Source organism: Eupeodes corollae, chromosome 1 (genome assembly GCF_945859685.1).
Source record: "Eupeodes corollae chromosome 1, idEupCoro1.1, whole genome shotgun sequence".
NCBI classification, from domain to species: domain Eukaryota; kingdom Metazoa; phylum Arthropoda; class Insecta; order Diptera; family Syrphidae; genus Eupeodes; species Eupeodes corollae.
In genome coordinates, this window is record NC_079147.1 from 144,643,074 (window position 1) to 144,704,021 (window position 60,948).

General features: G+C 35.2%; 3 protein-coding genes across 5 annotated transcripts; 1 reads left to right on the top strand and 2 right to left on the bottom strand.

Annotated features, from left to right (window-relative positions):
* Positions 1-10,207: 10,207 nt before the first annotated feature.
* On the bottom strand, positions 10,208-33,630 carry LOC129939066 (elongator complex protein 1). The gene is made up of 6 exons (XM_056046932.1): positions 32,466-33,630; positions 20,953-22,794; positions 20,727-20,890; positions 10,868-11,105; positions 10,408-10,757; positions 10,208-10,342 (listed from the first exon to the last, which is right to left on the bottom strand). The coding sequence occupies exons 1-6, from the start codon at positions 33,521-33,523 to the stop codon at positions 10,278-10,280; spliced, it is 3,717 nt and encodes a 1,238-aa protein (XP_055902907.1). The 5' UTR covers positions 33,524-33,630; the 3' UTR covers positions 10,208-10,277.
* An 8,562-nt stretch (positions 33,631-42,192) lies between these two features.
* LOC129941878 (serine/threonine-protein kinase pelle) lies at positions 42,193-47,999 on the bottom strand. Its single transcript, XM_056050644.1, has 4 exons — positions 47,789-47,999; positions 47,608-47,717; positions 42,885-43,535; positions 42,193-42,822 (listed from the first exon to the last, which is right to left on the bottom strand). The coding sequence occupies exons 1-4, from the start codon at positions 47,966-47,968 to the stop codon at positions 42,321-42,323; spliced, it is 1,443 nt and encodes a 480-aa protein (XP_055906619.1). The 5' UTR covers positions 47,969-47,999; the 3' UTR covers positions 42,193-42,320.
* Positions 48,000-52,177: 4,178 nt separating this feature from the next.
* LOC129942448 (zinc transporter ZIP3) lies at positions 52,178-60,633 on the top strand. 3 transcript variants are annotated; one of them, XM_056051375.1, is made up of 7 exons: positions 52,178-52,453; positions 52,562-52,694; positions 52,759-52,980; positions 53,046-53,254; positions 59,718-59,916; positions 59,997-60,372; positions 60,462-60,633. In XM_056051375.1, exons 3-7 carry the CDS (start codon positions 52,762-52,764, stop codon positions 60,473-60,475), a joined length of 1,017 nt encoding a protein of 338 aa, XP_055907350.1. In that variant the 5' UTR covers positions 52,178-52,453; positions 52,562-52,694; positions 52,759-52,761; the 3' UTR covers positions 60,476-60,633. The 3 variants fall into 3 exon arrangements, with proteins under 3 accessions (XP_055907350.1, XP_055907349.1, XP_055907351.1); XM_056051374.1 differs by having other exon boundaries at positions 52,178-52,448; XM_056051376.1 differs by having other exon boundaries at positions 52,178-52,448; positions 52,640-52,694.
* Positions 60,634-60,948: the final 315 nt, after the last annotated feature.

Consider the following 60,948-nt stretch of genomic DNA (forward strand, 5'->3'; position numbering starts at 1 on the left):
AAATTGGCAATTGCTTCAACAAAGTGTATATAAACGGAGAAGTCATAACCAACAAGTCTCAGGTTACACTGCCCCAATACAATCCGAGTTTTTGGAATGTTGTTGACACGTGGCACAGAAGACGGCTTAACTCCATCGTAAACAATCGGCATATTGGTGTATATAGCCTTGTTGGTCATTTATCCAGTGAGTGCAAAAATTCGAAACAGCGCAGCCGAACATAAATTCGCAGTAAGGCCTTAACATCGATCTTTAAAAAGAGACAAAGGATTTCCAAAGTTGAATATTTTAAAGAGCATAGCTCGAAATCTATATCTTTCCTAGGCTTGGGAATATATTAAACTACCTATTTGAATTGTATACAGTTTTTTTTATTTAATTTGGTTAAACAAAATTTTTGTTGTTTGTAATAAAAAACATTATCGTTTAATTTTCTGTTAAATAAATGCAAAAAATAGTTTAATTGCTATATAAACATTAATCACTGGTTAACTTTTTCTAATGTGCGAGATTTTGCACTGCGGGATTTTGTAATGCGAGATTTCAATAGTGTAAGATTTTTTGACATTAGCGACATTTTCGGAAAAAATCAGTGATTTTGTGTTTCGAGAATTTGAAAATGCTAGATTTGAAAATAAGTTACTTTGGGAATGCGAGATTTCGTTATGCGAAATTTTTTCAAACTTGCGAGATTTCGTTAAAAGTGATTTTGGTCTGCGGTCAAAGGTAGTGCTCCCGTTCTCTGTATAGGCGGACAACTGGCCGATTGGCGACAGTAAATACGATATGACACTAGAAGAGCTTTAAGTTTGTTCAAAAGTTGTACCAGAAATTTGAAAAACCTTATCCTGTAGTGTAATATTGATAGCTCAAATTAAAATTTACTTATAATCAACCAGTGCAAGTTTCAAAAGACTTGTTCACAAACGGGGTTGACCGATTTATGCAAATACACAATTTTAATCCAGGGAGCGAAAGTTGAGAAAATTGACTAATCACGTTTTTGGACAAAATACGGCACAGTGCAACCTTAAAGTTCTAGTGAACACGAGCATTGTATCGAAAATATATTAAACCAAATAAACAAAAGATATTAAAAGGCGAACAATACAAAATTAATAAAATTGAAAATAAAAAAAGAACATCGCAACGACATTTGTACCAGAAAAAACCCAAAATAAAAAATAATTTAAATTGAATATTTATTGACTGAAACTAATGGCAAAATAGCTAGTTTACGAAAAATTAAAGCTAAAACATATTCAATATTATTTAAATATGAAAAAACCTTACTTTTTTGTACGTATGTTTTAATTGTGCCGATTGTCATAGGTTAGGTTAGGTTAATACATTTTAAGAATAAGATAGGTTACTGCAATCCATTTTTATATACGACGTATTTTGTTTTTCTTTTCTTGGCCAGAACGTAAAGATTTTGTGGATTTGAGACTCCTGAGTACGCTACATATAATTGTCCATGGGAAAAAGAGTTTTTTTTTCTAATTTACACCTGAAACTTTCAGAGTTTGCCCTGAGCTTTATTTATTGTTATTGCATTCAGCAGAAACTGCATTCTTTTGAACTGAAACATTTTTTCCTTTTGCTATTATAGTCATGATTATAGCTTTTCTAATATTTCGTCATAGGTGAGTAATCTGCACTATTACATAACAGGACTGGAACACCAACCTTCAATCTCAACTTATGAGAAGGCACCCCTGATAATTCCAAACAATTAAGAAACTTTATGGGGTATTCTTGAGGGCTTGATTCACGTGGCGCGCGAAGCCCTTGTACGTGTATGATAAGTTTAACATGTTGTTTTCCCATAATACCAATTTTATCCAAATATTAGTAAAATGTTTGGTAATTTAGTGAAAGCGATCGGATTCCCCGGAAAGTAATTTGTCCCATGGGAATGTTGTTTTCTCGAGGTCAAAAGTAACTCATGTCCTTTCTTAAGTCTCAAACTATCATCTTACCAAATTTTATTTAAATGTGTTCAGTAGTTTAGGCGTAAAAGCGATCGATTTTCCTTAAGAGTTTTGCATTGATGTATTTCCGAAAGGCTTATATTTTTCAATTGTTTCTTACAGTTTCTGTTTCTTCATCTATTCAAAACTAAATTCAGATCTAAATTTGTCTCATCAAAAGTCTGTTAAATTGATTTCATCTAATTTAAAAAAAAGTACTTGTTAACAAGTCTTCAAAATATAACATTCACAAAAATAGAGTATGAATGTGCTTTTTTTTGTTGAAGAACTTTCCGGAGTAAATGAAGGTTGCTCTTAATATTTGCAGCCTAACAACGAAAACACGCTTTTGCCACTACACTTAAAACATGATTTTTGAAGGCTCTTCAATACTGGCTTCGTTGTCCACGAAATATAAAGGTTGGAAAATATCTCCCTTTCACTTTTTTGCTCTTTATTCAATGCTTTATAAAAAGTGTAACAGTGATCGGATTTAGTTCAAATATGCGCAGTTTTGTTCGATAATATATTTCCATCTAGACGGCAACTTCATAATACCCCCTCGTAGAAGCTCGCCTCATTATTTGAGTTCAACTTTACACCACCAAGGGCGATCGCCATTTACAGGAATATGTGGTAATCACTTAGCGCTATGTCCAAGCTCCCTTAGCTTCTGACGAGTCATCAACGAAGTGTGTGCTCTGGCGTTGTCCTGGTGGAACACTACACCCTTCCTGTTGGCCAATTCTGGTTGTTCGCACTAGATGCTAGAATTAAGCGTCTGGCTTAATAATGGGAGCAACTCAATCAATCAAACACACAGCAAAACCTTTCTGGCCGTCAATGCCGACTTTGCCACTGTTTGGGACGAATCACCAGCTTTCGACCACTGCCGTTTTCGCTTGATGTTGTCGTATGTGATCCATTTTTCGGCGCCAGTCACAATCCGCTTCAAAAATGTGTCGAGTTCGTTCCGTTTCAGCAGCATATTGCAGGCGTTTATTCCTTTAAATCATGCGGCAACCAAACATCAAGTTTTTTTTATCTATCCTTAAAATCCTTGGGTTTTAATAGTTTTGGTTTCATAGGCATAGATCCATAAATCTTTTGATGTAACCATTGGAGTCCTTCACAAATCAACACAAGTCTTTTTTTCAGCGAGTGTTAAAGCAAGAAAATATGCATTCACACGGGAACAGACCTTTTCTACATATGAGTTTTTATAAAATTTCTAGTTAAATATTGGATCAGTTGGAAATAGATCGCAATTTTGGTCACTGTCGTTTTTTGGGGCGTACCTCTTCAAATAAATTTGAAAAATTATTCTCAAAAATGACAAAAGCATCAATCGTTATAAAACTACTTGCTTAGAACTTCGGACCATCTCAACCTATTAAAAACCTCGTTCCTGGAGTTCGTTTATTTTTCTTTTTTTAGTTTTTAAAAATATTTTAATAATGCAACAAATTTAAATATTAATTAAATTATTTATTTTACAAATGCAATCGCAACATGTAAATTTGTTTCGCTCTCTTTTAGCAGTATGTCATGGATTCATTTGCATTACATATCCAAAATAACTTAAAATAAAACTCATAAATCCAAATTGAAAAATTCATTCGACTTGTGCTCTGAAATTTACTTTCGCGACCTTGCAACCAAACCGAATCAAAAAAAGAAATACTGAAATGTCTACCAACTGCTGTTCAAACTCAAAACACATATTGTTGCGATACGATTTTATTATAATTTTAAACAGTCTTTAGTTTGTTGCTTTTTTCATGGTCTAATTATATTTACACTTTAAGCTAAGGTAAAAGTTAACAAAAACTCAATCGATTTATTTTTTTAAATGCAGACAGATACACTGCAAAGTCATGCCCTTTTATGGAGATGACGTAATAAATATGATTCTTTAAGATAAATGTCGATGAATGAATGAATGGTAGACAAGTGTGCACCCAAGACATAGGCGTTCACAGGTTTTTCTCAAAACCCACTTCTGTCTATCAACTCCTACCTCCCCGCATTGAAGATTAAGTGCATTTGAATGTTTAGTACTGGGAAGATATGAATAGTTAGTTGCGAAGCCCCAACAAGTCTAGGATACGGATGTATTCACTGTTGACAACCCAGCCAACAAATTTAAGGACAACGAACTTCGGATATACGCCAAACAATTAGCTGAGGCCCTAGACTGCTATAAAGCAAATAAAGGGTGATTTTTTTGAGGTTAGGATTTTCATGCATTAGTATTTGTCAGATCACGCGGGATTTCAGACATGGTGTCAAAGAGAAAGATGCTCAGTATGCTTTGACATTTCATCATGAATAGACTTACTAACGAGCAACGCTTGCAAATCATTGAATTTTATTACCAAAATCAGTGTTCGGTTCGAAATGTGTTTCGCGCTTTACGTCCGATTTATGGTCTACATAATCGACCAAGTGAGCAAACAATTAATGGGATTGTGACCAAGTTTCGCACTCAGTTTACTTTATTGGACATTAAACCAACCACACGAATGCGTACAGTGCGTACAGAAGAGAATATTGCGTCTGTTTCTGAGAGTGTTGCTGAAGACCGTGAAATGTCGATTCGTCGCCGTTCGCAGCAATTGGGTTTGTGTTATTCGACCACATGGAAGATTTTACGCAAAGATCTTGGTGTAAAACCGTATAAAATACAGCTCGTGCAAGAACTGAAGCCGAACGATCTGCCACAACGTCGAATTTTCAGTGAATGGGCCCTAGAAAAGTTGGCAGAAAATCCGCTTTTTTATCGACAAATTTTGTTCAGCGATGAGGCTCATTTCTGATTGAATGGCAAGCAAAATTGCCGCAATTGAAGTGAAGAGCAACCAGAAGCCGTTCAAGAACACTGCCCATGCATCCCGAAAAATGCACTGTTTGGTGTGGTTTGTACGCTGGTGGAATCATTGGACCGTATTTTTTCAAAGATGCTGTTGGACGCAACGTTACGGTGAATGGCGATCGCTATCGTTCAATGCTAACAAACTTTTTGTTGCCAAAAATGGAAGAAGTGAACTTGGTTGACATGTGGTTTCAATAAGATGGCGCTACATGCCACACAGCTCGCTATTTTATGGCCATTTTGAGGGGAAACTTCGGAGAACAATTCATCTCAAGGAATGGACCGGTAAGTTGGTCACCAAGATCATGCGATTTGACGCCTTTAGACTATTTTTTGTGGGGCTACGTCAAGTCTAAAGTCTACACAAATAAGCCAGCAACTATTCCAGCTTTGGAAGACAACATTTCCGAAGAAATTCGGGCTATTCCGGCCAAAATGCTCGAAAAAGTTACCCAAAATTGGACTTTCCGAATGGACCACCTAAGACGCAGCCGCGGTCAACATTAAAATTAAATTATCTGCAAAAAGTAAATGTCATGAACCAATCTAACGTTTCAAATAAAGAATCGATGAGACTTTGCAAATTTTATGCGTTTTTTTTTTAAAAAAAGTTCTCAAGCTCTTAAAAAATCACCGTTTATTACCGCTATCCAGGTGCACAAAAATTGAAACGGTGAGATAGCGACTGTTACCGTTTTAGCGACGAGTGCTGGCAAGCGCAGGCATTCAAAACGGAACTACACGGAAGAACCAGAACTGCTCGCAAACTCTACGAGCAGATGAAGAAAGGCTTGTCAGAAGAAAAAACAGAAAGAATAAGAAGCTCGCGAACGAGCAGATGAATGGATGTCACAACAGGAAGGAGGTTTGTAAATCTTACCAATAGGTAAAAAAAACATCTAACGCTTACGAGCCACGAAACTATGCCTGGAAAGACTTTCAGAGGAACATCGAAGTAGAACCTCAGCCTATGGTGAGGACTTGGAAAAATAACTCCTTAAAAGCATATAATAAAATTCTGCTGCAAGGGAGATAACGGCATTCAATATACACCTGAAGCCGTTCATCAACGACCTAATAGACCCATGTTAGGGTAGCTTCAATTCACGAAAGCCAACCGTTGACCAAATATTCACATTATGGCAGATCTTGGAAAAAAACCGTGATTGACTTTGTTGTCAAGTTCATTAGCGTAAGAGGAAGGACTATATAGTCCAGGTTCTAGTAAACTCTGTAATGAGTTCCTGTATGAAGCCCAGTCAGTTTTCCGATAGTTTCTTCCACATTTATATTGAACTGGATATATCTATGATCAAAGAACGAGTGAGAGCTCATATTATATGGAATCTCGATTTATTCGAGAAAATATGCGTCAAGACAAAGTACAATGGTCATCTTCTGATGAGCCCAACCATTGCACCGGGGCGAAACGCATCGTTTCATGATTTTAAAAATAAAAATTTTATTTTTCATGATTTTAAATCATATTTATTAAAAATAATTGGTAGTTCAGGAACAAACAATTCGACTGTTAACAGTCAAACATTTCATCTTCTTTAGTTATGAAGGTTGGTTCATTTCCAACATTACTTACTAAGAGGTTAGTACCAAGAATATAATCAAAAAGAGACTCACCTCTATCGTTGATATTCGTGCTACCCCATACAGTATGATGAGCGTTAACATCGCTAACAGTAATTAGACGGATCCTTTGCCTTTCCGCTTCAGCTACGACTTTCTCCAGGGTTTTTCCAGGGAGAGGGCCAATTTGGTCATGGCCAAGATACGCCGACACTAGCCAGAAACTTCCTTTGGTTGTTTCCAGCCTAGCTACGGTGGTATCTTTGAAATGATGGAGTAAAAATACATTAATGCTACGTTTCACTAGTATGCAAGATCTAGGTTCACCTTTATCTGTCAGTTTGTAGTACCCAGGAGTCCTGAGTCCTCTAACACCAGATCCCACAGTCCATGGCTCTTGGATCAGGACAATGTCTTCCCCGTTTCTTGCCAGACGGAGAAGAAGTGAGGGCGAGGCCTTTATGGAGTGTTGGAGATTAATCTGTACTAACTGGGTGCATGCCCTCTGTTAGGAGAGAGGACGACGTCCCAGGCCCACCAACCGCTAATTCACCTTCGGTTGTTTTTTGAGGTCCGCTTTCAGCGTTAACCTCATCTTTTTTATAGATTCGAATTTAAATGGATTCGAAGCCATAGTTTATAGAGACCTCGTTTAGGGCTAGAGGAGCCAAGGATTCTTCATTGAGTACCACAATGGCACTCCTATAAAGACCCTTTACTTCCTCTAGCTTGGCTCTCTTCCAGTTATACGTAGGAAGGGATGGATTACAAACTTTGATCATCTCGAGAATGTCCTCGTTACCAGCAGGTTCAATTGGAATCCAAATGCGGGCTCTACAGCGACAAACTCGAGCTTCGCACCTGGCCAAACTTCACCTAACCTGACAGCAAGCTTGTAAAGGTCACAAGACCTATGGTCGCCACAAACCATGAGTTTGACATGGCCTTGATGCCAACCCCCATCGCTTATTGAAGGAAGCGGTCCTGCAAGCTCCCTCAAAATGCTTCAAAAGCCACCCGAGAGCTTAACCTTGACCAACTGCCAACAATCAGCCGATATTGTGCCATCATCATCGCTCCTGTCAATGACCGCAACCAAGACTTTGCCCTTCTCGACGTCACTGAAACTGGATTGTTTCTTGATGGAATAGAGGGGAGTGCTGGTGTTGTGCACCCGAGGCCGTTTTGGTGTCGGTACGGCCCCCTCAAGAGACCTTTCACGTTTGAACGTAGAGTCCTTACTGGTCCTTGTTGTAGCAAGTATGCTTTTAGCCCATTCGACGTTAGCGGTTTGTTGCGGTGTCATTTCAGCCCCCGATGATGTACCAGAGGTCTTAAGGATTTTTACCGCTTGCCACCTTTGCCTATAAAGGCTTTTTGAGAGCTTCCCCTTTCCATTTCTGGATGTACTCTCATTAGTAGTGATAGGGCCATTTTTCACAACCCTGCCACTACTGAAAATAGTTTTCGCTGCCTTCATATTCTCGTTGCTACCAACAGCAGAGGAGGGTCCATGGTTAGTCACTACTCCCTTCTCTGTGTTGGCTCTGAAGAGATACCGGTCTCATCATTTATTTCACTTTTGTTTTGTTTTTGTACATCTTGGTCCCACGAGATGCGAAGAAAATAGGTCTGTCTGCACAGAGATCCGCATGCACAGATAAGGCTAGTTAATCCGGAGGTTGCCAGGTATCCGGATACTCCGTTAGAGACTGGACTATTTTTGAATTGGGCCCCAGCCAGGCTGATTATCGGCACGGGTGGTTTAACACCTTAGAAAAGGTGAGTAGTCAGTTGATGTTAAATCATCATTCTGATATGTAAGGAAAAGATAGGGATTCGGTAACAGCAATTCAGCTAGAGTGAGAAGAAGCATAGGAGATAGGAGCGCTGCTAGCTTTTTCACCATTACAACGTGGGAGGGATGGGAGTTGGTGATATAAACGTAGGCTTGTATCTCGCATAACGCACTTATCTTCCCGACTCCCATTTATGTCGCTGAGGCTTAGACCTTGTAGTGGAAAGATGAGAACGTCTTAGGATGCTTCGAGAGTAAAATTCTTCGGTCAATTTTTTGTCAAGTCTGCATAGATGGAGAGTGAAGGAGAAGATACAACGAAGAATTGTACGGGCTTTACACTGACATTGATCTGGTCAAAAGCATAAAAGTCCAACAATTAAGATGGCGGGGTAGCCCTCTTTCAGGCGTTCCTTTCTATGATCCTACTTTAATCTCCGTACCGCCTAGTTCACTATTGATCTATCTTTTCTTCAGCGTACACATGATTTAGTTTATAATATATAGTGAGGGTTTTTTTAGCATAACAGTCCGTTGAGAACCAGGGAAAAGTTACTTACAACTCTCAACCTTTCCTGTATGCGAGTAATGTTGGCAGGGATGAAGGAGACCTACAATTTTAAGCCGAATCCGACTAATTTAAGAAAGCACTTTTCCTGACAAGAATTACTCTTGGAAGATTTGCCAATTCTTTGCAAGATGCAGAACCCGTGAAAAAAAACTCTAGCTTGCACAGGCAGGGATTGAACCAAGACCAAGGCATGACAGTCCGACTCACGCCTTATACTCCTTATCTTGGAGTATTTTTTTATCGTTCAGGAACTCTACCAACTTTGCGTTCGAAACTCAAGACAGCTAGCTAGCGACCGAGCTATCTGGAGACGCATGTTTGTTGAGGCTCACCAAAATAAAATTAAAAATAAAACAAAGATTGCTTTATTTTAAAAAATATATATATATAAGTGCGTATACGCCTTAGTGGACCACATTTTTATAACAGTTTTATGAGAAACTGGTTCATGTTATCAGGTCTAAATAACAGTGTTCTGTGTCATGTTAGTTTCATTTTAATTAAAACCTTCATTTGTAGTTGTAAAAGAATACAGACAAACATATTTAAATAATTTAATAAGTTTATGAATTCCTAGACTGAAACAAAAATATTAATATTGATTATTATTATTTTTCAAAAGAGATATTATAAATTACATATGTTCGCTGAATGAGTATCATTTAGCGATCGTCGAACTTGATTTTTTTAAAACAAAAATAAAGACAAATCAAATCACCCTAATGTCTATACGAGAGATACACAAAATTCGTATGTATATTTTTGCTAATAATTAATTTTGTCTAATAATAACAATTTTATTCACTGATGTACACAATTTTATATACAAATTGACTATAATTATAAACTTTGAGAGGCGTAAACACGATTGGTCAGTCAGTCAAAATTTATCATTTTTTGATAAAAAAAAAAAAACAAAAATAAAATTATAATTATATCTACTGACGCCCCTCATCTGTTTGGCTAATTACTTCAATTTGCCTAGAAAATAATATCCAGCTTGACAAGTAAAAAAAAGAAAATAACATAAAACAAAAGAGAAAAACAATTATTTTTGTGCTAATCAGTATATTTAAATACAACTAACTTTTTTTATTTAATATGTAGGTAAGTAAAGAGCAGTCACTTACACTTTCTTGCATGTTTCACTGATTTTTTCAGCGTGCTGCATCAGCTTGCGTGTGAGATATTTTCTTAATATCTTCATTTATAAAGTGCAATCTGCACGAAGAAGAAGATTCACTTTCCAATATTAAGAGTGGAAAAGAAAAGTTAAGCTTACCTGTATGCTGCATCATGCAAATCTTTGAGAGACATCATCTTCATATTTGATTGTATGTAATTTCTTAGTTCTTGCTGTGGAGCTATTTATTACATGTGTTTACATGTGTTTTAAGAAAAACACCATATTCTTCATTCTTTTAATTTGATTTCATTGTTTATTAAATTCTTGAAAACTTCATAAAACTCCCACAAATTCTATCTCAGTATTTCGTGTTGCCAATCAATTATGATGGGTTCGGGTTTAAAACGCTTCAAAGGGTCTGGAAAACAATAATTTTACTCATAACAAAGAAGTCAAGTCAAGAAATTTATTAACCGAACTTACTTATCATAGCATAACGTTGTTCATTTTGTAATGTTGCATAGTCTATATTAGGTCCAGTGACATATTGGGCTGTTGTCATTACTTCTGGGCTCCAAATTTCATCGAATGAATCCTTTAGCAGTAGGAGAAGTGCTCTGTATTGACTTTGAATTTCTCGGGCATGATCGTCTTCGAAAACTTCTAATAAGGCTTTACAAGTGTCTCGAATGTGAGCTTGTAGACCGTAAACCTTAATTATGTGGTTATGGAGGGCATCGATTAAAGCAATGTCTTCGAATGGATTGCCTTCCTTCAAACTAAGCAACTTCCTTTCATGCTTCCTGCGGTTTTTACTCGAACGAAATGTTTTTCTATTTTTTTAAATTGAAATCGGTTACGGAAATTCATATGCAGATAAATATGTAAAGAAGAAAAAGGTTAATAGAGTTGAAGTACGTATGTTTTTTTTTTTTTTTGTTACCCTGTGCCACGGGAACTTGCTGTGTATCTAGAGGAGTGCATACTTGTTGTATCGGATAGTAGATCGCTCTCGTCAATTTGGCCACTATCGTCTAAATCATCGCATACATTTTCAATTGATTTTTTTTCTCTGATTGCTAGCAAACGGGATTTATGCTTTAAAAAGAGGTCTTTGTCTGTATTTAAATTTGATGCAAGTGTTTCCTTATACGACAGAAGGTCTGGTTTTATGATTTTATCTAGAAAGACATAAACAAAAATATATAGTATTTATATTTCTTAGAGTAAAGTGAAGGTGATTGTATAATAGTGACCGTTTATAGTTGAGTGTTGGTTTGGGGTAGAAATAAAGTAAAATAATATTAGGCGAAAGATATTATCTTATGTGTGTATCTAAAGCTGCATACATTGTTTTAAGAAAATTGGTAGCATTGGTACATAATTTGAGCATTTAATTAGCAACTGATAGTTTAAACGATTTACTGCAGATTATGTTATTAACAAAATTGGAGTATAATTAATGAAACATTTTATGGATTTGTTTTTTATTACAATGAACGCAGTATAATTGAATATAATTGTTAAACCTTAATTGAAAAAAAAATGCTTCAACAAATATTTATTTAAATAAAAGTTGTTTTTAACAATACAAGTACCTAGTTTCTAATTGTATTGTCTAATTTTATTTAATAAAAATGTACTTTTATTTTAATTTAAAAAAATATATCCATTATGGTTCAGACTAAGTCAAAATGGGTTTGATCTAGGGCCGTTGACAGAATATAAACTGAAGTTCTTATATTAAAAAAAACTCCTCTTATACGCTTTATACAACGTAGTTCTGGCATATAAAATACTACATACGTTTTCTCTGTTAAAAATGTCCATTGCTTTATGGTGTTACAATATTGAGTTTAATGTAGTTAGTTCTTAAACAATGTCGATTGGGCTTCTTCGACAAATTCGTTAAACGTTAGTCTGACAAGGTTCTCAAAAACAGTGTTAAATCTTTCTCTTAACAGATGAGGTTGCTCTTTAATTCATTTCCCATTCGGAATTTGTTCTAATTATGCTTTTTAATAGGTTGAAATCTATCAAACCCAAAGAGAACTCATGGTTTGATTCGAGCTGTAAAGAGGTTATTAGGTTCAGAGATGTAAGTTTCCGTTGTTATAAAGTCAACCCGACTGAGGAAAACCGGAATAAGTTTAAACAAGCTAGAAAGACCTGTAATGGTCATATTCGACGAACCAAATTTTTGCATGATCAGAAATTAAGGCAAAAAATACTACAATCTCCCAAAGGTAGTAAAAATTTCTGGTAATTTGTAAAAAACGTACGAAACACCACGTCATACTCGGTTCCAACGCTCGTCCACAATGACACTCCCTATGTAAGCTCGATTGATAAAGCCAATTTGCTTGCAGCACATTTTGCTGTTAATTCGACGCTACCGGATAGTGTCATGAGTCCTCCTGTTCTTGAGAGCGTAAATGATTCTATGGGACGAATCTTTTTTCGCACTCGTGCCGTCGAAAGAATACTGAAAGACCTTGACATACACAAATCCGCTGGCCCGGATAGTATTCCCCCTATTGTTCCGAAGCGGTGTTTTTCAACGCTGGCAAAACCACTGCGTAAGCTTTTACATCTGTCCTATTCTACAGGTCTCTTCCCGAGTGGATGTAAAACTGCATTTGTCCAGCCTATCCCTAAAAAAGGCGAATCCTCCTCTCCCTCAAACTATCGTCCAATTGCACTTACGTCCCTTCTTTCTAAGGTCATGGAAACGCTGATTAATTTTCAGCTTAAGAAATATCTTGAAGAACGGAAGCTTCTTAATGACCGACAGTATGGCTTTCGTAGCAATAGGTCCACTGGTGATCTCATGGTTCATCTCACCGAACAGTGGAACAAATCTTTACATCGTTTTGGAGAAAGTAAGCTTATTGCACTTGATATTTTAAAAGCATTTGATAGAGTTTGGCACCAAGCTCTGTTATCGAAAATGCGTGCTTTTGGTATTGATGATTCTCTTCTTCGTTGGATTGGAAATTACCTTTCTAACCGTTCAATACAAGTTGTATTGGATGGTTTCAAGTCTGAAATTCATAAAATAAATGCTGGTGTACCCCAGGGCTCCGTTTTGTCTCCGACCCTCTTCCATATATTCATAAACGATCTTTTGTCTGTCACTTCTAATCCATTAAACTGTTTCGCCGACGACAGTACCCTCAGTTTTTCATATTCGTTTCTAGATTCACATCCTTGTCCTTCGGATGTGGAATTTAAACGGCAGCGTATGATAAGCTCATTAAATTCTGATCTTGACAGCATTGTTCAATGGGGAATCAAAAACCGTGTAGAATTTAATCCTTCGAAAACTCAATGCTGTCTCCTGTCGTTAAAGCGTAACTCACCCCCGATGCCGCTATCCATGAGCCGCACTTGCATCCAGGAAACTAATCAACTTTCAGTACTTGGTATGAATATCACAGATCACCTCCTATGGAATGATCACATATTCGATATCGCCAAAAATGCTGCCAGGTGCTAAGGATTTCTCCGAAGATGAAAGAAATTTTTCACCCCTTCTGATCTGGCTATAATCTACAAAGCTTTTATCCGTCCAAAGCTTGAATATAATTCGCATATCTGGGCAGGTGCCCCCAAAACAAGTTTAAATCTCTTGGATAGAATTCAAAAAAGGGCTTTAAAAATGATAGGCGACAGAACTATAATCGAAACATTTACATCGCTAGAACACCGTCGCAATGTTTCATGTCTTTCGTTATTTTATAGATATTTTTACAAACAATGTTCTGTCGAATTAGCCAGTTGCATTCCACCCCTTAAACAATTTAGCCGTAATACTCGCACTTCTAGGAATGCTCATTAGTTTACCCTTGAGCTCAATTTCGGGCGTACTGTCAAGTACAGAGATTCATTCTTAAATCGCACATCGAGGATGTGGAATGCTTTGGCCAACTCTGTTTTTCCCTCCCATTTTGATGTTCAGAACTTTAAGACCAATGTGAACCGGTATCTCCTTTTAAATCCTTCCCTATTTTCCTAACGTTCGCACTGTGTTTAAATATAAACATATAAAGGGTACTAATAACCCTTTTAGGCACTATCGAGGACGAGATTTCCCTTCCAAGTTCAAAAAATTCGTATCGTGAATGGTGTTCGAAATTCGCTCGGAATTTATTGCGGTTGAAAACAATGTTTTTAGTTGTATTATAAGACGAACTCAAATAAAAATCAATATAAAATTACTGTTCAGTATTATGAAATGAAAAAGAAATGAAATAAAGTGATTGGATTTACCACCTACAGGGGAAAAGAAGATTAGGCAAATTTTGGAAGAAAACGGAGACCGACATTCACAAATCCAGATAGTACCCCCACTTTTGTTCTGTAGAGGTTTTCTTAAAAAAAAACAGAGTTTGTCCATCCTGTCCCTAAAAAAGCGAATTCTCCTTCCTTTATAACTATCGTCCATCTTGAAGATCGAAAGCTTCTCAATGACCTGCAGTACGGTTTTCATCAAGCTCTCTTATCGAAAATACGTGCATTTGCTATTGATGAATCTCTTTTTTGTTTGGTTAGAAATTAGCTTTCAGACCATTCAATTTAAGTAGTTTTGGACGGGTTCTAATCTCATATTCACATGATGTTCTCCGATGATTTCCGATTCTCATACTTGTTCTTTGGATGTGGACTACCAACGGCAGCGTATGATAACCTCATTAAATTCTTATCTTGACAACATTATCCAATGGGGAATCAAAAACTGTGTAGAATTTAATTCTTCGAAAACTCAATGCTGTCTACTGTCGCAAAAGCGTAACCTTGCAACAATGCCACTATCCATGGCTTTCTTCAAAGAGACTAAACAGATTTCAATTCTAGGTATGCGCATTACCAACCACTTGTTTTGGAGTGATCAAATATTCTACAACGCCAAAAATGCTGCTAGGTATTTAGGTTTTCCTCGACGATGCAAGAAGTTTTTTTACTCCTTCTGATCTATAATTTACAAAGCCTATATTCGTCCGAAACTGGAGTACAATTCCCATATCTGGACAGCTGCTCCTTTAACCCACTTAAGTCTCTTCTATGGAATTCAAAATGGGACTTTTAAAATGATAGGTGACCGTTGTCTAACTGAAACTTATGTATGTCACTGCACAGTCGTAAGGTTTCATGCCTGTCATTATTCTATTGCAACGTCAATAAGCAATGCCAGTATCCGTGGCATGATGGTAAGTGCGTTGGACAGTCATGCCAGAGGTCTTGGGTTTAATACCTGCTATGCCATCTAACATTTATTTCACAGGTACGACCTCTTGCGAAGAATTGACAAATTTTCCAAGAGTAATTCTTGTCATGAAAAGTGGTTTCTCAAATTAGCCGTTCGGATTCGGCTTAAAACTCTCTCCATTCCTGACAAAATTACTCGCACACAGGAATGGTTGAGAGTTGTAAGTCAAAAGGCGCTAGTTTTCAATGGACTTTTGCGCCACATAATTTTTTTTTTGGTTTATAAACATTGAGCTATGCATAAAGTATACTTTTATCATTTATACTTTTATATTTTTATCAAGTTTTAGTATTGTTTATTTTTAGAGTTTTATTTTTTATAAAAAAACTGTCAATTCGATTTTTGTCAAAATTTTATCGAATGTTGAAAACAATATTGCATATAAGATACAATTAGTTTGAAGTCAATATTTCAAATTTTTGAAAAGATATTTGAGTCCAAAATCAATTTTTACCATCTTTTGTTAAATTTTGTTTAGGTTTTTATTTTTTGTACAAAAACTGTCAATTAGATTTTTTTTCAAAATTTTACCGAATGTTAACAACAATATTTTTTGAAAGATAAAAGTAGTTTAAAGCCAATATCAACAATTTTTGAAAAGATATTTGAGTCGAAAATCAATTTTTACCAACTTTTATACTTTTTTTTTTAGTTTTTTTATTTTTAAATTTGTCCTAATGTTGAAAACAATATTTCTTATAAGATAAAATAAGTTTGAAGCCTTATTTTCAAGTTTTTGAATCGATATTCAATTTTTACCAACTTTGAGTAATGTTTTTTTTTTTAATTTTTATTTTTTATAAAAAAAAAACTGTTAATTCGAATTTTCTCAAAATTTAATCAGATATCAAAAACATTATTCTTCGTTGCACAAAATTGTTTTGGAGATGAAATCATATTTTTGTCGTAAAATGTTGGAGGTGACAAATTTTGTTTTCAGTTTTTTTGATTTATAAAAAAACCGTTAAATGGATTTTTTTCAAAGAATATACCTCTTTGATATCACGTTACAATATATTATATTTAATTCAAGTCTCTAGCGTTTTTGGTTCGTAAGATATTTAGGGTTAACCAAAATTTTCACCTTTTTTCAAACTGCTATGGATCTGCATTTTCTGCCTTATTATCTGTATAACAAAATTTATTTGAAATCGATAACTCTTCTGAGCTATGGACGACGAAAAAAACGTCGCGAACGTACGTACACACGCACGAACAGACATCTTTCTAAGAATCTTTTATTTCGACTCTAGGGACCTTGAAACGTCGAGAAATGTCAAAATTTTCAATTTGACAAATCGGACCCATTACAATAACTTCCCATGGGAAGTTAAAAAGTAAACTTAAGTTGTCAATCTGGCAAGTAATAAAGCCATATTATAAAATGGATTGTTTAAAATGTGTATAATATCATAATAATGAAAGCATTGACTATGACAAAAGAGCAACCACTTGGAACACGCGCAGATTCTACAGGAATACATGGGAAACAATGCTACCAAAAATTACATACCATGTCGATACTTCAATTAACTCCTTAACACCATTTTTCTTGATAGGAAATGAGTGGGTTAACAATACCCGTGTTTTGTTGGAAAATCTATCAATAGTATAGTAGGATTTTACACGAATAACAAAAACAATATCCGCAGTATGGATATTACCGATAAAAGTTAAAGTAGAATCTGACTGGGTTTTTGACATTTATACGAGTCTCGAATGGATCTTATGTCATTTCGTTCTCAAATGTTGGTACGATTGTTATTGCATTCTTATCTCGATTGCAGTGTTCGTTGAGTAGTTGTGCATTTGGAATCATGTGTTTTCCACTGGCGAAAAAAAATCAATCTGTTACTTTTGATATTATTTAGTTTTGTTAATGAAAATGGACTAACTGAGCTTATTTTGCAAGAATAGAAAGGATATTTAAGTTTTGCTATGTTTCCACCAAAGGTTTATCTCAGTTTAGATTAAATAAATCTTTTTGGTTTCCACCGCACAAGAAGATTTTAAAATGATGAAGTTTGACAGCACTTTCTAAAACGCAAATGGTGTTTCGGTGTTTTATGAAGTGTAAGTCAAATAGTTTTATTCGTGTTAAACAATGAAGAACTGAATAGTTCAGCACCATATAAGAACATGCTACCTACTCCATTTGCAATTTTTTTAATTTAATTAAAACAAAACTATATTTTTTGTAGACGAATATTCCAATAAACAGACCTAATGCATTATCTGTAAAACTAACTCCTATACACAGGTACCAATTTTTAAATACAAAAATCTGGCTACTGCTGATGGGGTTTCTTGGGAGTTTCCTACTATACTAAATTATTAATAGAATGCCAAAAAACACGGGTATAAACCACGCATGAATAAACCATCACAATCCATATTTTACTCATGACGGCTTGAAAACGGTTTCTGGAGTAGGAGACAAAACTTTTCTTTAAGACACTCATTCTTACCAACTCCTTCAGATTTTCTAATCAGCAGTCTTTCAAGCCGAGGTATAAGCAGTGACATATGTGTATTTATTTATTTATAATTCGTAAACGTTAACAATTCTTAATATATACTTAAAATCTAAAAACTTAAACTTATTAATTTGCAATTTATACTTTTCATATTATCATTTGGTGAATTAATACAAGAGTAAAATTTATTATAGATTTCAATTAATTGATTTACACCATAGTTTGATCTGCTAAAATTAGTATTCAATGGTTTCTGGAGTCTTATACTTGAATGACTAAAACTAAAGTTTAAACTACCAAGAACTGATGGTGATGAAATTTGTCCGTTTATTATTCCAACAATAAAACAAAACTGCAAGTACATCATATGAATTTTCAAAGAAGGAAGATTTATGAGAGAAAGTCTCTGTGAATAAGGCGGTAATGTATGAATATCATGAAACCACGGAAGGGATCGTAGACAAAAACAAATAAATCTTTTCTGAATGGCTTCGAGTCTCGTGGCGTGTACGGCGTAGTAAAGTGACCTTACTGTAAGCATATTCCAGGACTGGTCTCACAAATGAAACAAAAAGTAATTTTAAAACATATGGATCACTGAAATCTCTTAAAAAACCCAGAACTCTATTTGCTTTTTTAACTATGAATTTAATATGTTCTAAGACAACACCTAATTAGAATATACTCTACTTAAAGGACAAGAATCGAACATGTAACTAAAAAAGATTGGAACGTTTTTGCGTGTAAAACTCATGGCACCATTCCTTGAATAATATTTAGTCATCTTGCAAGAGAAGACAGTCAGATGTAGAGTTAATTTTTTTTTTTAATTTTAATGTCATCAGCATATATTAGGACAGGCAAATTTTGTATGGTCGAAACCAAGTCACTTGTAAATAAAACAAATTGAATATGACCAAGGTGACTACCCTGGGGGACACCAGAATTCACAACAAATGAACTTGAACACTCATTACGAAATTTAACACTATAACGTCTATATTGCAAATATGAGTAGACCCAGTTTATGAAACAGTCGTTAAAACCTTGCTGTGATAGTAATAGTAGAGTAATGTTTTATGACACAATTTGTCAAAGGCCTTGATGAAATCAATTAAGATACAATCTACTTGTTCACGTTTTTCAAAAACATGTTATCAAAAGGACGTAAAGTTAAACAGATTAGTAAGAGTTGTACGCTTTTCAACAAAACTATGCTGGTTATGTGATGATTACAGTGAAAAGAAAGGACTCTACATACGATTGACTCAAACAGTTCACAGATAGTTTAGTAATAGGTCGGTAGTTTATTACTTCGTTTTTGGGACCTTTTTTGTGTACTGGTATTATGAAGGAGCTCTTCTAGATAAAAGGAAACAGCGAGTTACTTAAATACGTGTTGAAAAGGACACATAACGGCTGTGCTAAGTACACTGTCGGGACCAATACTAAAAGATTCGTCAAGTTGTAGGATACTATTAAAGACAGTATCTTCACTTATAACGAAATTGATAGAACTTAAGTGGGGGAAATTTATAACAGTGGTAGATGTGTTAGGATAACTAATAGTATTATAATCTACAAAAGCATCTTTGAAGTAGTTTGCAAACATGTTCGGAATTATTCTCGGCTCATTACTATTTCATGTCGAATCAGTCATTAAGTTAGGGTACGAACATGTTTTCTTCTTACGATCAACGAATTTCCAAAAACTATCAGGATTATTTTTAAGGTTTATATGTAGTTTTATGTAGTCATCATATAGGATGTTAGAATAGTCAGTCAAAAGTTGTTTTATTATAACGAACGTCCTATAATCATCATCAGTTCCTGTTTGATTATACTTTATCCAAGCTTTATTCCTTTTGTTTTTTAAGTTTGTAACGTGACAGCTGCTTCAGAGCATATCGTTTCGAAGAAAAATACCAGATCGAGTGTTTTTCCAAAACGGTTCTTCGCACCGTTTAGTTGACTTAAGCCACATGAAGACATACCATCTGTTAATAAAAACTCGTTTGAAGATGATGCGTTTATTGGAACGTAGAAGTTATCATCGTCAATTTGAATCCAATTGAGATTGGGTAAATTGGTAAAATCAGGCTCCAAAGGATATAAATACTTACTATACAGTTGTTTAGTTTTTCATAAACCTCGTTCTTGGAGCTTGGAGGTACACACATAAGCTGATACAATAAATAAATGCCCTGTTGCCATTTTAAATTTTAAATATAGTATTTCGATGTCAGTTGATCGAAAGTCGTCAATCAGGTAACTAGTGAGAGTATTGGTGATAGCGACAAGAATTTCGCCACCAACGGCGTTTGAATCGTCTGAGTTATTACGATTGCATATAAAGACTTGATAAGAGGAGTCAAAAAGCTCAAAAAATGTTGCAAAACAGGTCTCAATTATGACGCTATCAGAGATTTATATACTCATTGATAGACAAGCATCATTAAAATCGATTTTTGCCATAACAATGAAATTCAAGAGAACTGATGAGCTGTCATTTAGTAAAGACTCAACTGTAGACATCCCATCCTGTGAACTAAAACGCATTATTGGTAACTAGATACACCAAGAAACCAATGAAAGTTGTAAATGCATTGAAACCTTCCAGGAAACTATGTCTCAAATTCACAAAGTAAGAAAACAAAAGTCTGGCTCGATTATTCATTTGAAAAAAAAAAATCTTTACGATGCTTCTTAACATAATAAAAATGCGGCTTACCACCAATGACGTATGCACAGGATGCAGTTATAAAAAAGAACAAGAAGACACATTTCACTTCTTATACGACTGCCCAGCACTATGCACCACTAGAAATAAATTTGTAAGCAGAATTTTCTTCAATAATATTGAAGAAGCCAAAGATATTATAAGAAGCAACCTGTTATTCTTTGTCTAAATAGCTAAAACATGACAATTATAAACATAATCTTCAAAACTTCAGGTGACGATAAAGTCATCAATCGCCAGTTTCATATAAAATAACAAATCTTTATATATTAAAAATTATATAACTTTGAATAAGCATTTCTGAAATCAAGCATACCCAATAAATCAGCATCTTCGGTTTTAGATTCAAAAATTGCTCTCAAGTACAGATTTCCCTTCATTAGACAAGAAATCCCCTCCGAAAAACTGTGTCCATACTTCTTCAATAGTTCGAAAGCATCTTCATGTCTTCCATGTTCCATCAACAAGGGTACCAATGACCTATTTTAAATATTTTATCAAACAGTTATATTTACTTATTTTTCATATTCGTATATATTTACATTGCAATATCCTGCGGATAGATTCCTTCTAATTTGGTTAATGCCAAACAACGCTGCCAATCTAACACATGTCGTGCACACGTCACTGCCTGCGTTAATAAACCAGCCCTCTCGTACATTATACTTGCATTCTCAAACTTGCCATTCTCCCGCAAATAATCCCCATAGGCGTGAGCGATTTTCTTATAACAAACGGTATTCTCCTTATAAGCAGACAAAGCATCTCTATATAGATTGTGAGTTTTAACCAAACCCAGAGCTTCTTCGAATCTCTCCTCCCCACATAAACTAATATGACGAAGAGCTTTACCAAATCGTTTCAAATGGAAGTCGATTTTAAATTTCCTATAATTCTCCTCGAGTACTTTCAACTCATTAAGGAATGGCAAGAATTCCCGAGGATCTTTCTGTGATTTCTTGGCAACTATCAAAACCAAACCAAAATCATACATTCCCAATGCTACATCATACAACTGATTCACGTCCACCAAATAGAGAAGGTATTTCAGAGCATCGTCAGCACTTACATCACCTTCCTTCTTCTTTTCCTCCCATATTATTTCCAAAGCTTTTTCTATGTTTCCAATTTTAACATGTGCCGTGATGATTGGCAGCAGAAACTTGTGTAGACCTTCAGCATACATTTCCTTACAGAGAGCAGCACAGATGTGTGCAACTTTATTTTCGATGCGAAAACCTTCGGGATGTTTACGAGCCACATTAGAATAGTTGCTCGAATACATCGTCAGGGTGAAGTCTTCGTTTTGTAAATCTGTCAGGAACAAATTCAACCATTGCGGTTTGATTTGATTGAGGAACTCTTTGAGATGCAGCAGGAATTGTGGCAAATCATGATCACAGATTATGTTAAGATTTATTCTCTGTTTACGCACTAAATCCATTGCCTGGTGGTATTGCTTCCTGTCCAGCAGAGCGCCTACCATTTCCAGACACAACACTCTGGGATGAATTGCCTCGAGATTACCACGTGGCAGTTGAAGTATTGTCATCGAACCATGTGGCAGAATTATTACGATTTTTGCTCCGCGTTCGATTTTGCGCTCGTTTACGATCTTCCAGTCGCTAAGCCTCATGAACTTCATGACAGTTAATTGAGTGAAGACCAAATAGTTGTTAGTTATGTGAAAAGATGTCACGTCACTGGATAAGACTTTTGAATTATACCTAAGACACTGATGAATGTCTAACGATATCACACCGCTGTTGTCGTTGCGCTTAAAGTATTCCATATTATCACAAAGTTGGCCCGGATCACAGAAGGTCTTCGCATCGGTTTTATTCTTTGAACAGGGTATTTTAGATATTTTACCATCGATCGAATGCACCAGAATATGACTCGAATCCAAAGATAAAAGCCCACATACTATTCCATGGATATCTTTGACATCTTCTGTCCCAATCATATTGGGAATGGAAATTGAGGTTATTTTCGATTCAACCCCAAAACTTTGTACAAAATAAACGTTACTCGCGGTTGGCCAAATAAAATTATGATTACTCAAAGGCACGATGCCACGATGAAGACTAAATTTCCCACTTGGTTTTATTTCGTTGGATTGAGACAAACTGTACAGCTGCAAATCATTTTGTGCATTAATTATAAGAAACCAGTGAGATCCGTCTTGGAGTTGGTTCAAAAAAACACACTGATTTATGTAATCGTCACAGACGAACTCAAAACTGCTCATTGGAGGTGGAACAATTCCTTTGCGAAAGTCGGTGAGAAGAATGCGTTTGCCATCAATAACTCCAACTAATGCACGATCTATGAGTTTCACATTTTCTGAATTGCCTTCAAAGCGGTCGATTTTATAGTTCCAGCTAAAAACAAAAAGAAAAGTTAGAGTGTTAAAATAGGTGAATAAGTTCTTTATAGCTTCGCCGCATATAAGAAAAATAATATTAGCTTTTTTATATTTTACTAATTTATTTTGTTTTTCGAATGAAATAATTTGTTGAAATATTAAAATACTACAGCTCTTCAACTTTATTTATATATTTTAGTATTCGGTAAATATTTGAGTATTTTTGTACATGTAACTTTTAAAGCAATGAAAGCTAATAGGGCTCATACACTATACATGCCTGCATGCGCATACAGTGCTTGCGCATGCAAACTGCCAGTGTATGGTGTGAACTGTGTGTTTGTGCAAGCGGCATGAGCAATATCAAAAAATTTTGATATTTTCTTGCTTGTGCATGCAAGCATGAGTGGTGTGTGTGCTACATTTGCTCAGTCAAGGGCTAAAGGAATCAAAATTGCCGCAGCAGCGGAGTCGGAGCTTGACATTTTTTAAAGTTTTCTGTTCAGCGGTGAACACAAAACTGAATTTTGTACAGTTTGCATGCGTAGTGTATGGGGAAAGAGTGTTTGCGCATTTTTGTGCTTGCGCATGCAGGCATGTGTAGTGTATGGGGCCTATAAGCTTTAAGATTGTGATTACAAAAACACTAAAGAATGAAAATGCATTTTTCGCATACAAAAAAGCCTACAAAAGCAAACTTAAAGTGTTATGAATGTGGAAAAAAGGACATATTTCGAAAAACTGTGCAAACAGTCGTCAAGAAAAGAAATGGAATGAAAAAATATTCGAACAGAAAAAGATGGTGACTGAAACATTGACAGCAGTGCTTCGAGACACATGACCCCTAACATAGATTAGATATGCGAAATAAGAAAAGCTTCCTTGGGGATGACTGCTAAAAATCAAAACATGCAAGTGACTGGAATGGAAAACATTTTATTGAGACTCAATGAAAATAAAATTAAATCAATGATTTCTTGCATGTTTCTCAGCTTTGTGCAAACTTACTGTCTGTTGCACACATTGTTAAATATGGCAAGGAGCTGGTTTTTAGTAACAACAGTTGTAATGTTTTTAACAGACAGTGTAAACTGTTGGTTAAGGCTGAATCTTGTGGTGGCTTTACAAAATCAAAGGTCAACATCGTGTCTACTCAAGTAGTACATAAATTAATTAAGTGGCGCTGCAGTCCATTAAGAACTATGGCCTAGTGACTTACAACTCTCAACTATTTCTTTGTGCGAGTAATGTTGTCAGGGATGGAAGGGCCCTACAGTTTCAAACCTAATCCGAATGGCTTATTTTTTATTTGATATTTCATATTTATTTATTTGTATGTCAACTGTACATCAAGTTAAACTTATAAATAAAACAGGATATAAAACATTGATTTAAGATATAATTAACAAAAGATATATTTACAACAAACTTAACAAAAAAATAGTTAAAATTAATTACCTAAACACTAAATGCAACAACAAAAAAAAAAAAACAAGTTAATTAAAAGATCTGAATCAAGGCGCAAGGATAATAAAATAAAAATTGAAGAAAGAGACATGATCGAACCTACGTAGGTTAAAAACAAACCGAGCTATTGCATTAAATCAGAGATGGCAGAAATGCGATTTTTTGTGATTTACTACATTTGCTACGTCTGCTACATAAATGAGGTAGTTAATGCAATTAAATGTAGTTAACGTAGTTAAATGTAGCAGACGTATCGGTAGACGTCAAAACGTAGTTTGAAATGTCCATTCAACCACCAAATTGACAAATTGCATCTAAAAGATAACTGTGTAAGTGTGAAAAACTAACTCTCGTTTAATTTGCTTTTTTTTCATAAAACTTCGAATTACTGGATTTAGTTCCTTTACGCAAGATATTTGGTTCTTATGTATAGTTCAGTGTTTTTCACTCATTAGTCGTTACTTATTCACTCGTTTTTTTAAATTCTTTTTGAAATTTAACGTTTTTTGTGAAGGTAGCACACGTAACAAATGTAGGGTAGTTAATGAAACAAATCAAACGTGTAGTTTATCTAATTAACTACACGTAGTTTACCGAGTAGATTACCTGACGTAATCTACTCTGCCATCTCTAATTAAATGCCAACTTTAGTTTGTGAGCTCATTGAGAGTCAAGATCAGCAAACAGCTCACACCCGTATGTTCTTATAGGTAGGACAAGTGCTTTTACCAGCTTCAATTTGTAGGTAGTACGGATCTAGTAACAGATAGACCTCTAAGTTAAGTATAAATCTTTTGTATCGACATGGTTACTCCAAATTAACCTGTTTGTTAAGACCAAACCTAAATTTCCAACTTGGGCAACATATTCAATAATACAATTATTCAACATAACGGGAGGGAAATTATCTAGGTTTGGTTTGTTTATTGAAATTAGAAGAGCTTTCGTTTTTTCAGAATTGAGTTTAAGTCCGTTCCGTGTCGACCAATCATATATAGCCTGTAAATCAATGTTAATTTTAGATTTGCATCTTTAAGCATCATCTCAGGAAAACTAATATATAATTGCACATCATCTGCATAGATATGAAACTGACATTAAGACATAACAGGGGGCAGATCATTCATGAATGAAAACAGTAAAGATCCAAGGATTTATCTTTGAGGAACACCATTATTTACAGAAAGGAACGAGAACATTCTACCATTATAGGACACGACTTGCATACGATTGGTCAAATAAGAGTAAATAAGTTTTTTAGTTGTGTCAGAGAAGCTCAATAGGGTGGTAAATTTATCACAGAGAACGTTATGATTTGCACAGTCAAATGCCCTTGTAAAGTAAAGTAAGGTTATCACAGTTGTAAATTTATGGTCTAAAGCATGTCTTATGTCATCAGATACGTCGAGTAAAGCTAAAAAACAACTATGTCCAGACCTACATCCAGATTACAAAGGATTCAATTGTTGCTTGTCTTATATATATAATATTTTATCTGGTTAATTATCAATCTTTCAAAAACTTTAGACAGAAAAGATAGGATAGCTAGGATCATTTTATTAAAGTCCAGTAAGTTTAGATTTTATGGAGAAAATTGCTTTACCTGCCTAATAATCATCTACGATACTTACCGAAAAGACGTTAGTAGTATCATTCTCTGCACGTCTAGAAGACATTTCAATGAATTTGGTTTGCGAAGTAGAGAATTTAACATTCAAATCTTCCAAATCAATATTATCATCACCACATTGAACATCTTTTCTCAAACCAATATTCTTAACTACCTTTAAAAAAACACTTTGACGACCGATCTGAGTTAAACTTATTATTATAAAATGTGTATTTCCCGTAATAACAGTTTAAAGTCGATGAGCATTTCTGGACAACCAAAACATCTCCAAAGTCGGTATGAGACATATCTAGCCTTAATAGCATTAAGTATATCCGCAGAGAGCCAAGAAGAACTTCGAGATTACAGATGACAAGTTTTAAATGTAAAACGTTTTTTAAAAAGATCTTTAATCACTGATGTAAAGTATTCAATTTGATAGTTTACGTTAGATGTGGTGTAAATTGAATGAAAATCCATCGACATTTATTCGTTAAAAAAGTTTTCAACATTAATATTACGAAAATCACGATACTGGAAACAACGCTGCGATTTTTTATCGAAATTTAAGTCAAGTGTTGAAAATATAAGGTCATGATATTAAAACACAGGGATGGGTAATTGATTATAACATTTAACAAAACTATTACCACTAGTAAGGAAAACATCAATCAACGATGGTACACTGCAAGACGCAGTAACCTTAAATAAAAGTTTAGTTGACACAGGCAGGGATTGAAAACAAGTGACATTTGGCATGACAGTTCTACGCCCCAACCATCACGTTACGGGAATGTTCGCAAGTGCTTCCAACAAAGTGATGACATTGCATAACCGTTTGCAAAATAAAGAATTGAACTGTTGAAGGAGTAGCTTTTAGCGAAGAAATCAATTATTTGAAAAAAGTGTGAGATATATTTTAAAAGTAAGCTGAATTGTTGGATTTTATTCATTTAGATCTTTGTAGACCTCTTACCGATTGGAGAAGCAAATTATTTTAGTGCCTTTTTGTTTTTGATTTCTCACTAAAAGTTTTGGTCTGTTTTTTGAAATTGAAAACAGAAGTTTTTACTTTCGTTAAGGAGTTCAAACAAATGGTAGAAACGACAGCGGAACTGAGTATGTTGGAAAAAACTTTGAATCTGTGTGTAAAAATTCTGGTATTTTATACCCCAAAGCAGAAAGGTGCCGCCGAACGATATAATCGAAGCATATTTGAACTTGCCAATTGTATGATCTTCGACGCAGAATTGGATAAATCATACTTTGATCCAAAATTGGCATTTTCTTTACAATTTCGATTATTTTGTTGCTAAAGCAAAAAAAAACTGGAACTGAAAATGAAAATGAAAGCTGAGCTTTATTTTCTTAAAAAAAATTGTAATGAATTTACAAATCCTAATGCTTTGAATTTCCTTTACATGTCTTTAGTCCGTCCTTTTCTAGTTTACTGTTCAATTATTTGGAGTCCATCTACTTCTTCTGTTGGCATTAATCGAATTAAAAGAGTTCAGGAGACTTTTACCAGTTTCGTTATAAAATAATTACATTGGATATAATTTGGTTAGGAGCATGCACTGACTTATCTGTAAGATATGGTTGGGAGAAAGGATGCCCCATGAATGGAAGCTTAGTATTGTTTGCCCGATATCGAATTGAAAGAGATCAGAAGGCTTTTACCAGGTTCGTATTATTCAAGATACACCTTAATATGTCTTAATTACCTACAAAAAAGACGATATGTTCAGTGTTTATTTTTCTTATGATATTTTTTCTTACAGAATCAAAAGGCCTGTGATATTAAATTTATTTAAAATATACAGCTACGAGAAATGAAATAGTAGTGGGCACTGAAATTAAGTATACTCTTGAGTTGTTTAAAATATAAAAGCTTTTGTAACATGAACTGCAGTGCTAAAAGATAGTATGTATACCTTCTTTGTTGTTAAATAAAAAAATCTGATTTATTTATCCGCAAAAACTTAATACTTAGTAGCATGACCATGATTTTTAATAACGGCTTCACAACGCCTTTTCATGGAATCTACAAGGCCTTGTCATATTATAGTCTGCCACGCATGATAAACTACATCCTAAAGTTCGTTATTGTTTTTGGCTTAGCATCCCATACAGCTTTCTTAATGTCTGCCCATAGGTTTTCTATTGGATTGATGTCAGGAGATTGAGCTGTCCAATCCATAACCTCAATTCCATTGTAGCGAAACCATTCCTTAGTAAACTTACTCGTATGCTTTGGATCGTTATCTTGCTGAAATATCTATTTAGAGGCATAGTATTGTGAAGTATTTCTGTAGGAAAAGCAGCCCCAAACCATAATACTGGACCCGCCATGTTTCACCGTCTTAATGGTGTATCTGGGATCATATTCTGTATTAGTGAGGCGCATTACATACTGACGGGTGCCTTTACCTCCATATAAAATAATTTTGGATGCATCACTCCATAAAATATTCCTCCACTTGCCCAAGTGAAATGTTCTCTGGCAAATTGAAGACGTCGGGTCACATGACTTTTTCTTCAAAAGTGGCACCTTGCGGGGACTGCGAGCATTCAATTTATGCTCTCGTAGACGCCTGCGTACCCTGTGAACACCACAGGCTAGGTTAAGTTTGACGATTTTTAGCATAACGAGTGACCTGTCGAACTATAGCCTCTGAAAGAAAACGCTTTTTAACACGGTTTTCATTTCATTGTATCATTGGGTCTGAGCAGCCGACAAGTTCTTCTACCTCCTGTTAGGTCTTGGCTTGTTATATTTTCAATAAAAGTTCTCTTTTCTTAGCTACAATGTTTTCCTCGTCCCACTAAATTATGAACAGTCCAATTTTGCTTTGTTTAATACAACAACAAAATTTAAAAATTAATATTAGCTTACTTTTTGTACCATATATAATGTTTGTTTGTTTGGGCTTTAATGATCAATATTCTTGATGCAATTAATAAAAAACTAATTCATCTTCTGTTACCCGACGTTTCGCTGGCTATTTTCCAGCTTCTTCAAGGTATTTTTCAAATTTATTAGTTTTGAGTTAACTGTACTATTGCATTTTTTTTTTTGTTATGAAAAGTTGAATAAATAAATAAGTAACACAAATAAAAAGATAAATAAACGAACAATTTTAAATAATGGAACAAAAACACAACAAAGTTAAAACTTCATGTGGTTAAAATTCACGGTAAATAAACACATCATCCACACATGTTTTTTATATCGAAGTCCAAATCTGGACAGAAATTCAACTTTTAACGAATTTGATGCTCTGTCTGACTCCATTCAAAGAATTGTTGCCCATTATCCTCACACTGAAATTGTCATTGCGGGCGATTTCAATGTACACAATTCTTCTTGGCTTCGTTATTCTGGTCAGTCAACACCGGAAGGAAGGTATGTTGAGATCTTTGCTGAGTTAAATCAATTAACCCAGCTTGTCGATGAGCCAACTCGAATCCCTGACGTTGCAGGTCAATCCGCCAACACCCTAGACTTGTTTCTTACCTCTGACCCTAATAAATACACAATTAGTGTATTACCGCCTCTAGGCACATCAGACCATTGTATCATATCTGCAAAATTCTCATATCGAAAAAACCCAGTTAAAGAAAAAACTCCTATGAGAACCGTTTGGCAATATGAGAAAGCCAACTGGGACGGTCTCAATGTATTCTTCAAGAACTTTAACTGGTCACTATGCTTCCTCGATAGTGACGTGGATTCTAGTGCAGATATGGTTACAAATTTAATTCTTTGTGGAATGAGAAATTTTATCCCGAACAGGGTAAAATCTATCAAACCCAAAGAGAACTCATGGTTTGATTCGAGCTGTAAAGAGGTTATTAGGATCAGAGATGTAAGTTTCCGTTGTTACAAAGCCAACCCGACTGAGGAAAACCGGAATAAGTTCAAACAAGCTAGGAAGACATGTAATGGTCATATTCGTCGAACCAAATTTTTGCATGATCAGAAATTAAGGCAAAAAATACTACAATGTCCCAAAGATAGTAAAAATTTCTGGTCATTTGTAAAAAACGTACGAAACACCACGTCATCCTCGGTTCCAACGCTCGTCCACAATGACACTCCCTATGTAAGCTCGATTGATAAAGCCAATTTGCTTGCAGCACAGTTTGCTGTTAATTCGACGCTACCGGAAAGTGTCATGAGTCCTCCTGTTCTTGAGAGCGTAAATGATTCAATGGGACGAATCTTCTTTCGCACTCGTGCAGTTGCAAGAGTACTGAAAGACCTTGACATACACAAATCCGCTGGCCCGGATAGTATCTCCCCAATTGTTCTGAAGAGGTGTTCTTCATCGCTGGCAAAACCACTGCGTAAACTTTTCCATCTTTCCTACTCTACAGGTCTTTTTTCCGAGCGGATGGAAAATAGCATTTGTCCAGCCTGTCCCTAAAAAAGGCGAATCCTCCTCTCCCTCTAACTATCGTCCAATAGCACTCACGTCCCTTCTTTCCAAGGTCATGGAAACGCTGATTAATTATCAGCTCAAGAAATATCTCGAAGAACGGAAGCTTCTTAATGACCGACAGTATGGTTTTCGTAGCAATAGGTCCACTGGTGATCTCATGGTCCATCTCACCGAACAGTGGAACAAATCTTTACATCGTTTTGGAGAAAGTAAGATTATTGCACTTGATATTTCAAAAGCATTTGATAGAGTTTCGCACCAAGCTCTCTTATCGAAAATGCGTGCTTTTGGTATTGATGAATCTCTTCTTCGTTGGATTAGAAATTACCTTTCTAACCGTTCAATACAAGTTGTATTGGATGGTTACAAGTCTAAAATTCTTAAAATAAATGCTGGTGTTCCCCAGGGCTCCGTTTTGTCTCCGACACTCTTTCTTATATTCATAAATGATCTTATGTCTGCCACTTCTAATCCATTAACCGACGACAGTACCCTCAGCTTTTCATACTCGTTTATAGATTCACATCCTTGTCCTTCGGATGTGGAACTTCAACGGCAGCGTATGATAAGCTCATTAAATTCTGATCTTGACAGCATTGTACAATGGGGAATCAAAAACCGTGTAGAATTTAATGCTTTGAAAACTCAATGCTGTCTCCTGTCGTTAAAGCGTAACATACCCCCGATGCCACTATCTATGAGTGGCACTTGCATCCAAGAAACTAATCAACTGTCAGTACTTGGTATGTGTATCACAGATCACCTTTTATGGAACGATCATATATTTGATATTGCCAAAAATGCTGCCAGGTGCTTAGGATTTCTCCGACGGTGCAAGAAATTTTTCACCCCTTCTGATCTGGCTGTAATTTACAAAGCCTTCATCCGTCCAAAGCTAGAATATAATTCGCATATCTGGGCAGGTGCCCCCAAAACAAGTTTAAATCTCTTGGATAGAATACAAAAAAGGGCTTTAAAAATGATAGGCGATAGAACTATAATTGAAACATTGCGGCGGTGTTCTAGCGATGTAAATGTTGTTTTATCGATATTTTTACAAACAATGTTCTGTCGAATTAGCCAGTTGCATTCCACCCTTAAACAATTCAGCCGTAATACTCGCACTTCCAGGAATGCTCATCAGTTTACCCTTGAGCTCAATTTCGGGCATACTGTCAAGTATAGAGATTCTTTCTTAAATCGCACATCGAGAATGTGGAATGCTTTAGCCAACTCTGTTTTTCCCTCCCATTTTGATGTTCAGAACTTTAAGACCAATGTGCACCGGTAACTCCTTTGTAATCCTTCCCTATTTTCCTAATGCTCGCACTGTGTTTAAATATAAACATATAAAGGGTACTAATAACCCCTTGAATCTTAATTGTCTGTAGACGAATAAACAAAATGTACTTAAAAGGTTAAAACAATTTAAAATTCAAAATTCCATTCCAGCTCGAAGTTTTTCGATGTCAAAATCCCAATCAACATCCGAAAAAACCCTTAAGGTTTTCAGAACACCTTAACAGTTCTCCGGATGCTGATTGGGCTCTGACAACGACAAACGTCGATCCTGAACAGAATTCATGTTCAACTTATGTGGAGGTGCAATATCAGGGTTAGCAAAAGGCAACCAACCGCTGCATTCTCAAGCACTGTAGCATTGTATGTGTTGCATGTTGCATTGTAGGCATCGTCCAAGAAGAAACTTGGACTTGAAAATACAGTTTGGAGCCGAAATTGACAACTGTTTTAAAAAATAAACATATAGTCATTGCATGTGAAAATCAAAGTGCGATAAAGCTTGCAGAATCACACTTTTTTAGATAAAGATCTAAACAAATTGACATTCGCCATCATCATATTCGTTACCCAATCATTGCCAAGACTGTTGCCGTATGTTCCATGCCCATTAAGGATATGGCTGCTGATAACCTAACAAAAGCAGTTCCTAATAACAAGTAGGTACCAACTTCGCGTCAAAAAGATAGACATGAATATAAAAAATTGAAACCTTATTTAAATATTTTAATAAGTGGAGGTGTTGAAGCATTAAATATTACTTGTTATAAAACAACTCTTTAGCTATATGTATATTCTAGGATTCTGTAAATATTTAATACTTATTGAGAGGTTATAAAGTTATTGAACACCTTTCATCAGACTCACCTGTATCTGGCCAACGTGCCATTGGCTAACATAACAAACAATGTCTTTTCCTCGCCGATTCGATTGTCCCACACGTATGTGGATAAAAGACTTTCAAAACGAAGGGTTTGCTTCAAATACCAGTGATAGTTTCCAATGGTGTACAAGTACAAAACACTCTTGCCATCCAACACAGTCTCAATGGCCAAAATATCCGAGCCAGCATTCCATTTTAGACTGACTACCGGTTCGGCGTCGAATTGAAACGGAAGTACAATCTCTCGATGTCTGAGGCCGTTCTTCTCGAAAAGAGCAATAGTTGATTTATTTGGGAATTTGTGAGGCACTGCAATCCATGTGCCTGATGGCCGCCAAGCAATAGCAGGCCATAAATCATTAAGTTTCTCCGATGTGAACTTTAGAGCACCTTCTTTGTCGAAGACTTTAAACATTCTCCCTTGGGGTCCGACAAAAGTTACAGAAAACAACTGTCCATCTTCTCTCCAGGTTATATCGACCTGTTGTGGTAGTTCTTTGATGTTGTCTGGGACATTGAATTCAGTTTTTTGTTTGGCAGCCGTTTTACCCTCTGAGCCATGGAACTGGGTTTCTTTTTTTCCCCAACCCACGGTTATGAATTCATTTTCCCCGAAAAGATTGTCATCGAGCTTCACCTCAGAGATGGGTTCAAAAGTGCACGTCATGACGACGACGTTACGTGCTGTTGTCACAAAAGCAACAACCTCCTGGTCAGGAGACCAGACCATTTTTTGAATGCCTCCATCGCAGAAACTAACCTCGGTGGAAGTTTTTGTTTCAGGATCAATAAGGAGAACCTCTCCGGGTTCAGTTGCAATACAAATTTGATTTTCAAGTGATAAATATTCACAAGACACAACCCCAGTTATGTCGGCGATAAGATTCAACGATTCGGTTTGTAGGTTCCAAGAGTACAGCTCCGATTGGGTACAAATGAAAACAGTGTTCTTTTTTGAGCCACTTGAATCTAAAACTACGAACTTCGGGTTACTAAGGGCTGTGTTAAAAGTTTGAAGGGATTTAAGTTTTAAATTCTTCATTTTGTGTGCAAATATTTAAAATATTTACAACTTAAAATAAAATTGGTACGTTAAATTATTATTATGAAAGTCAACAAAATATTTTGCGGTCAAAACAACGTGCTTAAAAGAAATGTCAAAACTAGGTTGTCAATTGTGAAGTTTAAATTCAGCGTATTTCTGATTGCTGAATATAAAAGGTATGTTCGTTTAAATATTTTAATGCTGGGGTGGAATCGACTAAGGTGATAATTAACTATCATATTTTTGATAGTCAAATTGTGTATTATTTTCATTTCGTCTGTGAAAGATGTTTCAACTTAATTCAATTCGATTAAACAATTTCAGATTACAAATATCACGATTAATTGTTGGTATGGTGAAATTTTAAAATGATTCCTTTACAATATCCAAATTTTATAACATTCTTACTTTTCTTGTGTTTTTTCAAATGTCTTAAACTTTGTCCGTCACAAGAATGTATTTTTGTACCTAAAGAACATAACTGACAAAATTTTCCATTCATTTTTTTTAGAAACGACATATTTGTATTAAAATCAATATCAAATTTTTCTAGTGTCAGGGGTGGAATCGGCTAAGTGATTGTTGATAAATGACATTCAAAATAATCGAATTTGATTTATGTTAGATGATTGATACCTAAAAATCTGTCACAACAAAAATGTGATAGTCATTTTCAAACAAATATGTTTATTCCAAGTAGACCTACCAGACCCTTACACAAACGACTGCAAAATTGTATAAGTTCGCTTTTTTCCGTAAAAAATAACACATTCCTATGACCGGAAAACTTGCGACATTCGAAAAATCAAGAAGAGTAAGAATGTTATTCAAACACAGCCAATTTGATACTTTTATTTAGATATTTCATGGAAATCAATTTATAATTTCACCGAGGCAACAATTAATTTGGAAAATTTCAATCTCGAATTATTCAATCGAATTGAATTGAGTTCAATTATCTTACACAGATGGAATGAAAATGATAGTCAATTTGATTAAAAAATGATAGTCAACTATCACCTTAGCGGATTCCACCCCAGGCTTTTTAGGTATCAGTTTGACTATAACCTTACATAGATCAAATTGAATTATTTTGACTGTCATTTATCAACAATCACCTTAGTCGATTCCACCCCTGTTTAATTACAATACTTAAAATATAAATTTAAAAACAATAAACTTAAAATGTATTACTGCCCTTTTTTCATTCATTGGTAATTTTAACCTTAAATGACGATTTTTGTATTGTATTTTTATTCTACTAACCCTATTAATATGAAAACGCATACTCCACAATTTTAACTACATACATTTACTGTCAAAAAGACAGCAGAAGTCACATTAATAATATGTGTAAAATTACGGAACAAAAATATTCATTTGATAATAATTAAGTTTTTTAATAGATTAATACAATTAAATTTATGCATTCAAAAAAAAAAGCAAAATATTTGCCAAAGCTGCAGCTTTTGATTTTAATAATTTGTCAGCATTCAGATTGGATTATATTTACAATTGGTCCCATTCAACCAATCAAATTTTAAGTAGCTTTGTGAATGCAAAATTGCAGAAATTTTATTCGAGTATCGATATCAATTTTTAAGATTTTCATTATTAGACTTTAGTGCTGTCAACAAATTAAATACTAACGCAATTTAAGCTCAAACAAACTTTATAGTATTTTAGTTGGCTTAAATTTTTGTTTAATTTTAAAAATTAAAGTATTAATTTTCAATTTCATAAACAGCTTTTACACATTTAACAGGATTTTAAACTGAAAAATGGGATATTTTGGTTTCACCAAACGTTTTTAAAGTAATCAAACTTTTAAACACCTTGTAAAACTAAATGTAAATTTTTGGCTCATTAAATTTTAAAAGTGTCATTAGAAAATGAATATGACAGATTAACAGTTGATGTTTTGTTTTGCAAAATTTGTATTCTCAATATTTGGAGATAAAGAATGAATATGTAGCTAAAAAACAAATTAATTACTACTTATAATATCGTTTTCATGATTTTGATTTTTAATTAGAATATTTGATTGGTCATCTTTGAAGAAGAACAACATATAGTTATTCGCCGTTCAAGAGTATCCAGCTTTCACAAGAATCCATTTCAGAGTATCCCGCTTTCACAAGAATCAATTTTCAGACTATGGTGATATTGACGTCAAAATAAGGTTCCGACTTCCAAAGCATCTGTGGATCTGTTGTTGAGCAATCGATTACACGCATTAACTTCTGTAACCTTATGGATCGGAAGCAGAAATTCATAGGAACAGAAAAGAACAAATTTAAATGCCTGATAAAATTTAAAAAGCTTTTAGAAAAAAGTTTTTTAGTGTTTGTTTATGAAATTGGACATAAATCAATTGCTTTATCCGTATGAATGTATGTATGTACTGGTGCTGTTTTCTCGTCCGAAAAACTCCGAAAAATATAGAAAAACAATATGGCTGTTTCTTGGTTCCGGAAGTTGTGCCAACATAAAATAAAAAATGGCGTATTCAGATTGGTAAAGAATGGGAGCAGCCAGGCAAAGACCTTTAATTGGTTTTGTGCATTATTTTCTTTCTTACAAGTGCGTTTGATACCTTGTTCAGACGCGATGGATGTGCTCGGTAAAAAGTACATACGAGTATGTATATTCAAAACTCATCAGTTGTGATATTTTGACACAACGTTTGTTCAGCTTATTTCATTAACGTTTGCTTATTTAACCCTAGCAAGATAACCTACGTCGAACTGACGTATAAATCATGTGTTTCACTTATGGTCTATGAAATATGGTTATCTTTGTAGGATTAATTCCTTGTGGGCTTTTCTTCCACACTAGTCACTAGGGCCCTACCCGCGATCAATTATTATAAGCAGAATTATTGACGCCTATGTCTGTCATTAGAGTAATACTTGTCTTGAAAAGTTCTTTCTCAAATGTGCGTTTCAACATTGATGGCCCTACGAATCAATTTTACTTGGATGTACTCGTAGACTCGATCAAATTGAATTTGTTGTTGACTCCGTATCGACTGTAACTCCTTAAATCCTACTCTATAAAGTATTTTGGGGTCTTCAAAAAGAAGAAAAGGATAAGAAAGTTCAAATTTTACTCTTCATTTTGGTTTCCAATGTTGCTAAACATGTCATTGTAATCTTTTTTATAGTTAATTGTATAAGTCAATAAAAATATATTTTTGAATGCCTTTGTTTTAGTTGTTTATTTATACGGAAAATTTGAGTCAACAAATATAGTGCCATTGCACGCGAACACCTACAAATATTTAGTCCACAATCTTAGTTCTTATTTCATTCAAATTTAATTTAAAAATGGGAACTCTTTGAAATTGCCACTTTAAATTTTTACTATTTTGTTTTAAACTCTTCTAACAAATGTGCATTTGTATGAACTTATAAATATAAAAACCGGGCTTCTGTTATACAAAACGCTCCTCAGGCAACCAACAATTTCATCTCGACCTGTAAAAAATATTACTTATTCCTTTTCTAATTTGACAAGGAACCCCTTTATAAACAAAGCTTTCAGTTGAATGATGCGTAACGCATGATTACCTCCAGAACTGCTTCAAAAAACACTAAATTTACTGCTATGCGCAATGTATTTATTGGCGAAACAATTTTTCGGTGTGGTACGAATGGCGTTTATGCTGTGCTCCTGTGATTTGCACAATTTCTTCCTTGAGCATTTTTAAAAATCATGATACAGATATGAACATTAATTAGGATGGCCACTCCAATACGCTAATTTTTTTGTCCTTAAAATACTTTTGAGTAGATTTCGATGTGTGCTAAGGGTCATTGTCTTGCTGCAGAACACATTTAAGAGGCAGGTTCTTGTCCGCATAAGGAAGCATCGCCTTCATGATATTCACCTTCATATTTTTGTCCATTTTACCCTCAATCAATTTTATTAGTCCAACTCCATATCAAGAAAATTAACGCCACCATTCTCGACCGTTTTCTAGATATATTTGGGATTCAGTTCTTTCAAATTAAGCCTTCTAACGGTTTGTCTGCCATCACTTCCGAACAAATTAATCTTTGTTTCGTCCATCCACAAAAGATTCCTCCACTTTTTGCCTCCTTCTGGCCCACTCCAATCAAAATGATCGTGGGTGAATTTAAACCGCATTGTTATATTTTGTTTTCCTTAGAAAGGGCACCATTCTTGCGATCCTTTAGAGCAAGTTAATTTTAACAAGTCTTCTACGAGCAGTTCTGGAAGTTATTGGAAGCTGTAGTTTGTTTTTTATTTCCGTTGAAGACTTTTAACGATCTTTTTTGAGACGCAAATTATTTTTCAGTCTTCTCTTGGGGTTGTTTTGCTTGGTTCACATTCAACTTTAGTGATCTGCTCATTATTCTGGCTATTTCCCTCACTTCGTAGACCTATGACAGCTTTGTCCTCTAGGGAACAATGCCAACCGCAACCCATATTTTCCTTAGAATTAATTGTAATATTATTAAAATAATTTGAATTTACTTCCAAAAGTTTTATAAAAATAAAAAAAAATATTAAAAACTAATATTTTTGATGGTAGTTAAATATTAAGATCTGTGTTCCAATGTATTTTCATTTTAAAGTCCACCAAAAACACAGTCTTACCTAAGGAACGGTTCATTTCCAAACAATCAACAAGCAAACAAAAAACATAAAACCCATTTTATTTTGCATAAAAAAGTCGTAACTTTTTTTTGATAACCGTTAAAACTACTTCTAATGCATGTTGTCGTTTTAATTTTGGTTTTACTCTTAGCAACTGTCTCTGTGTCTATTTTAATGTCCATGTCTGTATTTGATTTGTTCAGATGAAGACTATAAGCGATGCTGTACCTACATAGTAGGTTGATAATTAGTTTCAGCGATTCTGCTGAACGATCAAATGCGACCATGTCGCCTTGATTATAGTTCCTGGTTATTCAATACCTCTAGACAAAAATTCAGAATGATCTTAAATGTAAATTGGGAACAAAAGAGGGTTCAACGCAAACCCCTGATGTACCACTGACTATGTTTAAAACCATTCAGACATTTCCTTTTCATTCCATACTGCCGCTTAAGTATCTCTACAAAGGTTTTGTGAAACTCCAACAAACTTTTTTGAAATTCCTTAACCAAACAACCTGAACATTAATGCCTGTCTATCCAACGAATCAAACGCTGCCATAAAATCAAAAAAAAATTCTTTTCATTTTGTAGAAATTTTTCTACGATGATTCCTTAATTAAATGGTCGTCGATCCAAGAGTTAAGTACTTACTTAAAGCAGCGCTACAGTCCTGTGTAAATTACGGCCTCTTCCAACAAACTTCTCCATCTAGCTCGGTCCCTAGCTAGATGTCTTCAGTTTCACGCTCCAAGTTGTGTGAGGTCACTTTCCACTTGTGTGCGACACCTGATCCGCGGTCTTCCCCTGCTGCGCTGTCCTGTGGGTGTGGATTGGAAGGCTTTCCGGGCCGGAGCATTGGTTTCGATGCGCTCTACTTGACCAGCCATCTTAGTCGTTGAACTTTTACACTTCTGGCTAAGTCTACGTCGCTGTACAGTCCGTACAGCTCGTCGTTCCATCTTCTCCTCCACTCACCTTCGATGCATGCGGGACCGTAGATCACACGAAGAACTTTTCTTTCGAACCGACCCAAGGTGCTTTCATCGGTTTTTGTCACAGTCCATGCTTCAGCACCGAATAGCAGGTCCTTCTTTTTCACTCTTTTTTGACTTTTCCACTCAATTGCTTTTTTAGCCCAAAGAAACAGCGTTTACCAAAAGTTATTCTTCGTTTGATCTCAGCACTGGTGTTGTTTTCTGCGTTTACAGAGGAGCCTAGGTAGACGAAGTCCTTGACTAGGTACCTCAAAGTTACGTCTGTCGATGGTGACGTTTTGACCAAGACGTCGGTGTTGTATGTCCTTTCTTGACGACAACATGTACTTTATTTTGCCCTCATTAACCGTTAAACCCATTTTTGCCGCCTCTGCCTCAATACTCACAAAACCTCCATTGACATCACGTTGAGTTCTTCCGATTATTTCAATGTCATGAGCATATGCTAGTAATTGAACATACTTTTGAAAGATAGTTCCTCTAGTATTGCGTGTGAGCTCTGCACCATTCTTTCAAGTACGATATTAAAATAATCGCATGATAGCGCATCAACTTATCTAAAACCTTTTTTGGCATCGAAAAGTTCTGTTAAGTTGTTTTCAATCTTTATGGAGCAGCGTGAATTCTCCATGGTCATCCTCCACAAACGGACGAGTTTGGCAGGGATGCCAAAAATAGACATGGCTCTATACAGCTCGTCCCTGTAGATGCTGTCATTTGCGGCCTTGAAATCGATGAAAAGATGGTGGGTGTCGATGTGGTGTTCTTGGGTTTTTTTCAGGATCTGCCGTAATGTGAATATTTGATCGACTGTGGACTTTCCTGGTCTAAAGCCACACTGATGAGGACCTATCAGCTTGTTGACGATGTGCTTTAGACGTTCACATATTACGGCAGAGAAGATTTTGTAGGCGATGTTAAGTAGACTGATTCCTTATAGTTGGTGTAGTTTAAAGTTTCTCCTTTTTTTAGGATCGGGCAAACAATACTGAGGTTCCATTTGGGCATGCTTTCTTCCGATCATATTTTACAAATTAGTTGGTGCATGCTCCTAACCAACTTATCTCAACTGCTAAAGAGCTCAGCATTCAAGCCATCCCCTCCAGTGGCTTTATTAGACTTCAGCTTAGATATGGCAATCTCTACTTCGTCTAAGTTGGAAGGACGGGATTGTTGGCTTTCGTCGTCTATGTTGAATGGATCATCCTGTCTGACAGCGGAATTCGGTTCGTCATCGCGTTATACAGTCTGCAGAAGTGGTCCTTCCATATCCTCAACATTGACTGCGGTTCCACTATGATGTTTCCACTTTCGTCTTTGCAGCCTTCGTTTCTAGGTTTATGTACCTGTGAATTTCGTTCCACCTGTTCATAAAACTTTCGAACTTCATTTCTCCTTTTAAACCTCTCTACATCTTCGACCGAACGCTTCTCATGCCCTCTCTTTTTCCTTCTGAGATGTCGCTGTTCCTCTCCCCTCTTCTCGTGATTTTATGGAGCGCCGCTTTGCGTGCCGACATTCCTCATCAAACCAGGGGTTCTTTGTTGGTGGCTGCTGGAAACCCACCACATCGGACATCCATGATAATGGGAGCGTGCCTGGCGTAGATCGCAATATGGTAAATCTGGTTGACGGTAGATTGATCTGGGAATTCTAAGTTCCTTTGTGGATGTTGAGGTGTTGAAAATGCGTCGAAATCCGTTGTCGAAAGTGTTGGCGTGCAGGCTGTTTCTCCCGATTATTCCACCAAAGATGTCTTCCCTTCTTAGCTTGGCATTCAAATCGCCCAGGACAATTTTAATATCGTAGCTAAGATACTGCTCATATGTTTTTCTAAGAGCTCAAAAAACATATCTTTGGTGTTGTCATCCTTCTCTTCTGTGGGGGCGTGCGCGCATATTAGACTAATGTTGCCGAATTTAACCTTGATGCGGATGGTCATGAGGCGCTCGTTGATGCACCTATAGCTCAAGACTTCTTGGGTTGTTGATTTTCGCGGTAACTGTCAACATAGTAAATGCGGCAGTTTTTCATCGTCTTTTTGCCCGGCCCATCCCATTGTATTTCCTGGATGGCGGTGATGTCTGGTGTATAGCAGTCTAGGGCCTCCACTAATTCTTCGGCCGCACGTGGTCTGTTAAGGGACCTAACATTCTACGTGCATATCCGAAGTCCTTTATTCGTTTGCGTAGGTTGTCAACAGTAAATCCGTCCGTATCCGGCTTGTTGGTGCTTCGCAACTATCATGTTTTTACGTGGCCAGGAAGTCACCCCGATGGCACAACCCCCAACCTGAAGGGCCAGATCCTTACTATAACTCAAAGGACGGAGAACCGGATAAAACCGCTCCTTACAGACCTGGGCTCCGAATAAATCGTAGAAGCCCTATACGTTGTTCACTAATTAGTTCAACCTTACTGGAACTGTAGACGCCACCGTTGATTTCATCTCGGGAATTCCTCTGCTGCCATCTGGATAAGAAGAGGTGCCTTAGTTAAAACACCACTCCCCCCCCCACCACTCTCGTTTGATGCAACCAACAACTGTTCACCACGGGGAGGTGAGAGGAGTTGATAGAAAGAGGTGGGTTTTGAGAAAAACCTGTGGACGCTTGTGTCCTCTTGAATGCACATGTATACCATTTGAACATCCAAGAGTTAAGTCGTAGTTGGAAAATTTCAGCAGATATTTTATATGAAGAATTCATAAAACATATCTCTGTATACTTTTCCAGGTTCCCAGTACATCCTTTATTGAATATTGTGAAAATTAAAGATTCCTCAAACTGATGCACTTTCGTTATCTAAAAGCTGGTTAAACAAGATACTAACATTGTTAACCAACACCATGGCTCAGTATTCGAAAAACTCCACAGGGATTCCATCACATCAACTATATGTCTATAAACTAAACTTCCAAGTAAAACTTAACGTTCATACATAATACATTAATTAATTTAAAAAAAATCTTGTTAAATTATCAGAGCTTAAAACTCAAAGTTGTATATAAAACTCTTGTGAAAATGAAAACAAATTATGTTACTTATATAATATGAAAATAATATATTGATTTAAATTAACATAATGTGATTAAAATAGAGCCTTAAGGTTATGCTCCGTGTCAGTAAATAATCTATTTTAATGTAAATTCATTTGATTGCACAGTTTTGATTACAGATTCTCTAAATTTCGAAGGACCATTACCATTTCCGGTCTATTTTCCGAATTTGTCGATATACACGATATTCCAATAATTATCACTTTCTTACATATTTCTACTACATCTGCATTGATTTTCAGTTTCTTTTCGATTATATCTTGGATTTGAGTACCGTTATTTAAGGCAGATGTTACATGTGAATATAAGAAACGTTGCGCACGAGTTGAATCGTATGCTCGCAAACCGGTGAACATTTCCAATAATACAACTCCATAACTAAATGTATCAACTTTGGTACTTAATGATTTGTGATCAAAAAAGTCCTTTGGTATATACGGCTTTGTTCCATAAACCCGAGACACTTCCATTGATTCGGTTTGGGAACGCACCTCACGAGCTAAACCAAAATCGCCAATTCGTGGTTGATTACAGGGATCGAGCAATATGTTCGCGGGTTTGATGTCACCGTGAATCAAAGGTTTCTCACGGAACGTATGAAGATATTGAAGACCTCTGTAATAAACAAATAAATGTAAAATTCTTATAATCATAAAATAGGCATACAAAATATTAACCTAGCTGTTCCTCGGGCAATATTCAACATCTGTGTCCACGTTAATGGTTCGCAAGTTTTCGCCTTCAAACGATCTTCTAATGATCCCCCCGACATTAGTTGATACACAAGACATGGGTGATCTCCGTTTATGCTATATCCGTAAAGGGGTAAAATATTATCATGACGACATGAATTGAGGTGCTTCAATTCGTTAAGACTTTGTTGTATTTGAATTTTGTCTCCATTATCAGCACTGTTGTAGATAATTTTTTTAATTGCTACCGTTGTCTGTTTCCAGCATCCTCTGAACACCGTTCCGAATCCACCTTTTCCGAGAACGTAATCCGGATTCCAACCGTCTGTTGCTTGAATTAATTCATTGTAGTCTATTTGTGGAATTGTGCTGGCATATTCTTTGACATTTCGTATTTTCCAGTCTTCAGATTGAGGTTTACTGTCTGACGTCGTAGATGTGTAGTCATCATCTGAACGGGAGGATTCATTGTTTGAATTGCTAACACCTGTTGATGTGTTCTTGCAGTTAAGAATTTTTACAGATTTTGACTTCTGCATTAAATTACTCAAATCTGGTTGATCGATTGTAATGAGTTTGTGGTATTTTGGATCAACGGATGATTTAATAACATCCATAGCGTTGTACAGACGCATTCTGGTAATTGAAAGGGATAAAAAAGTAGTAATTAAAATTCTTAACTCCCAATATTACACTAAATGATGTACCCTTAATAACTAAGATATATAATTCTAGTGAAAAATTTTGGTTTACTAATATCATAAGTATTTTAATGCAGAGTAGAGACGATGGTTACAAAAGTTCGAAACGATACAGATTAAATGAGTTATGGCTCACTTATCGTTCAATTTGAAATATAATTATAAAGAAAATACGATTGTGAACTCTCACACCAAAAACCAAAGGAAAACTGGCATTGGAAAGGTTATGTTTTTCACTTCTTAAGCTTTTTGACACAGTCAATAACGTTAACTTGCTTTTGCTACAAGGCTATTCGTTTCTATCTGAGTAACAGAAAACAGAAGGTCCAATTTGGTGATAGTTTATCAAATTTCGTGCCTAATGCTTCTGGTGTTCCTCAGGGTTAAATACTTGGCGGTCTACTTTTTTCCATTAATTTGTATGCGTATAACATTTAAATGTACATGGGCTAGCCTTTCGGGTTAATTATTAAGAAAATTTTAAATTGGTCCATTTTAAATGGTCTTATTGTTAAACCAAAAAATTCAAAAAAATCTCGCAGCTACTTTTAATCCCCAGAAGTTCTGTTTGTACGAAATGCAAGGCCTTATTTACTCTGTCGGAATACAAGCTCTCTTGTGAATCACTTCTTCATAAAATTACTTATTTTTCAGGGATACCTGAAAGGAATGGAAACTTGGGAATTGTGGACGACGTTACAATTCAGAATAATAGTTTGGCCAATGATTGTTGATAAACGCTCAAAGGAACTCATTTCTATTGGTGGATTGTACATTACCTCCATTGTAGGAGTATTTTCAGGACAATGCCTAATAGGTAGGAATGCTTTTCGACTTGGAGATCCTGCAAACGATTTTTGCAGAGTCTGCATGAAAGAAGAAGAGTAGGACAAAACAGTGCGCAAGTTCAGACGATATAAGGGACTTAGGGGCCAGTTACGACGGTGTTTCCCTTGATTAGAAATGCAAACTATGTACTAATCGGTCGGAAATTACACAAAGAATTTTTTTTGAAAAAAAGTTTAATTGCGCATTTATTTACAGTGAGTGTAAATATACTTTTGGTGTTTTTCTCGTAGTTAAACTTAATTATTTGGTTATTTTATAAATTACTATATTATTCCCTAAATGGTGCAATCACTTAACTGCATTAGATATGCGATGAACAACGCAAAAAGGACACATGTAAGCACTTCATTAGTATTCGCTTTTTTATTTTATTTCCTGAGTTTGACATTTGCCCCGATTAACAGTTTGTCTATCAAGAGTACCGTTAAAATAAAGTGTACACTAGACGTTTGCATACATTTTTTAAAACAATCAAGTGTTAGATGTAGGACAAAGGAAAAAATGCAAGCCTTGAAAAAAGAAACCTCATTATTTTTCACCATAATAAAGGTGAAACATACAAAATAATTGCTGATATTTTAGACATGAAGCCAAACACTGTCGGTGATATTGTTCGGAGGTATAAAAGAGAAGGAAGGATCGAACCAAAGAAGCAGATGGGTCAAATAGAAAAGTTTACAACGAAAGAAGAAGGGCTTATAGTAAGAAAAATTAAAGCAAATCCTCGTTTAAGTGCACCAAAAATTGTGCAAGAAATGTTAATGGAATGCAAAAACAAAGTATCTGCATCAATGTTACGCCGACCCATAACGACAATAGGCGTGTTGCCCGAATAAAGCCATTTATCAATATTCGCAACAGGCAAATTGGGATCAAATTTGCGAGGTAACACAAAAATAAGGATGTAACTTGGTGGGACGATGTAATATTTGCTGACGAGAGTAAGTAAAACTTCTTTGGATCGGATGGAAGAGTTATGGTTTGGCGCATACCAAATGAAGAGCTTAATAGAAGGAACACAAAGCAAACAGTAGAGCATGAGGGCAGGCACATCATGGTTTGGGGGTGCATTTCGGCAAGAGGCATGGGAAATTTAGTATTCATCGACATTATATTGAAAAATGAATACTATTTAAGGATCCTAAAAGAAAATTTAAAGCAAAGTGCTGAGAAAATGGGCATTTTAAGGATATTCAAATTTTACCATTACAACGACCCGAAGCAAAAGGCGCATGTTGTAAGGGAATGGCTTCTATATAACTCTCCAAAAGTTATATTCCACAATTTCCAGACCTTAACCCAATCGAGAATTTGTGGGATGAATTATTAAATTCAAAATATTTGAAAGAAAAACTGGGTTTTAACTTTTTTAAAGTTTAAAGTAAAAAGTAGTGTTTTTATGAAAGAAGCAAAAAAGCCGAATATTAATGGCATTCACTGTATATATGGATCTTTATTTTGTTTTGACTAAACTTAAAGTCCTACTTATTTTCTATAATTACTTTTATTCACAACAAAGTAATTATAGAAAATTGCAATGCTTGTTTTCAATGATGAAAACCAATTACTGGAAAGTTAGCCAAGGAAAATCTCCCTAACTATTAATTCAAGGCCACTTATGTCAAAATGGCAGGTAACCATCATTTTTCCATTAACTGAAAGCTGAACTCTAATTCTCTATGACTTATTTATTTTCTGTACACTTCTATTTGATTTTTTATTTGAAGGATTCTTTGTCAAATTGGAAAAGGAATAAGTAATATTTCCTTAAATTTCGAAATACAAGCCGAGAGGAAATTGTAGATTGGCTAATGAGTGTTGTGTTGAGACTTGTGTTTTTGCTACCTTTCGCTTACTTACTTTTTTTGAGTGACTAGCCGGCTGAGTCAAAATTTACGCTCAAAGAATGCAGTTGACTGATACCAAGTCTATTGTAATCGTTTTTATTTTCTTAACATTCCTATGCTTACTCAAAATATTTTAATTTAAATGAAAGTACTAGAACGAAATATAGTTTTAAATTTTTAATGTTAAAATCGCACAATATGTATTCGGTTAGAAAAAAAGAGAAGAAAATAAACCAAAACAATTATATAATAATTAGTTAGAACACCGTTATTGTCTTTGACAGCATTTAACCTGTTTGGCAAAGATCTAAATAAGTTTTCCGCACTAAAATTTAAATTTACATTGAAAATCTTAAGGTACATGTGCTGGTTCATTATCACATTGATGAAATGAAAATTTTTCTACTTTTGAAGCTGCTATACAACCCCCGTCGATCTTACATTTTTTTCTTTAAGCCATAGGTCTTACGCCAAACATGCTATCTGGGCCAAAAAGGTCAAATACGCTCTCATCGATTAATATACATATCCACCGAAGGTTTAAATCTTTGCAAAGGTTTTCTTTATTGAATTCAACTCGTTGATTTTAATTACGAGCGGCTTTTTCCTGGCTATACGTCCATTGCTGATGTTTTTTTTCTTAGGTTACCAAAATGCTATGCAAAAAGTCTTTTTTCTTCAGATATTTATATATCCTTCCTTATGGTAATTTAGCAATATATTTTCCTTACTTTCTCTTAAGAAATACACGGCTGACTGTTTAAACTGTAAAATTGGTAAATCTGGTTTAAAATATAATTGTTCCATATTAATAATTTCTACGTTTCCATAAAAACGAATGTTTTGCACAAGTTTTATGTTGATACACTGTACATACGTAAAGGATATGTAACAGTTATCAATATTTTATTAGGCTGCAAAACTTGTTGAGATCTTTGTACCATATCAACAGCATCCTCATTACACAAACAACTTCTTTAACTAAATTGACTAATAAACTAGTTAAGACTAAATTTGAAACCTGTTATTAATAAAATTAAAATTGTCTACTTGAAATCATTCCACATAAAAACTACATATGCACTTTCATTTAATGCCTAACGGTTTACGTAAAACCATGTACATACAAACTTTTATGCATTTCCGAATAATCTTAACTCCTAAGACCATTGGGAACAAACATAGGTATGCCCATATGCATTTAACTCTAATTAATCAAACAATTAAATAACCAACTGAATTCCAAGAAAACTGTCGAGATAAACTTTGTATTTTTATGAAATGCAACTCAATTTAAATTGATTAACTTACCTATAGAGCAGTACGAACAATTCAGTAACTGTGTGATTATATTCACCCCACATATTCAACAATTCATTTGTAGGTGAACAACCCTTGCATTGGACAGCTCTTTTAATAACCTAATAAGATATTATCATAAGTTAATAAGAGTCTAATTAACATACATACATTAATATGTAAATAGCTTTACCTGCAAGTCTTTACTGGAATAGTGCATATGGTCTATGGCCAATGTTGACCAAACATCTAATTCATCTAGAATAGCACAAAGATCGTTACGATCCACTTGTGGCAGGTCGTAGATATACACTTCATCATTTGTATTTCTCGAAGAAGACCGCATCGCATTCGGAGAAATTGATGAGCTCATAGCGAGGTGCTCTGTTTCCTATGACGAAACGAAACTTTGTGGTCAAATACAATAAATGTAATCAATGAAAAATATTTAACTTATAACTATGATGAAACAAAGAAAATAAAAACACTTAGATCAAAATAAACCACAAGACAACAATTAAATTATTATGTTTTTCCCTTAAAGTCGATAGCGTGTATGAACTACGATGATCAACATCAACAAGTAGCAACCACTTCAAACCCCGAAACTTAGACCCCAACTGTCATGATTGTTTGTGACGTTTGTAACCAGAGCTCGGATTACTCAAATGCTATTCGTTAGTATTGAAGAAAACCTTTTAAAACATAATTTTTCTGGATCTAGAAAATAAAATTTAAGTTGCAGATTGTAAGTAAAGTTTAAGCGTGGTGAATAAAAACAATTTATATTTAAGAACTTTGGTTGATCTTAGTCAAATGGAATGGAAATTGAAGGATAACAGATCCAATAATTTAAAGAGAGTTTTTTTAAGACCTTCGATTTTCAAGAAGATATACAACGCATATAATAAAATAAAAAAAAGTTTGAAAATTACACGTCTAAGGTGTTCCCAAGTTAAAACGAGATAAGTCAATATTTTATAAGTTAAGCCATTCAAATAAATTAATTTTAAGGGTACCAGTTATAACTGTCATTAATTTTCATCATTGAGCATTTGTATAGAATATTGAAAAGCAAGTAATTTTTTTTTTATTTTTGGTATCAAAATAATTTTAACTTGCGACATATAGGAACTGTATGACAAGTATTGCATTAGTTAAAAATTCAAACTCGAGATTTAACCCTAGAAAGGTAATCATATTTTTTAGTGCGTGAAAGATAATCATACGTCTTAGAGACGTATGGCACTTATTAAGCGCGTTTAAAGATGACAATTGATTTTTCATCATTATTTTGTATTTTAATTCATTTTATTTGGGTTATTTTAAGTAAAATGAATCAATAATTAAGTACAAAAGAAGTAAAATTTGAGCAAAATTTATAAAAAATCTGAACCACCTTTGAAAACAGAACGAACAAAATTCTTTATTTTTTAAAGAAACCTTTGAGTTGACTTTGAGTCTTAAGATTTGGTAAATTAGTTCATTGAGGGGTAAGCTAACTATAAAAAATAGTTTTTTGTAATTTTTGAGAAAAAAAGTTTTTTCCCCAAATGCTTTTGTTCAGTGCACAAAAGTTTCATAAAAGATAATCATACGTCTCCCAGACGTATAACATAGTCATTACTGGCCCTAATGCATCTTCAGCGTGAATTTTAAGATGCACCATGCAAGCTCTGACCTAGCCCTGAGCAAATATACAAAACTAATGTAATACGGCTTATAATTGAAAAGATATAACAATTTTTCCCCGTGCCATACGTCCCGCAGACGTAGATTATCTTTCTAGGGCTAAATCAAACATGACATTACGATGGTAGAGAAGTCGAAAAAGTGTTTGTCTGTCTGTCCTGACCCCTACGCTCAAATCATTTGGCCGATTCATTGTTCAATGTTGAAAATTAAGGTTTTAAGCAGATTCGCGTTTAGCGTTATTGCATCAATCTTTTGCTAGAAATAAATCTGTAACATGTTCAAAAACTAAAAACTAAAAGTTTACTGATGGATTTTAATGGAGCTATAACCGGTCCCTTAATTATAACCTCCAATGTTTTCTTTAAACAGCTGCGTTCAATCTTGTATTGGATAGCTAAATTAAAATAGGTTCCAGTTTTAGCTATCATTGAAATCGATGCAGAAAAACTTTTTAACGATATTTTAAAAATTAAAGGAGGTCTGGAAATATCAAGGGTAGCCTGGAAATAACAAGGGAGGTCTGGAAATTTCAAGGGTGGTCTGGAAATATCAAGGCAGGTCTGAAGATTTCAAGGGACGTCTGGAAATATCAACGAAGGTCTGGAGATTTCATGGGGGGTCTGGAAATATCAAGGGAGGTCTGGAAATATCAAGGGAGGTCTGAAGATTTCAAGGGAGGTCTGGAGATTTCAAGGAAGGTCTGGAGATTGCGAGGGAGGTCTGGAAATATCAAGGGAGGTCTAGAAAAATCAAGAGAGGTCTGGAGATTTAAAGGGAGGTCTAGAAAAGCAAGGGAGGTCTGGAAATATAAAGGGAGGTCTGAAGATTTCTAGGAAGGTCTGGAGATTGCAAGGGAGGTCTAGAAAAATCAAGGGAGGTCTGGGAATTAAAGGTCTAGAAAAATCAAGGGAGTTCTGAAAATATCTAGGGAGGTCTAGAAAAATCAAGGGAGATCTGGAGATTTAAAGGGAGGTCTGGAAATATCAACGAAGGTCTGGAGATTTCATGGGGGGTCTGGAAATATCAAGAGAGGTCTGGAAATATCAAGGGAGGTCTGGAGATTGCAAGGGAGGTCTGAAGATTTCAAGGGAGGTCTAGAAAAATCAAGGGAGGTTTAGAAAAATCAAGGTAGGTCTGGGGATTAAAAGGGAGGTCTAGAAAATCAAGGGAGGTCTGGAAATATCAAGGGAGGTCTGAAGATTTCAAGGGAGGTCTGGAGATTTCAAGGAAGGTCTAGAAAAATCAAGGGAGGTCTGGAAATATCAAGGGAGGTCTGAAGATTTCAAGGAAGGTCTGGAGATTGCGAGGGAGGTCTGGAAATATCAAGGGAGGTCTAGAAAAATCAAGAGAGGTCTGGAGATTTAAAGGGAGGTCTAAAAAAATCAAGGGAGGTCTGGGAATATCAAGGGAGGTCTGAAGATTTCAAGGGAGGTCTTGAGATTTAAAGGGAGGTCTAGAAAAGCAAGGGAGGTCTAGAAAATCAAGGGAGGTCTGGAAATATCAAGGGAAGTCTGAAGATTTCAAGGGAGGTCTGGAGATTTAAAGGGAGGTCTAGAAAAGCAAGGGAGGTCTAGAAAATCAAGGGAGGTCTGAAAATATCTAGGGAGGTCTAGAAAAATCAAGGGAGGTCTGGAGATTTAAAGGGAGGTCTAGAAAATCAAGGGAGCTTTGGAGATTGCAAGGGAGGTCTGAAGGTTTCAAGGGGGATCTGGAAATATCAAGGGAGGTCTTGAGAATTCAAGGGAGGTCTAGAAAAATCAATGGAGGTCTGAAAATATCTAGGTAGGTCTGTAGGTATCAAGGGTGGTCTGGAAATATCAAGGGAGGTCTGGTAATATCAAGGGAGTTCTAGAAAAATCAAGGTAGGTTTGGAGATTTCAAGGAAGGTCTTGAATTATTAAGGGAGGTTTAGAAAAATTAAAGGAGGTCTGGAATAATTTGTCTTGTATTGTTTAAGCGAAATACACCCCCTTGCCATTATCCATAAATTACACTTGCATCGAGGAAACTGAGCATTTCGATATTCTCGGTATGTGTATCACCAACCACCTTTTGGGAAACGATCACATACGCGATGTAACCAAAAATGCTGCAAGATGTTTGGGTTTTCTAAGGCGATGCAAGAAATTTTTCTCCCACTCTGATCTGGCTGTTATTTACAAGACTTATATACGTCCAAAGCTTAATTATAACTCCCATAACGGGACTGGTGCTCCTGCAACTTACCTAAGCCTCTTGGATAGTATTGAAGGTAGAGCATTTAAATTGATTGGTGATATAACCATCATAAGATCATTTACGTCACTTGAACATCGTCGAAATGTTTCTTGTGTCACCCTCTTTTACCGTTATTTTAATGATTTATGCTCTAGAGAAATAGCCAGCTGCATTCCTCCCCTTAAACAGTTCATCCACAATACTCGCGCTTCTGGGAATGCTAATCAATATACCCTCTAGCCCAACTTCGGTCGTACTGTCAAGTACAGAGATTTTTTCTTTGGCCGTACTGTGCGAATGTGGAATGCCTTGCCACACTTTGTCTTTCCTAGCCATTGCAATATTCAGGAATTCAAAACCAATGTGCACCGACATCTCCTTTCAACCCCTCTTTCCCTTCCTAGTGCTCATACACACCCTTTGAGTGTGCGCTTATTATAAAAAAAGCACAAATAAGGCTAAATGATGATTCTAGCGTCTACTGTGTCGCCACAAAACATTTCAACGTGAACAACGTTCAAAATAAATTTAAAATTAAAGTATTAAAATGTGTGTACTTAGATGTACTAGAAAGTACTTTTTTGATCTTACAATCTGTTTCCATTGTGAATTCACCATTATTACGAATTTATTATTTACCTCATCGTAACCTCACCCCATATACAACAAAACAAAAGCAAAATCAAAACAACCAAACTTGTTGACTTTAATAATTCTAAAACTATTATTTATTCATCTCGCTCACTATTTATTATGAATGATACATAAAAACTCAAAGTAATTGTTTAAAGCAAAAGACAAAAAAAATAAAACGCAATTTTAGCAATCAAAAATTATAATTAAAAATAAAGTACTGTATAGAATTCTCTTAGATATCATTCTTTGAAAAGTGCCATAATTTTTCACAAATTATTTCAAACAAAGTACCAATACCTACCTAGGTAAGGTGTGTGATTCATCATACGCATAATATCACATCACAAACACCGTTGTCTTCATAACTGAACTATTATTATCTTCTAATCTAATCATTTCAAAGTAAACATCTTTTCAGCATCTCGAGGAAACTTATCTTCAAAATAAACTTAATTTTGTCCATCGTTCATTCCTCTACTACTACTACTACTACTAGGTACAGCACGAGTTCCCTGAGCCATAGGAATCTACTGTTTGCATTAAATTTGATAGTAAGTAACCTAATTTTTTGAAGTCAAATCAAAAACAAATTCTTTTCTGTTGGTACTTATCTAGATCATGAATTCGAATTCGACTGTGATAGACTCCTCGGAGGGTTTTGATGGCGCCAAAATACTTGCCATGGTTTCACTGGGATTGGGAAGCTTCATATTTGGAATGTTACCTGCAGCAATATCTGAAAGAAATCGTAGAAGATTCCCATTTTCTACCTCCTTGATGCTCTGCTTTGGAGCTGGTATTCTACTAGCTACAGCAATGGTTCATATGCTTCCTGATGTAAGTATGATTTACATAAACCAAGGCTTCTTTTTAAGTATTTTTTGTTCCTATGATGTTTTTAGGTCCGAAGGACAATGCCTAACAATGCAGAGGTGTTTTTCTGTGGAGGATTCTTCTTTGTGTATTTCATCGATGAATTTATTCATTATTTCTTTGGAGAGGCTATTCAGCACGAGCATTCTCATAGCAATTCATCTCATCGACATCAACATAATCATAGTCACAGCAACTATGGATCTAACGGGGAAGCAGAACCATTAGTCCGCGCGCAGTGAGTAATGAACACATTTTAATTTATTTATTTAGCTACAAATTTACAAATGAATTGATGTTGCAAAATTCTATATAATTCCTTTTTTACACAATACTTTGATATATTAAAATATGTATGTACATTAAAATAATTATTAAAAGCTTTACATGCAGCAAACAAAGGTTCATTAATTCCATAATTCGTTCTATCAAAGATTTAGTTTTTGGAAAATCCATGTCTTTAGGTCATCCAAAACCATAACACTTAAATCATAAAATGTCTTAAAGCCCAAATTTCTTCACAAAGCTCAAAAAGTTAAAAAAAACGCCAAAAAACAAAGAGAATGTCATAACGCCTAAATAAATTTTAAATAAAAGAACGCCCAAATTTTTGTGATTTATATTAACTTCCAATATTAAGTTATTGTAATGGGTCCGATTTGTCGAATGGATAGTTTTGACATTTCTTGACGTTTCAAGGTCTCTAAAGTCGTAATGAAAAATTTTTAGAAAGATGTTATACAGATAATAATGCAGAAAGGGATCTCAAGAAAATTGAGTGCATGGTTTTTTTTACCATATCAGTTTAAAATGGGTGCAAATTTTGGTTAAACCTAAATATCTCATGAACCAATAACGCTAGAGATTTAAATAACATTTTATATTACATATTGTAACTTTATAACAGCCAAATATATTTTTGGAAAAAATTCAACTAACGGTTTTTTTATAAATCAAAAAAACTGAAAAAAATATTTGTCAAAAAAAATTTTACGAATAAAAAATGAACTTATCGAGTTGACAACTTTTTTATAATAAATAAAAACATAAAAACATTACTCAAAGTTAGTAAAAATTGATTTGCGACTTAAATATCTTTTCAGAACTTTGAGTTATTGGCTTTAAACTAATTTAGTCTTATGAGAAATATCGTTTTTAACATTCGATACAATTTTGAAAAAAAACCTAATTACTTTTTAGTAAAAATAGATCTTCGACTCAATTTTCTTTTCAAAAATTGAAAATATTAGCTTCAAACTTTTACAAGAAATTTCGTTTCAAAACATTCGGTAAAATTTTGAGAAAAATCAAATGAATACTTTTTTTTAAAAAATAAAAACCTTAAACAATTAATAAAAGTTAGTAAAAGTAGATCTTTAATTCAATTATATATCGATTTCAAAATTTGAGATGTAGGCTACAAAAAATAATTTTATTTTATAAAAATTATTGTTTTCAACATTCAGTAAGTTTTTTATAAAAAATCCAACAGGCAGTTTTTTTTATAAAAAAATTAAAGTCTATAAAAAATAGTACGCGAATTTACTAAAAATTGTTGTTCGGTTCTCGATATCTCTTGAACAATAGAAAATATTGACTTCAAATTAATGTCATTCATGTAATTTGTATTTGTTTACCTATATAAGAAATAATTTTGTTTTTAAAATGCCACTAAAATTGGTAAAAACAGTCTCTCCACTAAAAATCTCGTTAACAAAAATATCTTTTTAAATCGTAATATTTCATCATATGCAAAATATTGTTGCATATTTTAACATTTTTTAGTATAATTTAACCGATAACTTTTTTTAACAAAACACGAAAACCTAAACTCATAAGCAAGAAAAATCGAAAGACGGGATGGGAAGTTATCAGTGTAGGTCGCATCTTTTTTGTATTCAAATACTGATCGAAATTGCAACTAATTTTGTAGTTGAATTTAACCTACCATAATACCTTGACTACGTAGTCACTAGCTTAGTGAATAGCCCAATACCTATGTAGATTTATTCTCGAGATATTCGAAGCGAAAATCCTCGACAGACAAAATTTAAATGTAAATCTTTTGCAAAAAAGTTGCGTATGTGGGATATTGGCTTTCAACTACAAATGTTGACAAGTTATTATGCAAATTAGAACGAAATTTGTCTCTTTTCATTATTCCTTCTATTCATTGATCTGACTGGAACCGATTTATTTAAGTCTAGTCCGTTGACGAACCCCTCATTAGTTCGATTAGAAATTACTTTTGGAACCGTTAATTACAACTAGTATTTGCATTCAAGTCTGAGAAACACAAAATTAATGGTGGTGCGCCCAAGGGCTCTTTCTTGTTTTTATTATTGATCTCCTGTAAATAACTTCTAATCAAATTAATTGTGTACCTACCCTTTTATATTCGTAAAATCAATTCTTAAGAACGCTTGGAAGAGGTCATTAAGACCCAAATGAACCTAAAGGGGACTATTCTATTGTATGTACCAATAGTGCTAATTAATGTGTTTGAAAGGGCTTATAGAGATCGTTGATCTTTTCAAAAAGGTTTTGAAGATGATTTTTTTAAGCACATACAAATGAATTGTAATTGCAAATATGAAATCGCATATACAGTAAGGTTCAAAACTGTCCCAATTATGAAAGAAATTCAACTTTCAATAAAAATATAAACCCAAAATTGCTCTTTAATAATTTTATTTTATTTTTTATATATATGATACAAAATTAAACACAATAATGAAAAAAAAAATAGTTACACTTTCGTTGCGTATTTTAAATCAAGAAATTATATTGGACCACTTTTGCACCGATTTAGAAAAAAATAAATTTAATACCCCTTAATATTTTGTCCACAAACCTTTTGCCTTTTTTACTGCTGCCAATCGCCTTGGCATACTTTTAACGAGTTTTTCGCAATATTCAGCAGAAATATTATCCCATTGATCTTGAACCCGTTCCCACAGTACTTTGATTGAAGATGGTGGTGATTCATAATTGTTTATCAAAGACTTTTTTAAGTGTGACCACAAATTTTCTATCGGATTTAAGTCTGGGCTTTGTGCCGGCCATTCCAGTACCTGAAAGTCTTGATTTTCTAACCATTCCTTAACAATTTTCGCAGTGTGTTTGGGGTCGTTGTCGTTTTCAGGTACCGGTATATTTTCTATAGTTTCAGTTAAATTATTTTTTAAAATGTCAAGATACATTTCTTTTTTCATAATGCCATCAATTTTCCGAAAAGAACCTATTCCATAAACAGTCATACAGCCCCACATTTTGACATTGCCCCCCCATGCTTAACAGTTTGTATATAATCTTTGACATTTATTTTCTCTCCTTCTCTCTTCCAATTCCACTGCCTTCCATCTGTACAGTATCTGTTAATTTTTGTTTCGTCTGACCATATGACACGACTCCAATCATCATCTGTCCAGGACGCATACCTTTTTACGAACTCAAGTCGAGCTTTTATATTTTTTTTTGAAAGCAAAGGTTTCTTTTTTTCTCTAAGGCTCTGAAGCCGACCGAATGTAGGGCTCGTTGCACTGTCCACTTGCTTACTTTTTTGCCAGTATCTCTGCGAACTAGGGCTGCTGCTTTTGAAGCCGAAGATGCTTCTCCTGTAGCAAGATATCTGACAACATGTCGAGTATCGGTAGCGTTTAGTACTCTTGGTCTTCCTCCAACATTCTTTTTCAGTTCTCCTTTAAACTTTTTTCTTATTCTCTGCACAGCGCTTTTGCTTACTTTTAACGTTTGCCCAATTTTTCTAACGGAATCTCCTTCCTTTAACTTATTCAATATGCTTTCATTTAAAGATTTTGTAAATAGTTTCATTTTCTCAGTTAGTCACAATGATTTAAATTTTATTGAATAAAACAACTGATAACTGAATTTTAGACCACACTTATAAAAACTAAATTTTATAGAGAAACAACCAGTTTTGGCCAAGTACTAAACTGAAATGGCGTTCAAAGCATGATCGTTGCATAACTGTCCCAATGTAATGCTGTCTTTTTTTCGCGGATTTCAAAGATAACGGTTATTTTTCTGATTTTTGTTATTGTACCATTCATGACGTAAGTAATTACAAAAATTGAATTCCTTAATACACAAAAACAAAAATAATGGCACGTATGGAAATAAAAAACCGTTGACTTGGGACAATTTTGCACCTTACTGTAAGTATTACCCCAATTCAAATTATCGTGCCTTGAAACAGAAAAGCAGTTACGCATAAATAAAATTGAATAAATATGAAAAAAAAAAATAGAACAACATTCACTGAAGGTAAGGTTTCTCGTAGCACTTCCAAATGCTACAAATACTATACAACTAAATGTGTAGGCATAATACTTTCTCCGCAATTCTGAAATTATTCTTTTGTGCATCTATCAGAAACATTCGTACTTGCAGTTAGTTCAAAACACACAAAAACAAAAAAGTGCTACTTATACAAGAAATCTTAAGGATGTATATAAAAGAGTAAAAACATAAACTCTTTAAATATATGTATGTCATATTAACCACAAAAAACACTGTTAAAGAGCATAGTAAAAGTTGATAAATTGGAATGGTATTAACAAGATTAATATAATAGCTCGTTAAGGACTAATACAATTGCTTGTAGTACACTTCAAGAGTTTGTGTGATGCTTGCGTAGGTATGCTCTTACTTACTTACTTAAGGTGGATCTACATTCCTGTGTGAACAAGGGCCTCATCCAACAAACTTCTCCATCTAGCTCGGTCCCTAGGTAGATGTCTCCAGTTTTGCGCTCCAAGTTGGGTGAGATTACTTTCCACTTGTGCGCGACACCTGATCCGCGGTCTTCCTCTTCTGCGCTGTTCAGTGGGTGTGGATTCGAAGGCTCTCCAGGCCGGAGCATTGGTTTCCATGCGCTCTACTTAACCCAGCCATCTTAGTCGTTGGACTTTTACCCTTCCATTTTCTCCTCCATCTTCTCCTCCACTCCCCTTCGATGCCTACGGGATCGTAGATCACACTTTGTTTTGCCCTCATTAACCGTTAAACCCAATTTTTGCCGCCTCTGCCTCAATACTCACAAAAGCTCCATTGACATCACGCTGAGTTCTTCCGATTATGTCAATGTCATCAGCATATGCTAGTAATTGGACATACTTTTGGAAGATAGTGCCTCTAGTGTTGACGTGTGATATCTGCACTATTCTTTCAAGTACGATATTAAAAAAATCATATGACAGCGCATCACCCGGGATGCCAAAACTAGACATGGCTCTATACAGATCGTCCCTGTAAATGCTGGAATGTGAATATTTGATCGACTGTGGACTTTCCGGGTCTAAAACCACACTGATAAGGACCTATCAGGTTGTTGACGATGCACTTTAGACGTTCACATATTACGGCAGAGAAGATTTAATAGGCGATGTTAAGTAGACTGATTCCTCTATAGTTGGTGCAGTTTAGAGGGTCTCCTTTTTTCAGGATCGGGCAAACAATAATTAGGTTCCATTCATCGGGCATGCTTTCTCCCGACCATATCTTACAGATAAGTTGGTGCATGCTCCTAACCAACTTATCTCCAGCTGCTTAAAAGAGCTCAGCATTCAAGCAATCTGCTACAGCGGCTTTATTAGACTTCAGCTTAGAGATGGCAATCTTTACTTCGTCTAAGTCGGGAGGACGGGATTGTTGGCTTTCGTCGTCTATGTTGAATGGATCATCATCCTGCCTGACAGCGGAATTCGGTTCGTCGTCGCCGTTATACAGTCTGCAGAAGTGGTTCTTTCATATCCTCAGCATTGACTGCGGTTCCATTATGATGTTTCCACTTTCGTCTTTGCAGCCTTTGATTCTAGGTTTATGCACCTGTGAATTTCGTTTCACCTGTTCATAAAACCTTCGAACTTCATTCCTACTTTTAAACATCTCAACATCTTTGACCGCACGCTTCTCATGCCCTCTCTTTTTCCTTCTGAGACGTTGGTGTTCCTCTCGCCTCTTCCGCTCATAGAGCTCATGAGCAGCTCTCGTCCTTTTATGCAGCGCCGCTTTGCGTACCTGTTGTTTGGCTGCATTTGCCTGCCGACATTCCTCATCAAACCAGGGGTTCCTTGTTGGTGGCTGCTTAAAACCCAGCACATCAGACGCGGCTTCTCTGATTGCATCTTGGCAATGTTGCCACTGGTTTTCGATACATTGTGTTGGCGGCAGAGAACTTCCAGAGAGGTTACTTGTAACTCGTCGGAAAAGGATGTGGCGAACTCTTGCGGTTGTAGCCGTTCGACGTTGTACCTTCTCCCAGCACCTCCCTATTTTGCTTGGGTCTGCAAACCCGAAGTGCGAATTTAGCCTTGATGCGGATGGTAATGAGGCACTCCTTGATGCACCTATAGCTCAAGACTTCTTGACTAAGTCTAGCTCCAATGACAAAACCGTATCCAAATAAATGGTTTTCTCGGTAGCAGTCACCATAGTATTATTATTATTATTCCTTCCCTTAAAAAGTTTAACCATAAAACTCGCGCTAATGCTTATCAGTTTACATACGAGTCCAACTTCGGGCGTACTCTGAGGTACAGAAATTCTTTTTTAGCGCTACTACACGAATGTGGAATGCTTTACTATGCTCTATTTTTCTCTGTCATTGCAATAATCAAAAATTAAAATTCAAAGTATTCATTGTAGATCGTATGAAACTATATTTTTAATAATTTCAGTACTTCGAGTTGTGCAGTAGAACAAAAGGAAAAACAATGCGAAACCGTTATAAGACAAGCAAATGAACGCATATGCCACACAAGCCATCGTGAACCATGTGCTGAGAGTATGACTGGAGCGTTTGGTCTCTTTGTGGCCCTTTCGTTGCACTCATTTGTGGAGGGATTGGCCATAGGGGTTCAAAATTCTAGCACAAGGGTAAATACATTTTTTTTTATTTGCAGTTGTTTTTGTTAAAGTTCCCTTAGCTTAATTATTTTGTTATTATTCTTTCCTAGGTTCTTTTTCTCCTTGGAGCTGTTGCATGTCATAAGTTTGTGATGGGTTTTTGCTTGGGACTTGAATTTCGTTCCAATTCTCGTGCAACTTTCAAATCTCAATTATTTGCTGTTTTAGTATTTTCCCTTGGTGCAGTTTTGGGCATTGGTGTTGGAATGTTACTTGTTAACTTACCCATGAGTTGGTCAAATACTGGATTGCCAATTATTCAAGCTCTAGCCGGAGGTACTCTATTTTATGTGACTGTCTGTGAGGTAATGCCTCGTGAAAAAGCCCGATGGCATCAAAAACCAGAGAGACGAACAGCAGGATTGGCACAGTTTTTTGCTGTTGCATTAGGATTTGCTGTTATGACGATTATCAACTTTTATATTGGTAGATTAAAAAATAAATAAATATTATTTTTGAAAAATGCTTCATTTAAATTTTGTCTGCATTTTTCTGTTTGTATATTGTTTTTGCAGGTGATGATGATTGATAAAAATGGATACGACTTGCCACATCTTGCGATTAAAATGACTAAACTATCATTTTTGACTTTAATATAATATAATAACTATTAGACTAAGTAAAATAAAGAGGCCAAATAAAGTGTAGAAAATTTATATAATTAAGAAAATAAATATTTGAAAATTCCTTATTATTTCTTGTTATAACATAAAAAAATATTTCGTCTTAAACAAAAACAAATGTTGACAACTATAACTTTAACGAGCTTTACTACTTTTGATTTATTCAATACTGGAACATTACTTAAGAGCATGTGAGATTTGGATGCTAAGGTTGGTAATAACAACAGACACGTTTTGGAAAAGTATGTAGTTGGCAGTTGCAACGATAATAGTGGGACGTTTGTGGACTTCTACAACGCTAATGGTCTTAAGATTGGTGGCACCATGTTTGAATACAAGGACTAAGACAAAATAAGCTGAGAGTGGGCGAATAGGCAAG

What these genes read in the sequence shown, in the direction of transcription:
- LOC129939066 (XM_056046932.1), bottom strand. Translation starts at nt 33,523, where the DNA reads ATGAAGAATTTAAAACTTAAATCCCTTCAAACTTTTAACACAGCCCTT. An exon ending in GGCACGTTGGCCAGATACAG is followed by an intron (nt 22,795 to 32,465) that starts GTGAGTCTGATG and finishes TTTTGTTTTTAG; the next exon opens with CTGGAACTATAAAATCGACC. An exon ending in CGAAGATGCTGATTTATTGG is followed by an intron (nt 11,106 to 20,726) that starts GTATGCTTGATT and finishes ATGTCTTTCTAG; the next exon opens with ATAAAATCATAAAACCAGAC.
- LOC129941878 (XM_056050644.1), bottom strand. Translation starts at nt 47,968, where the DNA reads ATGAGCTCATCAATTTCTCCGAATGCGATGCGGTCTTCTTCGAGAAAT. An exon ending in ATTCCAGTAAAGACTTGCAG is followed by an intron (nt 47,718 to 47,788) that starts GTAAAGCTATTT and finishes ATATCTTATTAG; the next exon opens with GTTATTAAAAGAGCTGTCCA. An exon ending in ATTGCCCGAGGAACAGCTAG is followed by an intron (nt 42,823 to 42,884) that starts GTTAATATTTTG and finishes TGTTTATTACAG; the next exon opens with AGGTCTTCAATATCTTCATA.
- LOC129942448 (XM_056051375.1), top strand. Translation starts at nt 52,762, where the DNA reads ATGAATTCGAATTCGACTGTGATAGACTCCTCGGAGGGTTTTGATGGC. An exon ending in TGGTTCATATGCTTCCTGAT is followed by an intron (nt 52,981 to 53,045) that starts GTAAGTATGATT and finishes TGATGTTTTTAG; the next exon opens with GTCCGAAGGACAATGCCTAA. An exon ending in GAACCATTAGTCCGCGCGCA is followed by an intron (nt 53,255 to 59,717) that starts GTGAGTAATGAA and finishes TAATAATTTCAG; the next exon opens with TACTTCGAGTTGTGCAGTAG.